Source organism: Protopterus annectens, chromosome 5.part0 (genome assembly GCF_019279795.1).
Source record: "Protopterus annectens isolate FY-2018-M chromosome 5.part0, PAN1.0, whole genome shotgun sequence".
In the NCBI taxonomy this organism is placed as follows: domain Eukaryota; kingdom Metazoa; phylum Chordata; order Ceratodontiformes; family Protopteridae; genus Protopterus; species Protopterus annectens.
The window spans coordinates 470,555,146-470,627,234 of NC_056735.1; positions in this window are offsets into that span (position 1 = coordinate 470,555,146).

The following is a 72,089-nucleotide window of genomic DNA, read 5'->3' on the forward strand; positions in this document are numbered from 1 at the left end:
TAAACAGAGCCCGTGATTCCAGTAAAATCAACTCCCCCTATAGATCTAGTAAAGGCTTTCAACATAGTTTCCCTTTACTTCTAACCCAAATCTCTAATACTGGACTTTCCCCCAACACACTTAACTGGTTCTCAAGTTATTTAAAAGACATACAACAGGCAGTCAAATGGCAACACTCCATCTCTCCATATCTAAACACCTCTACTGGAGTTGCTCAAGGCTCTAAACTTGGACCCCTCCTATTCAGCACGTTCATTAATGATTTCAACTCTTCTATAACTCAGAGCTTCCTTATTCAATAATGCCATGTATCTTTGGCTGACTCAAACTCTGATCTACAACATATAATGCAAGTGGTCTTCTCTGCCTCAGAAACCTGGGTGCATAATAGCCATCTAGCACTAAACTCAAATAAATTCAAGATCATACTATTCATCTCTAAAGAATCAACTCCATTGTACAAAACTAATTTCTGTATATATTCTCTAAACAACTCTAAAATCAGAATTGTTATCCACACAAAACTTCTGGAGTGGGGGCTCACCATATATGAACACCTCAAATTTGCTATCCACATACAACATAATATAAGCAAAATCCATCAAACGCTAGGAGTTTCTATAGACATATTCATTTCCTATGCCCTTTCACTAGACAAATTATTGCTTCAACTTACTCCATTCACTCATCTGTGGTGTTCCATTACTCACCAATCTTCAATCCTCACTAAAAGCCAAGCCCGTGATGTGTTACAATAAAATAGCTAGATTCACTACTAATGCCAAATACTCTACCCATCATTGCGCAGCTCTACATTCCCTAAAATGGCTTGAACTTCCACACCACCTCACCTACGTGCAAATAACTATAGCACACAAAATGATCTTTAAACCTTCAGATTGCCCTGCCCTCACCTCAATATTTACTTACTACCTCCCCAAAGAGGCACCTCAGATCTGAGAATCATCAACTCTTGCAGGTATATAAGCCAAACCCTCCAGAAGGCCAGCTCCCTTAATCCTGTTCCATAGCCAAACATTGGATTATCATACCTTTTTCAATTAGAACAACCAAGAACCCTGTTTTATTCAAAACTTCATTATGTACCTTTCTTCTGCTTGGAACTGTATACGCACCCAGCCTCCTTAAAATATTTAGTATAACTGATGTCTTCCTATCTACCATATTATACTGGTCACTGTAACTCCTCACCGCTCTAACGCCTCAAAAACGTGAATGTAATCTTACGTCTTTACTTGTGTGACTATATGCAAATGTTTCTGACTACTAAGTGCTAAATCTACTCTTGCATTTAATTCTGATTTGTATGTTTTTTCTATTCTATGTATTACTGCTGAATGATTGTTAAATGATATTCACCAATATATGTTAATTGCGGAGATTTTCTCCAAGGGTCTCCACTGAAAATAAGCTCTGAATGGCCCAGTGGACTTTCCCAGCAAACAAAGTTCAAATAAATAATAAATAAAATATGTCAATTGAATTTGGCTGTTTTATTTGGAGTAAAACTATCCATATAAATATGTGCCAATGATGAAACTAAGATAGGTGTTTGACAGATGATAATATTTGGGTTTTATTTTTAGAGGTAAAATATGAGTCATGGCCAAAAGTGATATGGTTCCAGAATCTAAAATTTAAATTTATTTTATATTCTATAAATGTTTTGCAAAGTTTTGAAATTAAATTATCAAATTTTGAGTTGCTGCATATAATTCCACAGAGAAAATTAATTATTTTTTGATTTTCTTTAGACAGAGTGATAAATAGATAGACATAATTCTTTTGTATGAGTTTTCACATTTTCTAATAATAACCAATCCTAAGGGTTCAACTGAAATTGTGTAATAAGTTGTTGAACATCTTTGGCATTCAGTTCTTTAAAACAATGAAACCAGCAAAATTCTTGGTTTCCCAAATAAATATTTGAGCGTAAGTTTTATTTAAAAAGTTTTTGTGGAAGGAATTATAGATTTAAACATGATTTTAACATCAAAATTTGAAAGAATTATGTTTCTAAAGGATTTTTTGTATAAAATTTAAATAGATTGAGTCTGTAGGGAGATAGATATTATACTGAATGAAATTACAAAGACAATGCTAAAAGAAATTATTCAGATTAGTTGAATTGTTATTACTTAGTATATTATTCTTATTATCTAGAAGAGTTAATTGTAAAGTTTTTTTAGTTAGAGTTGTAATTAGGATTGATCCAGTTTAATATAATATTAAAAATTGATGATTTAATGTAAGTAATGATTTCAGGAACATGGATTCCTCCAAATGTCTAATGTCTAATGTGGTGTAGAAATGCTATTCTAGGTTTATTAGGAAACCAAAGACATTTCAATAGTTTATTTATTTCACTAATGTGTTATTTGTAAAAAGAGACAAGGTTTGTATTATGTATAATAATTTGGGCAAAATAATTATTTTCATTAATTGAAGTCTATCTTTGAATGAAACAAAAAGTTTATTCCATTTAAAAATAAGATTATTTATTATATTTATGATATTATTATAATTAACAGTTATTTCATCTAAACACGGAAGTAGTATAATACCGAAATAGTCAAGTGAGGAAACCTGGTTACCGACAATGTGATTTTTTTTGTATTTGAGTTTTTCTTTTTATCTAATACTAAATATTTAGATTTAGATTGATTAAAGTGCAGACCAAACATAGACTGAAATAGTTGTATTGTAGATTCTAGTTCAAGAAAAGTTAATCTTGAATTTGGAAGTGTTAACAATATATCATCTGCAAATAACATAATTTAAAGGGATAATTATGAAAAATATCTATGCCACATATATTTGGATTTGATCAATTTAAAATAGCAAAAATGTCAATGGCTAAAGCAAATACAATTAGAGAAAGTAGGCAACATTTTTATTATCTTTTGTCAGAGGAATACATTCTGAAGTAAAGGGACCATTTTAATGTATGTAACATTATTTTTTTATAAATATTATTTAAAAGTGAAATGAAACTTTTATGAAAACAAATATATGTAAGATTCTGAATAAATAATTCCAATTTAGAGAGTTTTTCAATATCTAGGTTAATTAATAAAGCTTCTTTTTTTGTTCAAAAATCTATAAGAGTTAAAATGCATCTAATATTGCCATGTCTTTGTCTTTGATATATAAAACCTATTTGATCAGAATTAATTACTTGAACTATAGGCTTTTTAATCTATCAGTAATCATAGACATGAACAATTTGTAATTGTTATTTAAAAGCAAAATAGGTCTGCAAGAAGAGCAGAGTAGTGAATGTTTATTTTTTTAATATAGTCATGATTAGAGAATATTTCCAAGAAGGTGGAATCTTTTCTTGAGATTGAATCTTAATAACTGTTTTATGGAAAAAACATACACTATAAGGGGAATTTATATATTTCTCATATTATCCTGTACTACTACAGGCTAACTAGTTTTAATAGATTTTGGTCATAATTTTTCTTCTTTCCTGACCACCTTATAATCTATGTCCTCTCTCATGTCAAGATTATGTCTAACCTCATCATTTTCTATCCAATTTCTCCTCCTACAAACCCTTCCTCAGCTTACTTTGATAAACTACATTGTCTACACCACAATAAGGAATTATATCACATGATTGTATAATACAAATATCAGCTATATCATAGAATGCAATTTCTGGTGTACTGTATGTCTTGCATATTTTTTGTATATTTTCTTGTATAAGTTTTGTATAATTTGTTGTACAAGTTTTGTATAATCTTTATATGTGGAGCTTTTCTCCCTGTGCCTCTTCTAAAATGGATCTTATCCCAGTTGGACTTTCCCCATAAACAGATGTAAAATTAAATAAATAAAATTCCATATATTTTAATTTTATTTACAATTTCTTTATAGACAATGCGTTTATGTAAATCATCTTTTAAATTTGGTGGAATTTTCGTAATAGTTAGATTACTAAGGTTTAATATTGGAATTATAGTTTCAAAACTGGGATTTAGATTTTGAGATATGTAATGAAATCTAAAAGTGTCAAGAATCTCCCGATATCTGTGGTGTTTTTTTTCATTTCCTTCATGTCTAATGTCCAAAATATTGTTAATTTTTGATTGCATTTTAACTCTTCTAGAAGGATTCTGCATGTGTTTAGGAGATTAAAAGTAGGAGGTCATTTTTAATCTTTTGAGAACCAGATGTGATTTATGAGAAAAACATCAAGATTTTTTTTATTTAAAATTTCTATTTCTTTTATATTAGATTAATTGTGTTTAATATTTTTAGATTTTGCAACATGGAGTTGTGTTTTAATGTTTTGTAGTTCTGAGTCACATTCCTTAATTTTATTTTATACCAGATTAAATTTTTGCCAAAATGTAGGCTTTTAATATATATATATATATATATATATATATATATATATATATATATATATCCCAAATCATAACTATATTAAAGTCAGGCATATTATTAAATTCCAAGAAAAAAATTAGTTCAGAGATTAAGTAAGGATTAAAATCCTTAAGTCTAGTTAGTCTAGTTATATATGCAGTAATTGTAGTTAAAAAGGATATTCATTTAAAGTTAGTTTGAAATTTTAGAATAAGACCATCATGGCCAGAGAAGGGACAAGAATGATGTTAAAGCTTGATATTCTAGAGATAATATCTTGAGAAACTTGTATTCTATCTATTCTGGTCTGTGTGCTATATTTATAATCCTGATGAGAAAAAAAGCAAGGAGAAGGGTTCCTTCATATAGAAAGCATCCTTTAAATTAAGATATCCATTTTATAAGTGTTTTTACAATAAAATAAACAATATATACAATAAAGGTCAGATTTAATTTCCTCTTATTACTAGTATCCACATCTTCTAATATGCAATTGAAATCTCTAGCTATAATTAAATTGCCTTTAAATTTATCAGGTATGATGTCTCGATGTTTCTTGGCAAGACTTTGTCCCACACCTGGAAACAAGTAAAGATTTACTAGAGTCCAAAGCCTATTATTAAACTGAAAAACTATAAAGGTAAGAATACCTTAATGATCTTCATATTTATAAATAATTTGTCGAAGAGCTATATTTCTCTTCCACAAAATAATGAGTCCTTTTTTTTGTTTTAAAAGAAGATTGAGCTAGAATTATATATTTACCTGGGTTCTAAATATCCTTCTCTGTTTGCTTAATATGAGCTTCCTCAAGTAAAAACACTTGAGCTTTATTCATATTTAGATAATGCAACAAGTTTGATTTTTTCTTGGATTATTTAAACCATTAACATTTAAAGATAACAAAGACAAATCCATCCATATGATAAATTGGTTATTTTGTACCTTTACTAAATTTAAAGAAAGAAAACAATGTAACATAGTAAGTGACATAATGCCTCCTATAATTATGGAGCATAGAAGTTCATAGTTCATTCCATGACAAAACAAAGATAGACAGTAAAAATAATAAAATTGTAAATAGTACAAATTAAGTTCAAATATGGAATTATCAAAATTCTTAATCCAACAGATAATCAAAATACTACCAATCTATAAGCTGAAGTATTAATAAAAAGAACAAAATCGGTTTGAGCTCTCTAGTAAATTATTTAATTAATGGAGACATTGTAATTTTGATGAAAGTATGTATAAAACATTATTATATCCCAATAAATACATAAATAAATATTAAATATGTAGAATGCATATTCAATTATTATACAACGAGAAATGTATAATCACTTAATTTCTCCCTTCTTTCCCCTCTCACAACTTTCCCCTCCATTTATCTCTGTTCTGCATCTCCCTCCCTTATCACCCACATGCAGATAAAAATACTATAAGTGGATATCATGAATAAGCAGTATGATAAACGGCCTTTACTATAATTCTAAACTGCATTAAGTGCCTCCATTGCTAATTTTATTTGTCCCAGTCCCCTTTAATAAACACACATCACACCAAATGATATTTGATGACCTTTATTAAAATTCCATAAACATAACTTAATTGACCAACTAATATTTTCATTTATTAATCACAGCTTAAACATCCATATAACAGTTAACTTAGCGCAGCATGTCCCCACACACCCTGACCAAGTAAGCAACATCCTTACCTCCACTTGCTTACTTTTACTTATCAAGCAGCGTCCAACCATTCACTTGAATTTCCCAACAGCCATAATAGTAGTTAACATAGAGCAGCATGACTCTGCTACCCCTGACCAAGTAGGCAGCATCCTTACCTCCACTCACGTACTTTACTTATCAAGCAGCGTCCAACTGCTAACTTGACTTTCAATAACTCAATGAAATGGCCATCCAACTAAATAAGCATTGTCCTCACCTCCACTTGTTTACTTATACTAGTCAAGCAGTGTCCAACCACTCAGTTGCATTTCCCAACTCATTGAAATGAACCTCCAACACCAGAGGGGGAACAGAAGAGGGACAAGCCTTGCCCTCTCCATCTCCCAAAAGAATACCACACAATCCCCAATGCTCCAAAAGGGGTGGAGGGCGGGTAGCAAGTTCATGCCAAAATGTAATTCCTTACCCAGTTATACTCTTACAAAACTTATTAAGCCTCTCCCTACCATTCTACTTTCCTATTAAACACTTTCCTCCCTCTCCCCGAGTAGCTTCTTCCCTTAACCTCCTAAAGCTCATTACTATTTCAAACTAAATCCCCCCACCTGAAGATGTCCCTGGACAATTTGGTTTGTTACCAAACCTCATTTGTCCTGGTCCCCTTCAATAAACACACACCACACCAAATGACATTTGATGACATTTATTAAAATTCCATAAACATAACTTAATTGACCAACTAATATTTTCATGTATTAATCACAGCATAAACATCCATATAACAGTTAACTTAGGGCATAGTGACCCCGCTCACCCTGACCAAGTAAGCAGCATCCATACCTCTGCTCACTTTCTTTTACTTATCAAGCAGTGTCCAACCACTCATTTGAATTTTCTGAAATCCAAAATAACAGTTAACTTAAGGCAGCATGACCCCCACTATTTCAAACTAAACCCCACCTGAAGATGTCCCTGAACAGATTATTTTGTTACCAAACCTCATTTATGGATGTCAGTGCTACTTTCAGCGCAACTATACTTGTAATTACATTTTTATTTCTATTACATTTCTTTTTTTCCTTTTCCTTCCTGTTATTCCTTTTTACTCCTTACACATTTTAGAAACTGAATGTTTGCAAGTCAGTTATATAATACACTGAAAAAAGTTCCTCACTACTACATGGGTTCATGGGTGAATACTAGGCTAACTGCCCTCAAGGGCCATTTCAAGCCTAGTCAATAACCCAATGTTAGACTCAAACATTGTACCTTGTGCCGATGAGGTGAAGGCTTAAACTGTTATGCCAAACCCACGAGGGTTTGGCATAACAGTACAAGATCAATTTCTTGCTTGTGTAGTAATAATAACTGTCCACTAGACAGTATACACTTAATTCAGGTCCTTCATATTTTCTGTGATTAAAACTTAACCTTCAAGCAGCCCTTTCAGTGCTGTTTGTCTTAGTTTTGTACCACCTTGAGCCCCACCTGTTTATTTGCATGTCTATACATTTCCCTTCATTGCTAATGTACTACTACTCTAATCTGTGCATAAACTGGCTACTAATAAGCAAGTCAATGTGAAGATACACTCCCAACCGTAATACATTTTGCTGTCTCTTCTCTCCTTCACTTTACAAGTAGAGCTTGTATTACTTCTCACCCCCTCAGAGGCCTTCATTTATAATTTTCCACTGTTTGCCTCTCTGGTTTGGCTGGTTTATTTGCATTGCACCTGGTTCACACCCTTTTTGCTACCCCCACCCCCAATACTAAGTCTATATTAGATTCCTGCTGTTTATGGAGGCATCTTTAATTACTAGTCTCCCATCAGGACACAAGTGCTCATCAGCAGTTGAATTCTGATCACTGGTAAGCCATTAGACCTCAGGAATTTCTTAGTGTTGTTTTTAGCTAATTATTTGGATCTATACAACTGATATTCACTTTCTGATTCTTGACTACTGCTCTGCTTATTTGTTTATTTAACAGGTTTGATTATGCCATTCAGCAACAGTGTTTTACTGACATTATCACTGCAGCTATGTTGTCTCTATGCTACTATGCTGTAGTAAAACTGCTGTTATAAATGTAAGTTAAATCTAATTGACTCGATGTTGGTGTTAGAAACAGTGTTTACAGATTTAGCACTGCAGTTGTGTCTCTGCTACTGATTCAAGTGGCTAAGTGCTCATTTTACTTTTTCTTGTATGCACAGGATAATCAGCTGCTAATGTACTGTGCATGATTTATTAACTTGTTTCCAAACAAAGTTATGCATTGTGATCTGTTAGCTGTTGAAGTACTCTCAAACTGTTGCAGTAGCATCTGTTCTCCTGCTATCTATTGTTTCTTTCCTGCTCTCTCCACTCTATCCTCAGACTTGCGTCTTTTAACACCCTCCTATCTCCTCATTACATAATTTCACCTATCTTTGACTCATTCTACTAGCTTCACCCTCTCTCTTTCTCTCTCTCTCTTCACAGCACACTCGGGCAACTCTGCAGTCCACGGCTACCCCCACTCCCAATACTAAGTCTATATTAGATTCCAGCTGTTTATGGAGCCATCTTTAAATTATTAGTCTCCCATCATGACACAAGTGCTCATCAGCAGTTGAATTCCACTCCCTGGTAAGCCATTAGACCTCAGGAATTTCTTAGTGTTGTTTTTAGCTAATTATTTGGTCACTAGTTAAAGAGCTACCAGTGGCAAATATAATCTTCTTTAGTTCCCCACATGTGTACTATCAATCTGCAGTATAAAACTAGAGACATAAAATATAACATCTGCAGTAGAAAACTAGAAAAATAAAATATAACAGTTTACAATTACTTACCTTGCATGCACAGAAATCAGATACTTCATGGATTGGTTTGGCCCTGATCTACTCGCCCTCGCTGTGCTCGGGCTTGCTCCGCACACAGCCCTGCCCTCAAATCTCCCCCGGCCACAGTGCTGCTACATTTAAAGCTCTAAAAACCACACCCACTCCACTATAACCTATCAAAGATAACCTCCTAGATCAACCCCCCCTACCTGCTACTAATCTTCCTAGTCTTCTTAATTTACTCCTGCTCCAAATACAGTTCCAACACAATGCCCCAGCCAGTCACTATGTTATCCTCAAAATACTGCTACTATTTTCACTGTTACCTCCGTTACTCATTCCATATCTCCTCAGCACCTATGAAAATCAGCCCTACCTAGTTTTCCACTACCCAAAATCCCAAAATATCACTACATCAATATCAAACAATACTGACCACTTCATAATTCCCCAAATACTTCACCCCACCATTCCTAAAAACTATCACCCAATTAGACCCAAGTATATCAACCTGAAAACTAAACATTACCAAAAATGTATAAACAAAATTATGAAACTCATAGTTAGCTTATATTACAGCCTGACAATGGATGGAGACACCCACCCAAACCCTGGCCCATCCCCACCTACTGTTTCCATTTCCCAAACTAATATTCCTTCTAACAAATCATGGCTAATAGGCCTCCTAATTCTCTTACTTGGATAAAACCGGTAACTAAAGACAATGAGGTAATACCACCAGGGTACAACATACTTAGATTAGATCGTACTACTAGGAAGGGTTGTGGGGTAGTTGTACTCTATGAAAATACACTAGATGCTACTACGGTCTCCCTACAACCACCCCGGTTTAATAATGCAGAAATTCTTATTACCAAATTACAGAGTAACAATAACAAATGCATAAACATTATATGCATTTACATTCCCCCAGGTAATAATACAAACACCCTAGAGGACATTCTTCACTAGTTATCTAGTACCTACCCCCAAGGAACCATGGTGCTTGGAGATTTTAACATTGATTGGAACACCTGTTCCTCAGAATATCCTACAACCCATGTCAACCTACACGGTTTTACACAGCTCTTATCCTCCACCACCAGGATAGGCAAACCCAATAACAAAGACAGTATCCTAGATTGGATACTTATCAACACCACCCCTATATGTACAAATCAGGGACCCACCCAGATAACCTAAGTGACCACTTACTTACGTACATTATCAAGCACAAGGTGGACAACCCCCACCAGACCACATTTAAAACCAATAATAAGAGCTTCAACTCCACCAATTTTCAAAATGAACTTAAAGCTTGCAATTGGTCAATCCTAAAGCACGTTTTACTGGATAATGCAGTAGCATACTTTAATTCCATATTCCTTACTATTCTTGACTCTCACACTCTTGCTTGCTCCATTAGAACCAAAACAAAAACTGCCCTGTGATTCTCAAAAGAGACCAAATCTAAAATCATAGCTAGAAATAAGGCATGGGACAAATGGCATGCCACAAAAGACCCACTATATCAACTCTGATACCGACAGCTAAGGAATCACACAAAAAAATCTGTTGTGCTAGACAAAAAAAACTTCTACTACCATCTTCAACAAAAACATCACAACAAACCTCAAAAGTTTTGGGCAGGAATAAACAAACTTAATCACCCAGGACAGTCCTCCACTACCCCGTCAGCTTCCAACCATAAATCCCCAGATGATATTGCAAAAACCTTCAATAGTTTCTTCACAGAGACTATCCTATACCTAGCCAGCCAACTGGCACCCAGCTGCTCCGACCCAAATTCTGCCACAGCCAGTATCCCAGTCTCCTTTAGCTTTCAGCCTGTTTCTACATCACTTATCAGATCTCTAATTAAGAAATTAAAACCAACTACTCTAGCTGCTGATCTCCTCCCATCAGAGTATCTGCAAAAAGCAGCAGATGCCATAGCATACCCCATCTCCATCATAATCAACAGAACCTTATCTGAAGCCACCATCCCCTCCATTTGGAAAATATCTCATGTAATACCACTCCATAAAGGAGACAACTCCTTCGAACTGTCAAACTATAGACCCATAGCTATTCTGTCACCATTGGCTAAAATTATGGAGAAATGTGTGCATAAACAACGTATGCATTATCTTACCCAGAATAAGCTGTTGGCTAACTCTCAGCATGGTTATAGGCCACACCATAGTACCACCTCAGCCCTCCTATCCTTATCTAACACCATAAACCATGAGTGAAATAATAGCAAGCTTTCCTCAGCCCTCATTTTAGATCTCTCCAAGGCCTTCGATATGGTCAACCACCAAATACTCATGCACACCCTTAAGGCATTATCACTAAATAGCTGTGTGCTTCAATGATTCCAATCTTACCTGTGTGGTAGACAACAAGCTGTCCTATGGCAGGACAAACTATCAATCCATCTACCCATCACCCTAGGTGTTCCAAGGGCTCCGTACTAGGACCCCTTCTTTTTTCTCTATTAATGATCTTCCCACTGTCATCCCAAATGCTACCTGTATCCAATATGCGTATGACTCCACCTTGATTTGTTCAGCCACCTCCCCGACAGCTCTAATGACATTAACCCAGAATACTTTCAATATAGTTGAAAACTGGCTCTCTAACTGTCAGCTGATATTAAACCCTAACAAAACAATGTTGCTTCTTTTCTTTCCCACTTGTAAGTCTTCCTCACTACTCTTTACCATAAAATCTAATAATGGTACCATTATCTCCCCAGATGTGCAAACCAAAATCTTAGGCATCACAATAGACAACACCCTTAAACTTGATATCCATGTCAATCAAACTATCAAAACCATTAACAAAAAACTTGGGTCCCTCTATAAGATCAAACCTTTCCTTACTCCATTTGCTACGACTGCTATTGCTCATTCCCATCTATTCTCCACTCTTCTCTATGCCTCCCCTCTACTCACTAATTTGAACAAATCCACTCTTAGCAAACTCTGCAGCTGTGATAACCACATTGCTAGATTTGCAACAGACATGACCTATAGGACCCACCACTGTCACAACCTAAATCTTCTGGGGTGGCTAGAATGGCCTAGCCTACTTCAGTACAACCAGCTTATTATTGCCAATAAAGTTCTCAACCACCCTGATAATACACCTGCATTTAAAAATATCATCAACCCTTATAGCAACCTGAGGTCACTTCGCTCTTCTAACAAACTACTGGTTCAAATTTCCAAATTAAACAACTCTGCTGGGGACTCTCTGTTTGCTGACTCTGTTGGCCAAACTTGGAACTCTCTTCCTGATGATCTTACTCTTGAACCCTCTCTTACACAGTTAAAAAAAAAAAAAGCCTCAAGCTATACTTTAAAACTCACTGGCTATGTCCTTGCTCAAAACCTGACTAGATCCTCCTCTATAGTCTGTAATCATGTTACATTGCCTAGTCAATTTGTCAACACTGTTTTAAAAATGTATGATTATATTACCTGCTTGCTCAACTGGAGCCTGTAAACTGTGTGTAACTTGTAATCATTTTGTGATTTTTACTGTATGTTCTACCTTGGAGCTTTTTTCCCCAGGCCTCCGCTGAAAATGGACATGTATCCAGTCACACTATCCCAGTCAACAAATGTAAAATAAAATAAATTAGTTTTTAAAATAAAGTACACTATTCTAAATATGTGCAACTCAATATTAATAAAACTACTGAAATTATCCAACCATAAGAAAACAAGTCTAGTGATAATATAATTAATTGGTTTCATAAAATATGTGAAATTGAAAACCAGCAAATAATACATATAACATAGCAGACCATTACTTCTTTAACTGCCACCAATAGATGGTGACACATTATGAATAACTTTTTAATGTACAGGGAATTACTAATTTGGCTGTATGTAAAAGCAGCTATGATTATTTTATCAAATAAAATGCAAGCTTCTACAGGTTTTAAGATTAATCATCTCACTTCATGAAATTTTCACAACAATAAAATCATAACAGAAACCCAATAAATCAGTTAGAGATAACAATAAAAAGAGAAAACAAACAAAAAAACAGGACACTGAAAAGCAATAAAATATATACGCACTTGATACCATATAGTCAACAGAAATCACTTAGGTCAGATACGGCAAACACTCTGGTCTGCAAAGCTGATAGTAAAACCTTGACTGGTGTCATTACCATTTTTCCAACATAAATAATTGAAATAAATAATGTATAAAAGGTTAAAGATTATAAGTCATAATGAGAAAATAGAAAACAAATAAATATAAAATGCATATAAGAAGTCAGTACAATTCTGTAGGAAGTAGCATAATGGAAGCATGGATAACTTCCTATGAGGAGCATTAATGCAAAAACAACCATCTTGCAAGTTAAAAACATTAGTCTACCATAAATCAATGTAGCAAGCTCATGAAATATGGACAAGGTAACCAGAAAGTAAAAGAAAAATAGGATGTAAACTGGATACATTTTCGGGTAAGTAATTGCTTCCAAAAAAAAAAAAAGAAAAAACTAAAGGAAAGTCTCCCAGAGAGTTTAAGCTAAGGAGACAATCAGACAGGTATTTCCCATATGATGATTGCAAATATGTGACTTGAAATATGAAAATACCATAAAAAAGCTTCCAATCGTGATCCCAAATAAAAATGAGCTATAAAGTAAAGAAAAATACACCATCTGACCTTAAATAGAAAATGAGAGTAAATAATATAAAAACAATAGGTTGTTATGTATTTTGCTATTATTGAGATAGCAAAATTCAAGAGAACGGATTAAATAATGCTTTTGTTAGTTCAATAAACAATGTGAGAATTGAAATAACTATGAGGTTAAAAGGGTGTTTCAAAGTTTTAGTTTAGAAAACCTTTTTAATAAAGATATTTGTGAATGAAAACGTTACCTTTGTGAAGCAAAAATGTTCAACTAAGTGATACTGAGATACCCCCTTTGAGATAAAAAAGTTAATGGATGAGAGTAGTTTCGTCAATACGTGTTTCAGCATTAAGCATCTTTTAAAATGATATGCTTTCAATATTAAAAAATAAAGACTTGTTAAATATTATCTGAAAAAATTAATTATTAAATAAAATAAAAACGTTCATTCAGAAGAAACAATTATTTCATGATTGAGGATTTTGAAGCTTTGTTGGCACAATTGGAATAGGATCATTTTTTTGTTTCCTTTTCTTCATATCAGTCCAAGTATTTTTGTTCTAGGCTTTTTTCAGAGATTGTAGGTATGTGGTTATTATTTTGACAAAAGCAAAGGCGTCTTCTAAGATATTAAAGATTCTTATTTCATTTGGTAAATGTATTTATAGTTTTGCTGGGAAGATTATCTGAAATTTGAAACCATTTTGTCTATGAGTTTTTACAAGAGGCCAGCAGCTTTTTCTCAGATCCATTGTTTTACATGAATAGTCATTATCAAATCTGATTGCATTTTGTATTTTAAAGGAGTTTTCCTCCATGCAGTTTTAAGTATTAGATCTTTGTCTAGTGTTGATATAAAATTTAAATTTTATAAAATAGATCTCAGAGGAAAATTTGAAGAAGAGAGAATAGGTTTACCTGTTCCTCTATGAGCGCTTTCAATACCATAGGAAAAGCATTCCAGAAGATTTAATATTAAAGGAATCCAAGTATTCAGCAAAGAAATTAAATTCTCATTTTCAATTTTTTTCTCAGGAAAACCAAAAATCCTTATGTTGAATCCCCTCTCTTTATTTTCCAAATCATCTATATTGTTTAGAAGCCAGGTGTCTTATTTTAGTAAAAAGTCAATTTGTGATTCTTCTTCTTTCAGTCTCCCACCCATGTCATTCAAAGCATTTTCCATATAAAACAGTTTTGTTTTTTACTATTGTAACATTTCTTTAAAGACATCAATTTGTTTGTGACCGTCTTCATTTGGATTTTCTAAATTCTTCTAAAACACACTCATTTTCAAAGATAATTCCTGAAGGGTAGATGGCACACATTTTTAATCCTTTCTCATAGAAGTGGCAGCATGAGAGTGTTTAGAATTGCTTATCTTCATTCAGCAAAACTGTTACCAACTACACTGTTTTAAGATTTTTTCAAAAAAATAGATTATTTTCCCATACTTAAGACTAATTCTGCAGAGCTCTAAAAATATTTTGACTTCACTTAACCATCTTAGCTCTAACCTGAAGTTAGAATTTTGACAGGTAACTGCCATTTTATCTAGTCTGAAAGGATATTAATATATAACAGTGTTACTCTATATAAATTGTTAAAAAAAGATTTAATTTTTCTTAGAGTCAAATCAACTTTTTTTCAGCAGTTACTTAAATCAAATTATATCAGTGATGAGCTTTACAATCTTTTCTCACACTGAAATGTCACTTAAAAGATCTCCAGTAATTTAGTGTATTTTATTTATTAAATAACTTACTCTGAAAATAGACCAGTGTCAGAACAAAATGGACTGCACTCAGGATAATTATGTAAAACAAACTGAACTGCAAAAGTCTTTATTTGTGCAACAAGAAACTCAGAAAAAAGAGAAATCCTTAAATGGCATGAACAGTAAACTGAAGGAGAACAAAAAACAAAAATAATTTCAATCAATGCAAAACACCTGAAGACCATGAGAAACAGAGGAGAAATTAACAATCTAAAATATTTTGAATTCTGGATAAGCTAGAAAGGAATGGTATAGTTAATTTCTTAATTATATGGCAGATCTATGTGTTACAATAGCTATACTCTCTCCACTTGCAAAGATTATGGAAAAATGTATTCATAGACAACTCATGCACCACCTAATCCAAAATCGCTTTATGGCAGACACTCAACATGGCTTCCATTCTCATCACAGCACTACTTCAGCCCTCTTAGCCTTTACTAACACCATAAACCATAATTGCAACAATAATTATATATCCTCAGCCCTCTTTTTGGATCTTTCCAAGGCATTCGATATGGTTGATCACCAACTTTTAATCCACACCCTGCAAATATTCTGTCTAGATACTGGAGCCCTCCAATGGTTTCAATCCTACCTGAATGGTCGACAGCAGGCTGTCCTCTGGCAGAACAAACTCTCTAACCTTCTACCTAACACCCTTGGAGTACCACAAGACTCTATACTAGGGTCCTTGCTGTTCTCCATCTTCATTAACGACCTTTATACTGTCATCCCAAAAGTCAGCTGTATACAATATGCTGATGACTCTACTCTGATTTGCTCAGCCACATCTCCAGTAGAGTTATGGTCAGCTACCCAGACCACCTTTACTACAATAGAAAACTGTCTTTCTGAACATTGTCTGATCTTAAATCCCAAAAAAACTAAAATGCTGTTATTTTCACCAACATGTCGGTCTACCGCTTTCACCTTTACCATAAAATCAAATGATGGCACAATAATCTCCCCTGACCCATCTACAAAACTATTAGGTGTCATCATAGACAATAATCTAAAATTTGACCTACATGTTAACCAAACTATCAAAGCCATCAATAAAAAACTAGGGTCACTTTACAGAAAAAAAGCCTTCCTGACCCCTCCAGCTAAAATTGCCATAGCAAGCGCTCACCTTCTTTCAATCCTTTTGTATGCATCCACTCTACTCTCGAATTTAAATAAGACTGTCCTTAACAAACTCTCAATTTGCTACAACCACATTGCCAGGTTTGCCACTGGGCTGCCTTTTAGGACACATCATTGCATCAATCTAAATCAGCTTGTGTGGCTTGAACTACCCAGCCTAATCCAGTATAACCAACTGATTATGGCCTATAAAATCCTCTATAATCCGGACAATACTCCTGCACTTAAAAATATTATCAGCCCCTATAACAATCCTGGACTGCTTCAATCCTCTAACAAACTACTAATTCAGACTAGAAAAATTACTAACACAGCCGGTGATTCTCTCTTTGCAAACTCTGTAAGTAGATCCTGGAACTCTCTTCCAGCTGATATTACCTTACTTTCCACCTTAGGTCAATTTAAAACTAGACTCAAACAACATTTGTCACTTAACTGGCTATGTCAATGTATCAAGCCTTGCTAACTCTCTCTAGAATGTGTAAAAATCTGTTAAACAGTTTACTGTGTAATTTAATTTAATCCTGACTTGTGCTCAGGATTAACTGTAACCTATGGAACTTGTTTAACTTGCTTACTTATGCAATCTCTGTAAATAGTCTGTTTGTAATATGTAATGCTGGTATTATGTAATGCTGTATCTGCTTACCCTTGGAGCTTTTCTCCCTGGACCTCCGCTGAAAATGGACATGCATCCAGTCGGACTATCCCAGTCAACAAATGTAAAATAAAATAAAAAAAATAAATTACCTTTAAGGAGTGGCCACGGTGGTGCAGCGGTTAGTGTTGTCACCTCACAGCAAGAGGCTCTCCGGTTTGATCCTCGACTGGGGTGCCTTTTGTGTGGAGTCTGCATGTCCTCCCTGTCATCGTGTGGGTTTCCTCCTGGTGCTCCGGTTTCCTCCCACATCCCAAAGACTGGTGGATTGGACACTAAATTGGCCCTAGGTATGAATGTGTGTATGTGTGTGCCTTCTGTGGAAGGTTGGGCGCTGGGCTGGCAACTCGACACCGTAAAACTCCACTGCCAATCATGAGCAGACAGGTGATCCGCTGTGGCAACCCCTAACTGGGAAAAACCAAAAGAAGAAGAAGATCTATGTATTAACTTTAAGAAAAGGAGTTTGTATGGAAAACAGCAAGGTCAAATTCACCATCTAAAGCTGGTACCATTATATCAGATTTTATTATGATCATGCCACCAAAACAATGAAAGAAAGAAAACCTTGTTGACCTTTAGAGAAGTACCTTAAATAGAATGACATTAAAGCACACATGTTGCACCTAGCAGAAGTGAAAATACTTCTTTCCATGGGTACAAGAATCCATAACTCTGTAAGGAAAATGCCACTGTCATACAAAAAAAAAATAATCTCCAAGTTGTAAAAAGTTGACAGGATATACACATCCTTAAAAATACTTTCTGAGAAAAGAAAGTGGAATATTGTGAAACTCAGAAATTCAAAGCCAATTAACCTTCATTTGTCATAACTGATGAAAAGAAATCTTAACTCCTGATGTTCTGAAATGGAAACAGAAAGGATGTTATTTATGCAAGTTTAGTAAAAAATATTTTTTTTGAGTCCAGTGGTAGTTTACATATGTAAGCCATCTCACCATTAGTTTCTAGAGATTGTTCATGCATCATTCACCAATATTTTAATTCAATGTTATTTTAACATAATCTTTCATTATGTAGTTTCTTAAGATTGCTACTATAAAGAAATATTAAAATTGCTGCATTATGCAAACTAAGTTACCGATACTTATGAGACAGTCAGCATCTTCAATACAAAAGGCATATTTTCCTTACTGCTTTACTCCGGTATGAAGAACTAACAACAAGTGATGTTAAAACACAACTACAATGATTTTTTTGATCCTTGTGTATTTCAGGCATTTTTTCCAGTTTGGCTAGTCATCTCTTAGGAAATTGACATTTCATAACAGAATAAAAAAAAGAAAGAAAGAAATGGTAAGAAAAAATACCTTTGCACTTGAACTTTAAGATGGAATTTTATGACACGTCATTGAAATAAACAGATCAAAACAAATTATAAAAGATTAACATCATGGCTGAAAAAGTATGATATGCCTAAGTAAAATATAAATATAAGCATGGGAAGGACTTGTTGCTACAGTAGTCTTAAATATCAACATTTACAATTTACATAGTATTTTATCCCAAACATGGGCATCAAACATGAAAAATATATATTCAGATGTTCCTTTTAATAATATGAAATCGAATGTGGTACTAAAGAGTGACTTTATCTGTGTCCTACATAGAACAAGTTCTAGTACTTCTAATAGTCAGCAATGGCTTATTCAGCTAAGGCATTACACTTGGATTAATTAATTATAATAGAAGGATTTATATAATACAAGAGAGGCATAATCCTTCATTTGTGCATACTATTCCTGTCTGTTTGGAACTCAGTATTAAATGAACTATGGCCTTGATTCCAAAAGACTTGCTCTCAGTGTAATTGTCAACTTACACTGAGATCAGGCTGAGAGCAAGTGTTTTGAAATCTGGTCTTCACAGTAAGACTGTTTATATATAATCCTTACACCAAAGTAAGTCACTTATACTGACAGCAGGACAGAATCAGGGCAGACTTACACTGAGAGCAACTGTCTTGCAATCTGATCCACGAGCTTTGCTTCACTTCACTTGAGCTAATGTTTGCCCCTTATCATATCATAATACATTTATTTCATATTAACTGTAAGATAACAGTAAATTATAAGATATTGACCAATGTAAACATAATTCCATCATATTTTATTAAATGAAAGGAATTGAAAATTAGCTAAAAGTAGAAAATTGAAATAGTTTTATTTTTAACAAGAAAGATACTATTAGTATAAATGTGCCATGAGATAAATTAGGATTGTATCTTTACAGAAAAAATAATTTTGAAATAAAAGGAATGGACAGAACATAACATCCAGGATATGATCAGTATTACTAAATTAAAAACACAATAAGAGACACAGAATATTTATAGATATGGTAGATGTTATAAACAAAAAGTTCCAATAAGTACTTAATCACAAAATAGCAAAAGCATTAGAGAATATCAAACTCAACTCATATTATATGACCCCTAAAGGGATTCAGAAATTTTCAAATAGAATAAAGATTATTTCAAAATGCATACAAGCTGAATCTATTCGAAGCTCTCAAAGAACAAATTGGTATCAGAAATTATAGACATTCATCTTCTGCTTCTGCTAGTTCTTTTTTTAAATTAATTTACTAAGAGTATTACAATAATAAATATAACCCGTTACTGCCAGATAAAGAAACTAATGCTTATAAAAACTATCGGGGAAGTATAAAATGTTTTATTGAAACTAGTTAATAATACAGAAAAAATCAAGTAAATTAAACTATGAAAATAAACTCCCTTGGTTTAGTTAGAATAGCACCAAAATATATACTATATTATACAAAACATAATCTAGTATTTGGAGTACTCCAAAAAATGAAGCCTATTTTGCCCAGACATATTCATTGGCTATCCCTGCATTAAAACAATGCAAGAATCAGACTAAAGGTGGCATTCATAGTCACAAGATTTGCATTGTGTAGTGGTTTTCTGCAAACAGTCCCAGTGCATCTATATGCAGATACATTAAGTGCATGTTACTCGCACTGACTAAATAAATGTGTAGCTGTTTTAATAAAATACATACTTGCCATAAAACCAAAAACAGCTGAAGTTAATGTGTGAAGTACTATGTGAAAACACTAGTGTTTTCATGGTCTTGTATGTTCTTGGATATTGTGAATGAATGCAGCTATACAGAAGCACGCTTGAAGTAGTTAAGGCAAGTGGCAGACAGTACAGTTGTTATTAATTTGAAAAAAAAAATATATAATGAGTTTTATATGTTTTATATAGGGGTATCCTTATGTGGACACCCTTTTTTCTTTAAAGAAAGGAAAGTAGATAATAAGAGAGATTGAAGAAGAGAAGCTATAAACAGAGAAACACGGAAGGAAAACGTCAAGAGGATTATTCATAGGTTCATAGGTAGGTACTAGGCTATTGGCCCTAGGGCCTATATAAGCCTAGCCAAAAAGGTACCCTGGCTTTCACCATCCAAGAAAATTATTTTCCTGTGCCACTGTCGAGCAGGGCCACATAAGTGATCCCCGAGCTGAATTTCCTATTTCCCATCCAATTATCAAGATTTTTCTTGAAGAGTGCTAATGAGGAGCTTTGTTTGATATAGATAGGTAGTTTGTTCCAGAGTATGGGGAGTCTCTGGGGCAGGAATCTATCCCTCCAGCATGTTCTGTTTATTGTGGTGACCAGGTTTAGGTTCCTATAGTGTGTAGCTCAGAGGGAATGGGATTTCTTTAAGTGGAGCATGTCCAACAGCTCTGGGTTCAACATAGCTTTGTATGTTAGGCAGAGATCGCCTCTAAGTAGGCGATATGCGACAGAGTAAAGCTGGAGTTTTTTTAGACGGTCTGTGTATGGCATCTGTTTGAGGCTGGTAATCATCTTTGTGAGGTATTTCTGTGGCCTTTCCAGTTGTTGTAGATATCTTGTGAGGTACATACCAAAAGGGGTGTTGTACTCTATAATGGGTCTAATTTGTGATGATTAGAGGGGAACAATGGCCTCTTTTTTCCTGGATGAGAAACCTTTTGTGATGAGGTGTGCCACATAGAAGGATTTCCTGACTACTGTGGTGATGTGATTATCAAATGAGAGACTACTGTCCAACTGTGTTCCAATGTCTCTTATCACACTTTCGGTGTTAAGTAGACTACCGCCTATGTGGTAGTTCATGGGTACAAAGTTTTTACCAAAGGAGATGACAATGCACTTTTTGGCTTTGAGCTTGAGGCCATGGCTTTGACACCAGGCATCTGTCTCAGTGAGGCCCTTTTGTAGGATGTCCACATTGTTAGGAGTTTTGATTATGGCTCCTAGTTTGCAGTCATCTGTAAACTTTATTAGCCAAAGAACTTCTGTGTTAGCCTGCACTTCAGAGAAGTAGAAACCAAACAGGAGAGGACCCAGGACTGAACCCTGTGGTAATCCACTTGTCACTGGTCTGAAGTCGGATATGGAGTCTGCAACTTTCACAGTGTGGGTTCTGTCAGTGAGCCAGTTGGCAACCCATCTTGTGACATAGGGATTTATACCTAGTTTAGTGAGTTTATCTATAATTCCAGAGTAGGTGATGGTGTTGAAAGCCTTGGCAAGATCTAGATAGACTGTATGAACCACCTTACCCTCATCTACAGCTTTGGTGACTGCTTCAAAGAAGTCTATCAGGTTTAGGAGACATGATCTGCCTTTTACAAACCCAAACTGGGTAGGGTCCAAAGTTTGGAGATTACCAATGTCTTTGTTCATAAGTTCCATGATGATACATTCCATGGCCTTGCAGAGCAGGCTCGTCAAGCTAATGGGGCGGTAGTTCCTGGAGTCCATGGTGGCTCACCCTTTGTGGAGTGGGATAACTGTCACTGTGCGCCATTCAGTGGGCACCAAGCCTGAGGTGAGGCTTTATTTGGGAGAAGACAATATTGTATTTTTGGTGGGGATAGATGATAGACCATCTATTTTTTAAAATTTGTTTATATATAAGAATGAATTTAAGTGGAAAGTATGTAGCAGGGTATAGGAGAGAGGACTGGGAAAAAAGGGGATGAAGAAGATTGGAGATCAGAAGGAACACTCATCCTCAGAACCTTAAATAATTCCACTGTCTGATGGTGTTGCAGTGCAGGACACCGATATTGAGGGGGCGGTGGCCTATGGTAATGTGGTGGTCAGCCCTGACTGGGGCAGTGAGTCTTCAACCTGCTGAAGAGTATCCTGAACTGGCTGAAGGTATCTCTCCACTACTTCCTCCATCATGATCTGTGAGGGTTGCCAGGCTGCTACATGTCAGTGTGCCTTCAGGACTGGTGTCACTGACCTGTCCATGGATGAATAGAGGGAGAACACTCCCTGATCTGGGGAGAAAGTGGTTGGGCTGCTCCTAAGGACTCTGAGCCTGTGAAAAGTGAATATAAATAGTAGGAAAATAAATGAGAACAGATGAATGAATAATTCAAACAAGAAAAAGAAAGAGAGGAGGATGGTAGAGAGACCATTAAGAAATGGACACAATAAATAATGTTAAACATCAGTAAATCTTTATTAAAATGTATTTTTTTAATTTATTAAAACTGTATTCACATAAAGAAAAATTCTCTGAAATGTTTTTGGAAACATGCAAAAAATCAGTCCATTGCTGTGAATGTGATGATTTTTCACATTTGCAGTTTATTGATACTTATGCCATATCCTGGTATAAATTAAGAATGGTAATACACTTTAGAGTTTTGGCTGATATGAGTTATACTGAAGTTGCTTACAGAAAGCCCTCTACTTCTTCTGTTATTTTATTTCTGCATTCATAGCTTTGAAATAAATAAAAAATGTATCTCTTAACATTTCTTTTATATATGTAAATAATTATACTCATGATCACCCTCAGTTAGTCGTACAAGTTATAGAACAAATAAAGAATGGTTGTCTTAACTATCGCAGATGTGTGTTTTACATTAGTTCTGATATTTTTACAATTCAGAAAGGCACACAAGTTATTCTTGCACTTACCTTAGGTGTACATTTATATTGATATGTTGCTACATTCTTCCATTTATTAAGCAGGAAAGTAGCAAAGCACAAAATGTTATACTTTCATTGTAACTAATCCATCTGTGCTAATCAGTATTTCTTCTTTAATGCAAGTTGAACTACATAGACTGCATGACTTCTTCCCACTTGTTGCATCTGTATGTATATGTACAACTTGTCCATTTAGGGAATAGGTCTTTATACAACCTTTTTTACAATTCCTTTGTATTTTCTGTTTCCCAGATGCTCACCCAACTCTTGCCCAATGTCAGTTTTTCCAGTGTGACCCACAGACTCTAGACTCATTTTTTAAGTAATATCTAAGCAACAGACTTGTATTTTACCCTCATAGACACAGAATCTGTGCACACACAAATGACATTTATCAAATGAAAGGAATATTTGACATCTTTTCAGTTAAGCTTGTATGGAAACAAACATATTTGCTTTTACATGATGCACACACTAGAAATGATTCATGGTAATGTGTGCTTTCATAATTTGTAGCTTTACAAATGTAAGCATATAAGGGGATTAAGTAGAAATGCAAACAGCATTAAACAAACTGCATTTCTCAGTTTCTTCTGTCCTGGTCATTCACATGCTACTTTAACCCCCACCCCCACACCAACTTCCACTCTAACTCGGATGTGGTGGCTTACTGAGTGCAGCTACCCTGTGTATACAGTTAATATTCTGGAAGAAATGAATGCCTTATACAATTATCATATTAATAAGCAGTTTGTGGCCTACACAAACCAAATCTTTTTCATATTTTCTGACTGTACTGCAACCAATTACTAAGCTAATACTACAGTAAATTAAATTATCTGTCAATGCTTATGCTCATTTCTGTTTGTGTATGAATATATAACACACACACACACACACACACACACATATGAAAAAATATTTCTAAGTATAGTCATACAGATTTACACATCTTTTACAGAGATATATATTGATGTATACTATATTTCCTTTTTCATACATTTGCATCTATATTTATACACAAAATCATGCCAGTATATTAACATACCACATTTTGAAACAGATGTATATTTATACAGTCATGTTTATGCTTTGTCATACTTTTGCATTACATATGGATACACATTTGCAGTTATGCATACATATTTTCTTGCATTTGCCTGCAGTTATAACATATTTCTGTACTAAGGTTTTAAATCTATTTTGATAATATTAAAAAAAAAATTACTATAGAAATCTGGCCTTCTTGCTGTCACCTGGTCTACATGCTCAGCCAGCTAGTCAAGCCTATACTTCTATATGTCATTGTACCTCTCCTGGCACTTGGGGCCTGAGCATACAATCCCTTTTAGGGATGACTAGTGCTCATCCAACTCCTGCCAGATGCTAATTTGTTTCCAGTCCAACCAATGTATACAGAACTTGATTTTCTCCAGGTATGAATCCTTAAAGAAGGTTAGAGCATAATTATAGTAATTTTGGCAGACCAGCTCAGAGCTAGGCCTCATGCCTTCACAGATGCTGTCATTTCTTGAAGTGACAGTAACAGCATGAATTATGTAAGTGGAGAGCTGTGGTTCATAGGTTTTTTTAACCACACACTCTGGGATGTGACATTACCTTAATCAAACCCATTTGGTAAGTAAGGGTATTATACATGGTATTGTTATTAGCAAGCTTGGTTTCACCAAAATGCTTTTCACATAGCAATTTGTTTTAATGGAATACATTCATATTTCATTTCCATGATGAATTAAATTCAGTTATGTAATCATTACTTTTATAGTTGCTTATGTCTGTTTATGCATCTGCACTTTACTGTTGTCTCTCTTTATGTGAAAAATAAATATGAATGTCAGGCATTAATCACTTCTTTAAGCATTAATTTTGAAGAATTGCATCAGTAGAAATCTAAGTGTTTTTTATTTTTTTATTGTTTTTGTATAAATAAATCTTCCTTTGTGGTTCATAATGAACTTACATTAAGTACTGAGAGATTTGAGTTGATGAGGTGTGTCGGAGAATGTAGTATGGACATGAATTCTGCTTCATGTTTATGCAGATTAAACTGTAACTGACTCCATTTTCCATTTTTTAATGATAGTGACATTACAGAATTACTAGGGTTGTTAGCACATACCCACAGACTGGGTTGTGACATTAACATATTAACATCGTTCAAGTGGAATGCTGTGGACAGCTGTGGACTCTGCCTGTGCCTCCAGAGAGTTCAAGAGTACCTGAGGCCTGTTTACACTAATTTGTTGCCTTACACATGCACATATTACCATGATTCATCTAGATAAGCATTAGAGAGCCTCATTTACAGAAAACACATGTAAATGACCTTGAATTTACATGAATAAGTTCCTGACTGCCATATTAAGTTGCGATCATTCGAGATAGCTGGCAAATGGATGAAGAAACTGTAAACATTTTCCTCATATAATGAATAAATAGTGGAAAAAAGTAGAAATTATTAAGAAGCAGTCCATTTTGAATTTAGGTTACACTTTTTGCTTGGAAAATTGTGTTTGTTATTGATCTGACAGTCAGATGTGGATGATTAATTTAATTTACGAAGGGTAATTCATGACAGCAGAAGAAGAAATGAATATTGAAGTAGTCCTAATGGCAATGTGAAAGATCTTTGGAAATTCATTTTGGTGGAACTTAGTGATTATACTACACAGGACAAAAGTACATACTTTGAAGTGATTGTAGTGGCATGTACTGCATTTTCCGGAATATATTTTTGTACCAAGCTACATGCAGCTTTACTGTGGGACTTCTGAGTATCAGTCATTAATGAAAAATGACAGAGCATGAAAAGTGGAAAGTGTTGGGGGAAAGATACAACTATTTTAGTAAAGTACGTGTTAATGATATGAATGTGTTGATGGTGTTGAACAGATTACTGCAACATAACTTTAACTTCCTGGATTTGACTTTGAATGAGTATATGGATATGGTTATTGTGTCACTTGGTTTTTATATGCAGATCTTTTATGATTTACTGAGTGGTGAAAGGAGGCATGATTTCATTGCTATGCGTTTCAGATGATGATTGCATCAAATACTTCAGTGCATGACTTTGGCAAGTTGTTTTATGTATATTAACAATACAGCAGAAGGAATCCAAGAAGGGCAGTTTTAGCCATGAGGACAGCTGCATCCTCATACCTGGCCTTAGGACACACTGCAAATGCTTTTTTGGAAAAGGGGGACCCAGAGAAGCTGAGAGAGCAAAGGCCAGGAGCCAAGTGGTTATAGATATAAATATTTGTGCAGGGAACTGCACATTAACATAGTACAAGAAGAGAGTCAATGATATGGTAAGATCTGCCAGAGTAAAGGCAAGGCAGAATGCAATTTGCCATAGTAGTACTGAGGTGGAATACATACACTTGTCCCTATAACTCCTCATAAGAAATACCTTCTTCACTCTATTCATGGGGATACTTGTGATGCAAATGATGACAGCACTGGCATAATCAGAGGTGGTGTAGACACTGGCTATTAACCACATGTTCAGCATCAGCAGACATCTGACAAGGAAGACTGGTTTAACACCAGTAAGATATTTATCTACACAACTGAATGCTGAAATGGAATAATTACATGTAACACATGACAATTACTATTTACAGGTAAATGTCCCACTTCTGCACAAAATGACAATGCACAGAGTATGCATGCTAAGTGTCCTACATACCTCTTTGCAAAGCATATAGTAGTCATTGACAGTATTTGATTAATAATGTAGTCAATTAATTCTTTACAGTGTAAACAGCAGAAACAGTTACAATATTCCAATACATTTAGAGGATATCAGCAACAGAATGGCTGTTAATGATGATAACATGGCATATTTATGAGACAGCCTGAGGAAAGTGACAGACAGTCACCAAGTTTAATGGCAGGATCTCACTCCCCACAACATGTTAGAAACATGGCTGGGAGTGTCACTAAGTCAAGAACAGGGTGACATTGCTGTACAAGTTGTAGAAGCAGAAAACCCATACACCTTTACACCAATGTTTCCAAACTCAAAGAACATCTTCTGGATGATGGAAGACATCCAGAGGTAACAGCATCCATAGTGACACCTTTACAAAGAGGTGCCAGGTACAGCATATGTAACAACTAACCCAGGAAACAAATAAAGCATTGGCGGGTCAGCAGCCAGTGTTCAGTGACATAGGGAAGGTCCAGACACTGCCACATAGTTAGCTAGAAATGTTCAGAGCCCTCCAGGGTGTATGTGAGGATTCACAGCACTATATGTAAATGGCATAAAGTAGAGATATTTCCATCATCACACTGATGCATAGTATCGCGGCACATCAAGCATCCATGGCCCATTCCATTCCTACACTCAGGACCTAACCAAGCTCAGAAGGAGTCAGTGATGGAAGTGGAAGAAGATGGGGTACTGTCCAGCTATGTGGAGGATTAACTAATGGCCCTATCACAGAAAAATGACCATATCACAGAAAAAACATCAGATTTCATGCAGGCCACATCAGCATTCATCTCTAGATAGCAGGACCTCTCATTTGATGTCCCAGTCTTGCAACACTGTAAGATCAGTGTCTGTAGAATCACCTGCATTAAGTAGATCATGACATTGTAGCAAGTCACATCTAGATCCCATGACAGTCCCTCCTCAAGATCGCATACAACTTTCCCTACCATATCTTTAGGAGATGTCTTATATGAGATTTGACCTTGACCTACTGTGATTCAGGATAGACATTTCAAGTACTTACAATCTGATTTTTAACATGCATATGCCAATGTTTATCTTGAAAGGCAATGAGATATTAAATTAAAAATAATAATAACAATAACTAAAAGTAAAAAATGAAAAAAGAAGAATACGTGATTGTGGTATGTAATACAGTATTAAGACATTTTGGTTTGCAAGCATTTCATTTCAATAATGGTATTCTTACTGCTAAAGGAATATCTTGAAAGAAAGTCATGCATTGCAGCATTCAGATTGCATTGATTAATAGCATTGATGGTCTATTCGTTATCAATGATACAGCTGAAAGTACTATACACTATTTAGAGAAACACTCCTTAGAAAATAAAAAAAAAAGATTACATTAGAATCCAGCCATGTGAGCTAGCACCATTGCCACTTCACCCTCTGCACTGTAAAAATTATGATGTCTCTGAGGATACAACTTATTATTTATAACAAAATGAAATAATTTGATGTGCAGTACCTTACAAGAGAGCAATAATACGTTCAGATATGTAATACTTAAAACTAAAAATTGCATAATACAAACAAGCATGTCATACATTTTCCATTCAAGTGCACAGTATGAACTCATGTGAAATAATGAAATAACATGTTTCATAGGTTCATAAGTTCATAGGTGTTTACTAGGCTAACAACCACAAGGGTCTTTTTAAGCCTAGCCATGCATCTCAAATCTCTGACAAGTTCTGGTACCCTTGGTAAGTGTAAGCAGGAGCTTTGGAGATAAAATATTTACAAGCAGGGGCCTGGGAGATGAACCATTTACAGTCTACCTGTGTCCATTAAAGACATAGGTGCCAAACCAGGGATGAATTTCCTAGTCTCCTTCCAATTGTCGAAGTTACACTTGATTGGACTAGGAAGGAACTCTGTTCACATGGATGAGCCTGTTCCAGAGACAAGGTAGTCTCTGGGATACATAGCCTGCTCTTCAGCTGGTCCTACTTATATTACAGGTAAGGTTTATGTCTTTAGAATGGGTAATTCTGGTGCTATTTGCTTTATAGATATGCAGGAGGTCCATCAGAGTGGGGTCTGACAGTGCCCTATATGCCAGACATAGATCTCCTCTCAACAGTCTGTAGGAGACAGAATAAAGGGATAGGGTCTTGAGGTGGTCTGCATATGACATGTTACTTATGTCCTGTATTCTTTCATTGAAGAACCTCTGTGGATATTCCAGTTGTTGGATATGCGTGGTTAGGTACATACCAAAAGAGGCATTGTAATGATAGGTCTGATGAATGCCAAATACAGTCAAACAATGACTTCCTTGGACCAAGATGGCATGCCTTTGTTTATCAGTTCCACAGCATAGAATGATCTCCTCACTACTGTAGACACATGATGGTCAAAGTCTAACTTACTGTCTATGTGAGTCCTTAAGCCCCTGACTACTTGGTCAGTTCTAAGGGGTGTGTTGTCAATTTGATAGTTCCAAGATGTGAATGACTTCCTGAAGGATATTATAATATTATTACAATATGTTCTGAAATAAATAAAAAAATAAAGGTGGGAGGGAATGTCTGATGAACAGTGATGGTAACCTATGCAACACATAGCATTGCCCACATATTTCACTGCATGCATAAATTATACTCTATGTGTTTCTCAACAAGAAAGGAAACACTAAACAGAATGTCACAGTTCATAATTCTGGTATAGACACTGCGTCTTTACATGTGTATCCGTATGCTGTGCTCCAGCCTGCCGCATGGAGTACCTTACTGCTGCTGTTATACTGGGACTGGAGCTGGGAGCTGCAGTGACAGCATGGGTCACTTGCTCCCCAGACCAGTACATGATCAAGTTATGTAGGATGCAACACGCAGTAAGAATCCTGCATATAGTAGTTGGGTCATACTGAAAGCCACTCCCAGACTCATCCAGGCACCTGTCAACTCGTCAACATGCCAGATACCCATTCAATGACAATACAAGTCTGGAACAGGGCCGTATCAAAACAATCTTCCGCAGCACCACATTAATTTCTAACTGTTATCATGAGCTGAGCCATAGCTCCAGTGGAAGCACAGTATCACCAGAAATAAAAAAAAAAACAGTGAAAGAGAGAGAGATAGAGAGGGAGAGAGAGTGAAGGGAGTGGAACAGACAAAACAAAGAAAAGGTTTAGTATTAAGCATTACATTTTACCAAGAATGACTACTTAAAATACAAATGTGCGTATGACTGTATATATGATTGAATTCATTTTTTCAATACAGACAACATTTTGAAAATATATTTGGACTAAAATTCAAGAATATTTAATCAAGTATAACACATCAAAGACAGGCTTTCATTTTAACGTGAATTTTACAGTAATAGAAAGAGTGAACAATTTAAATACCTAGGAATCACATTAAAAACAAATTTAAATTTAAGGCATCCAGAAAATCATTATCTTATTACTGATGTCTTCACATAACTAATATCCAAATGTAGCATTATATTCTATACTTTCAAAGACAGATTTTATGTAATAAGAATGTTTTATTGACCAGGATATGATATATACTTCAAACAATACCTTTAACTCCTTTCAATGAACAAACAAAAATAAAATATTAATGTAGTTCCACTGATTTCCCAAAATTGTCCAGAACAGCCTATGAACCATATTAGAACATGGGTAAATGAGGGAATCCGCTATCAGATATAGACATGTTGGTACTAGCTTCTATATCAAAGATTACTATGCATTGGCAAGATAAATCTTATAATGCAACTTTTGCAATGATAAAACAAAACATATAAATCAAAATGTGATGAAATATCTAATAATAAAATGCAGTTAGAAATTACTAATTATTTACAGTCTAATGTGTACAACCCAAATAAACTCACAATATATTAATGATATTTTAAAGAGTTCTAAGCATTTTATGTATGCAAACATCCTATTAAAGCAGGCTGTTCTACAGCTGCTCATGCCCCAGCTGTTTGAATTCTGGGAAATTGCAGCAAGCAACTTGAGTGGTTGAAAACCATCTAATCAGCTGCTTGTGCTCAAACACTTACATGAGTTGAGCAAAGCAGTTGCTGCACCATCAGCTCATGTCTTGGATACAGATGCAAGCAAGTGCTCACCACTGACCAAGTAAATGGGGAAGAGTGAACAGGGAGGATGATTTTAGATTTAAAGATGGGGACAGAAAGTTTAACAAGAACTTTAGGGTTAGGGAGGGAAACAGTGATTTTAGTTTTGGGGAGCATTAGGAACTTTAGGGTTAGGGATGTATATGGAGATTTTAGGTTTAGTGAGTGATCATGGACAGGAGGGGAAAAGGGATCCTAACTTTAGGTTAAGGGAGGGGGAAAGGGGATTTAGGTTTAGTAACTGATAGGGGCTTTTGGATTGAGGATTTTAAATTTAGGGAATGATTGTGGATGGGAAAGAAAGATATTTTAGGTTTAATGAGCAATCTCGAATGAGAGATGGAAGTGAATGTATTGCAATGCTTACATTGGGCCAAGTAACCCAAACCGCTAGTATTACAATTTGAAAAGCAGTTACTCTTAATGCAATTCATTTTACATAGGCAAGACGGAAAGAAAATGAAATATGAGAATTTATGAGCATCTTTATGAGATTAGGAAAGAAAACATAAACAATGCCCTGTTCCATCATAAAGAAGTGTGTTCACAAGCATAATTTTTATTTTTTGTATTATAAGTTGTGCCTAAAGAAATTAGAAGAGGCATGTGGGAGGCCAAACTCGAACATCAAGAGCTTTATTGGCCAATTGTACTGGATGCCACAAGAAATCCAGGCCTGAATGGCATGCTTTCCATTCTTCCAGTTCTCAAATTAAGAGCTGCTAAACTTTAATTTTGCCATATGGTGATTTAGATTTTCAGTATAAACATTTTTTTAAATTACTATCATCTTTCCAACCATTTGTTAATTTTTTAATGTATTAAATTAATTGTTTTATCAAGTCAATATATTTTAAATACATAAAATGTAGTTTTACTACAATAACCCATTTTTATATACACTTTATATATATATATATATATATATATATATATATATATATATATATATATATATATATATATGTAAGTTTTTTATATACATGCAATTTGCTATGTGGCCACTAGATGATAGCAAAATATTTACGAATCTACTGTTATTTATGCAATCATTCATTATTCATTCAATTGTTTTTAAATGTTTCAAGTGTTTATTATAAATTAAATATATAAATTGTTATTTTATTGTAACAATTTAAAAGTCAGTATTTATATTATTTATTTATATACATGTTATTTTAAAGGACTGATTTAGTTTTGAATATTCAAAGGTTTTTTTTTAAATCTTGGTTATGCATTTTAATTGATTTTAAGTTAATTATTTTTAGACAGAGATTAGTCCTAGATTCTCAGCTATACATAAAAGCTTGTATTGTTTAGCCTGGGGTATTTACATCTGATGAAGCTTGCACGAAAATGTACTATTACTTGTTATAGCATTAATGTGTTTGGTGTCTTCTATCTATGTGTTACAAGTTTTAATTCTGCTTGTCGTGATACAAGAACCTATGAACCTATGATGTTGGGAAAAACATGATAACAAGGGCAGAAAGAAAATTCTAAGGAAATTAATGAGTAGAACACGTGAGGTGGTTAAGAGAATTGTGGGTGATGATCCGTAACAATATTGTATCGAATGGTAAGATAGTAAGACTAGGAAAGGATAATGTGAAGGCTGTATGGAGAGTTATGCTAATGAAGAAGTTGTGCGAAGAAGCACATTAACAAAAGATCAAATTACAGAGACAGTTTTTAGATCTGCTGTACATACAAAGAATTGGGTGACAAGTATGAAAAGAAAGAGCAGATAAGGGATGTAAATGATGGTTTTAAAAGGTTTGAGAGGAAGCAGATAGAAGTTGAGTTGGGAAAAAGGGAAATATCTAATGGGCCAAGGAAGGTATGGAGTCCAAGTTATTAACCTAAATGATGAAAAACAGAGCAAAAATGATGGATCGAGGTTATAAAGCATGGAGAGGGTTCTAACTGAGACACTAGGGCAGTAATTAACTCTACTCCAAACATGCCCAATGTGGATAGGAGTATTCTGCTAGCTGGAAGGGTCCACTACTGCTAGAGAAAGATAAGGAAATGTTGAACAAGGCAATTGATGAAGGCTGGGGTTTTGCCACTATAATGTAATGAATGGAGAGTAAGGCACAGGAGATAGGCTCTCCATAGATTTTATAAAATTGTATGGCTGGAGTCAGCTGGAGGTTTGAATTAAGTGTTAAATGTTAGAAGTGATGAAAGTATTCTATAAGATTTTATGGCAGAAGTGGTAATGTTGTTCTACACAAGGAAATAAAAGAAATGTAGAAGACACTGCAAACATTAGGCCAAAATCCCTTGGAAATGTAAATGTCAACTTGTTTGGCAAGGTCCTTACTTCGTGCTTATAAAGGGTGTGATTGCAAAGGTTTTTAGCTTGGAATATGTAGAATTTATTAACGGAATATCCTCAGTGGATCAGTGGAGGTTGCTTACATATTTCATCACATGTTGAAAAGTGGAGGATCAATGAAAGGGCAGAGATGGTCCTGCTTGATATAAAAAAAAGTGTTCGCTGCTGTACATCGGGATTTTCTTATGTTAATGGTGGAATAGTAAGTTAATGGGTGAATGAGTAGTAGCATAGGAATGCTTTGCAATGGCAGTAATGACTCTTTATAAGAATCTGAGGAGTCAGATTGCACTGAATAAAGATGTTTCTTATAAGACTTTCTCCAAAGAGTTATGGGGAGTGGAGATCCAGCTCTATTTTTACTCATAAGTGAGAAGACACCATTGCGGATGAAGAGGTTTTTAGAGGAGATGGCTAAGGCTAAGAAGAGAAGCACTATTAATCTTTTTTCTAATGATTGCATGCTGTTGCTGGAGATCACTGGGGGCCACGGCTAACTATACTGGGGATCTTTACAATGTTTAGGAGGGAAACAGCTCTGTGTTAACACCTGTGGAAATTATTAACAGAATTGATAGGGGAGAAGCATTTGAAATTAGAGAATTCCATTTGCCAGTTTTGAGAGACAGAGAGAATGTTATTTGAGAAATAAGTTTTTTCTCATGATGCAGATGGTAGAAAGGAAGTGGGAGGAGCTGTAAGAGAAAGTTATTAAATTGCTGGATATGGATACATGATCAGGTGGATTTGACTAAATGGGAGCTCAAATATTGTTGGTGAGTATGAAGGCACTACCTCTGGTGTATTTCCTGCAATAATTAAAAATCTACCTTCCAGATGTAATCATTTTGTATGGGAAAGTAAAAAGGCTAGGAGGGAAAAAGAAGACCCGAGCAAAGGTAGGGGTAGGGGATTATGGATTCTACAAAATACGAGGTGGCAGTTAATATGAATATGAATATGAACAAATACCAAGGGGAGCTCAACATCAGTGATTAAGATGAGTGCACTGGACAAAAATGTGGTAGGAGGTAGAGGGTAAGCAATTGACAAATCAGATACAAGTTGACCCATCAACAGCACTTTAATTGAGTGTAGTCTGATTATTTGAAAAAAAATTAAATGAGTTAACTCAGAGGTATTTTTGCAGAGGGAAAAAAGCTGCCTTGCACCCCACATGTGGGAGGGGTGAATAACCCCATACCCCCAAGCTTAAATATACCTTCTTCAAGGATGCACAACCATGGTGAAAAAAGAAAACTACTGCTGGTGAAACTCGTTTTTCTCTTTTCCCATTGATCAGGCAACACTCAATTAAACTGCTGTAGACAGGATCCCAACACATCAATAGATGAGTAGCTTTACAGTAAACCTGGGAAAACTATGGAGACTAAATAAAAGATAATAGAAAATTATTGATAGGTTTTTATTTGGTGATAAAAAAAATTCAGAAAAACGGTACTTACGTATTATCGCAACCAGATTTTTATGGTAATACCATTTGCTTTCTGATGTCTGCATGGTACCGAAAATGTAATGAAAACCAAGCAGACACTGTTTTCTTTTACACTGAAGTTTGTTTAGGCAGGGTTATAACTTCAACATTTGAAAAATTAATGTTTTGCTGAAGGTTTTGCCAATACTTGCATATTCTCACAACCGTTTTCTATGCCGGGTCATGTATGCAGTTTCTTGGTTGGGCACTTTACATCCGCTGCAAAAATATATGAAGAAGAGATAACAGGGGCTACTGAGAGACACAGAGATAAGCAAGGGAAGACACCAACATTGTTGTGACATGGTGATGAAGTTACTTTTCCCAGAGCCGGGACAGCCGGTTGTTGCCATTTGCTGTTACTTCTCCAAAGCCATTACTCACCAAGACGGGAAACTCACACCAGGGAGAGTATTTTAAAAGGGGGGGATATGTCATCCTTGAGGATTTAAAGTATGACATTTTGCCACAAAGCAGGAATCAGATGTTCCAGCTTGTTTACCTTCTGAAATGTAGGATAAAGTCACCTGTACCCAGCAAGGACATAACATAAGAGCTTACGCTAACTTCCACACTCCTAGCCATGATTCCCAACTGCATGTATGGCTATTATTTAACAGCATTGGCTGACAAAGAATGCTCAGTGTGAACAGCTTTGCAAGAAGTGCCACGCTGCCAGTAAAGCACACAAACAAACAACAACAGTATGTTGTGTACTTTGGGTTGATAGCCCTCCTGAAAACAGCCTGTTTTGTTAAAGAAAACACACTCTATTCCATTTGAAGTACATTAACGAACATATTTAGTGATCGGGAAACAACTGCTGCTGGCATGAAAATCTGGTTGCAGTAATAAGTAAGTACCATAAAAACTATTGTTTTGGGAATGTGAAGGTTTAAAATACATAGATCTAGTAGACTCAGACAGGAAAATCGGATGGCTTTCTTCTCACCTTTGCCAGTACAGGGTAAGTCGTGTGAATTGGCTAGCTTATTAAACAGTAAATGTTAGAATAAATATCTAGAGAAAGATTATGAGATGTTGTTGATGAAGGTCTTATGGCTGGAATATCAGGAATGATTGGGAATGTCTGAAAAGGTTAGAATTGGAAAATGGTGAGACCTGAGAACATTTAGAGGGATGTAGGGAAAATGAAGAGGATAGCAGCTGGGAAAGGATATCATTAGGAAGATTTATGAAATTATTAAAATCCTAGAGTAAATGAGGCCAATTTTTGAGTTGCAGTAGAAAGTGTTCCCATACTGGCATAGAACTCCCAGCAAGATTCAGAATGAATGTTGTGATGTGGAGGATACATGCTGGAGAGGTGAGGAGATGGCTGCTTAGTATAAGCAAATTTGGAGGGAATGTAAATGTATAGAAGGCCTATGGAAAACTGTTATGACACAATTTATGATAAATGCTCTGAGAGTCATCATTTTTATGGATGCTTGGAGTTGAGTAAAGTGTGGATAATTGGGACTGATCTGTGTGAATTGAGAAGTAGGGTCCACAGAGATGTTGCTGATGGGTCTGGAGACAATATGAAGATGGGTAAAGAGAGTGTGTAGAGGGTGAAGTAGGGGAAATTGAATAAAGATGATTAGGCAATGATGTGGGTCTGGTTTGATACTGCCTTTGGGCTGATAGACGATGTAGGATGGGAATATAAGTTCATGCAAGCAATTATTGGATAACTTGGTGGACACGTGCTGTGAGCCTTATTCAGTCTTGAAGGGGAAAGTGTGGGATTACTGATGGCACTAGAAGAGGTTGCGTTTCCTTAGTTACAGTGGTTCTGTAAGGTGCAGAAAGGGAAAATGAGAGGAAGACATATGAAGCTGAAGCAGTCCATCCCCATGTAACAGCATTGGTGAGAGAAATGTATCCAGTGATCAGTGTAAGGATTGATGAGGTAGGGATGCTCATGTAGAGACTGAAGGAAAGATAATAGTTGTGTTCACAATTCTGTTTCTAAAGCAATTTATGTAGTTAGGGCTATGAGGTCCTGTGGGGGATGGACAATTTAGGTGTGCATTTTCTCTACATTTCCAATAACTGTGTAGACAGATAAGTAACTAGCTTGTTATGGTATATTTCTGATATGGCACAGGGCACGCCTACATTTACAGATGTGTCCCACTAATTTCTACCTATCCCATTCCTCAGAGTAATTATTCATCTGAAATTTATAGCATCACTAGAGGAAGACACTGCTCAAGGAGGCTGGCACATACTCACTGTAAGGAAGTTTGTTAGCCTTCCTTTAGATAATTTTATAGTACCAACTTTATTCTGCTCAAGGGTATAGACAGACAGAGTTAATTCATACTTCTCAACTGTACAGATTTTTGCAGAATGTCCAGAATTTTGCCTTGTATTTTTGGTCTGTTCCTCATAAAAACTTTTTTTCTACAAATCACTTGGATGATCTAAGAATTAAAATCACTAAATAATGACATGCATTTGAATTTCAAACTTCATATCTTTCAGAAAATGTGTTATAACTCAAATCCTGTTATCCTAGCAACATTCTAAGTTTATAAGAACAATATTTAAAATGCATCCCTATTTTTAGGCCTCAGCCCCCCCCCCCCCCCATTATGTCAGGCTTTGTCCAGATTTCATTTGCTAAGAGGTTGAGATGTATGGTTAATGTCAGCAAGCAGTAGATAAAAGGGAGAGGATATGCTAGTCCATTGCAAGATGCATATGCAGCAGACACAAAACACACATACACAAGCTCTCTCCCTACACACATACATACACGTACACACACAAACACACACACACACACACACACACACACACACACACACACACACACACACACACACAAAATGAAAGGGCCATTACCGCCATAACCAGGCAATAGAAAATTATCTGCAAACCCCACTTGGAAAGCGGAAGGGTATTTTTAGTCTCTGAATTAATTGATGTTATGGAATAGGCATGTTAAACAGCATGCTTTCATTTGAAATGTACCTTTATGAAAAAGTAAGAATGGAAATGACTAAGAAAAATAACATTTGAAAAACAATAAACCAACTTATGTACCAAAAGTCTAGTCTTAAATCACTATGGACTACATTGTACTTTCTTTATTTCAGATAAGGCTGGATTTCTTATAAATTAAGTCTAGATGTAGATTATACTTTATTGCTGGTAGTAATATATAATTGCAGATCTTGTAATATATTAACTTTTTTACTCTTACCAATCCACATGGGATATAACACTTGAACAAATCTGCCTCAGATTATATTTTACATGGAAAGAATTTACAACTGGAAGATATTTCTTCAAATAGAAAATTATGAGTTTCAAGTCCAGATCCCGTGAGGATCCAGAAATACTAGCACTGAGATGCTACAGGGAAATATAAATGTAGATGGCTTTTCCAGTTTGAATTTCTGCCTGTTTTATATAAATGCTTTCATGTAGTGTACCCATTAAAAATGACTAGCAGATATGTTTTCAACTACTACATATGCATATATGAATATGCACATCCATGTAGACATACATAGCACATACATACTACAAGATGGAAGTCAAAATTTTACTGTGACTCTCAAGACACTGTAATTTTTTGTTTTTTTGCTTCTGTTTGCTAAGCAGGTAGAGGTCATTGAAGTGAGGAATATTAGAGAGTACAGCTGGGGATTTCTTGTCAAGTATAGGTTGCATTAAAATGGGGCGAATGTCTTAACGATAGGAGTAAATGTATAGCATGTCTTATACAAATGGCATGATGCTGCCTAAACCTGAATTAAGAGTGTTGTAGTATTCCCGAATGCTTAGGTTTTGAGCAAGGATACCTTCCAAGCTGCTTAGAATAGGTTATGTTATGGATCTTTGAAAGGCAAATGTGACACTTATGTTCACTTGGCAAAACACCTGACAGGCTGGACCAAGCATGATGTCAAATATGATGCAAACAGAATGCAGAAGGTTAACTACTAGAACTTTTCACGAAAGAGATGTAAGCACTTACTGCAGAGTTTTATGAATGAAACTATTTTAACAGTGCATTTAATACCTTTAATAAATAGCTAATGAAAACCACTGAAAAGACATGAAAAAAATTAAAGACTAAATTATGTCATATCACCCTGGAGTGTAGGGAATAAATTACTTTATTAAATACAAAAAAAACATAACACAGTACACAAATGGAGTTCTTCAAACTAAAGCAATGGGATGACACTGATGAAGAGTTTATGAATTAAAATAAGAAAGTGACTAACCAAGCAAATTTTAACTGTAATCACATGCATTCAAAAACTGAAATCTTGCCTATACTAATTATTGCTGTTAGAGTATCAATCAGAGTTAAGCAATCATAACTTAGACTACTAAATGCAAGACTACAATGAAAATCTATAAGTGCTTATATGTTTTATGAGGAAGAATTATTCTACAGAAGACGTTAAATCTCAAATGATCATTCAGCAATCAATATTATCAAGGTCTTTGCATTAATATTAGAAGGCATTGTTTGCAAAAAATCCAGACTTACTTTGTTCTTTAAATTTCTACAAATGTTCTATATCTTTGAAACCAGACAAGCTGAATGCATTATGTAATACATTTTGTTTGTCTAGTCCTGAGTCTTTATGTGACAAGAAATTTCTTTCTAGATGTTTTTCTTTCATTTATAAACATGAAAAATTAAACTGAAATATTAAAATCATGCCAATATACATAATTTATATAATTAACAATACATCTCTGAAGTTCTAAACTTGCAGTGGAAACATCATTAATAATGTCCTCCAAAATCATCTAAATATTCAGCAGATACAATCCATTTGTCTGGAAATTAAACATTTTGAAAATCTAATTTAAACATGGAAAGAAATTACATCTTTGTAATGACTTACAAATAACAACAGCCACTCTGGTGCCTCCTAAATGGGCCAGTTTTCTTTTTCCAAGCATGACATTTCACAGTAATATTTAACTTAACTGGTTAACAGTTATGAAAAGGTGTGTGTGTGTGTGTGTGTGTGTGTGTGTGTGTGTGTGTGTGTGTGTGTGTGTGTGTGTGTACATATATATATATATATATATATATATATATATATATATATATATATATATATATATATAGATATATATAGCTATAAATAAATATATATCTGTATTTATATCTATGTATATATATATATATATATATATATATATATATATATATATATATATATATATATATATATATCCATCTGGAGCATTTCATGGCAGGCCTCAGCTTAAAATGGGCTCTGTCCCAGTCTGACAGATCTTCCAGGTAAGCAAAAAAAAACAAAACAAAAAAAAAATAATATATATATATATATATATATATATATATATATATATATATATATAAAAACACTTTTTTGACAAACAGAAGATTTAACCCACTTAAGAGAAAGTGCTCTACATCAACAGTGTACTTTTGCAAAAACCAATTCCCTGATGCACATTACAGTGGGGATGTTGTTGTGTCTTTCAGCTTTTCCCGGTTAGGGGTCACCACAGCGGAACTCCGGTCCACTAATGATTGGTAGTTGATTTTTACATGCCGAGTTACCAGCCCTGATGCAAAACCTTCAACCAAGGTACGTCCATTCATGCATGTCTCCACACAGAAGATGCTCTAGCTGAGAATCGAACCGGACAGTGTCTTACTGTGAGGCGACAATGCTACTGGATAAGGAAATATATCATTTTCCACACTGTAGTCTGTTCTCGGAGTTAGTATATTTAAATAGAAGGGTGTGGGGGTACACAGCCCCCCATATGGGGGGTGCAGGGGGCTTGCCCCCCTGCAAAATATTGTTTAAAGTACTAAAACTGGCAAAGCAAGAAAATACAATGTAAAAGTAAATAGAGAAGGACAACTCAAAGTATCACTCAGAAAATAAAAACAAATGATCTGAGGAAGTCCCACCATAGAGTGGGACGAAAAGTACTTCAATAAAACAGTTGTTTGTTTTTATTTTGCAAGTGATACTTTGAGTTCTCCTTCGGTAGTTACTTTTTAGTGTTTAAAGTAGTTTGTTTTGAATTGGCATCTGTGAAAGTGCAGTTTTGATGTAGTGCACTTTCGCTTAAGTGGGTTTCTACATTTCTTGTTCAAGATTGTGAAATTTTGATCAAGTAATGTAAACCTATATAAATATATATATATATATATATATATATATATATCTATATCTATATATATATATATATATATATATATATATATATATATATATATATATATACATATATATATGTATATATATATATATATATATATATATATATATATATATATATATATATATAGATAGATATATAGGAGTACTACAGAATCCTGAAAGACCAAAATCCTGAAGACCAAAATCCTGAGACCAAAATCTTGAAAGTTCAAAATACTGAAAACTCAAAAGCCTGAAAACATACAGGACACAACACTCACTATATTCCAGTACCGTAATGTGGAAACTTGTAGGCACATATGCCTGTAATGTTGCGGGCAATGTCAAATTCAAAATTCCCGATCGCACAACTGTCGCAACAAGCACTACCGTGGTTCATGGGGGGAATAGTGACCTGGCCAGTGTTTGGTAATTCCAGGTTCAGCATCTGCAGATTCAACATTTTGCTATCTTCAGATTCTGCTTTCGACATGTTCGCGTTCAGACATCGGCCATTCACTCAAATGCATGTATACCCAATATACTGGTGCCAGCATTTATAAAAATATATATTTCATTCTTCCAATTCACAGAAATAAAGAAAAGATCACAGCCCCCTCAACTTTTAAAGTAGAAAAAAACACAAAATACTATCCTTCAATTTTTCTCCAGCAAAATATTTATTGCTCACATACTCATTTTAGTAATGGATTACACTTAAGCATAAGTTTGGCCTGTAGGTCTCACGCAGGACCAGACTCCAGCTCCAGGAATATTCTTGAATTGGCTGTCACAAAGAACACATCCTTGGTCTTCGGGTAAACTCACACTTATCTTGTGGTAATCGACCAAAGGCAGAAGTTAGTTTCTGAATTCTTTGAAAAGAGAACCTTCTTTTATACAGCAATAATGAGCAATTTGTAACCTCTTTGCTATACTGTGCATACAAGTTCTTTGCAAGAATTCTATATGAACTTTCCATATATGTATACCTCTGTTAATATCTCACTCATATATTCACTTTAGAATATTTGACAACTAACCCCTACCACAAAACCACTGGATTTGGAGTCATGCAGCAATGTTGTTGGACCTCAGTATTCCACTAGCATTTGTATTGGTCAGACTAGGTATGTGGATCAGGCAAAAGTGTGTGTTCCCATCATTCTGCCTACTCAGCCATTGTAGAGGTAAAAGGACAGATACTAAGTTGAAATGCCTTGTCAACAGATAATGCTTTTAAGAATAAAAGGTCCACTTAATTGGTATACACTTTAATTTAGTGGTTGAGGATCACCTTTCAGCATTACTCCACCTCCTACAAATATAGCACATAGGGTGTGTCTTGCCTTGTTCTATCCCCAAAACTACCTTTGATGCATCAGTATATATAGTAAATTCTTTAGTGAAATTGAGAGCCACTAATATAGTTACAGGACAATGTTTTTTTTCTAGTTCATCTGCCTGCATAATGAGTCCTCTGCATATTGGCAAAAGCTTTCCTTTTTCATGTTATATAAAAAAAAAAAAAAAAAAAGCTAGCAAGGCTAGACTTTTCATTGTGCGATTCCTTAAATCATTTGTATTAGAGGCTACATGGAATATATGCAAATAACCTTCTAAAGACATCAAGTGTTTCAAATACATGGCAATTCATAATGTCTATGACTTCTTCCTTTTTAGATCTATTTATTGACAAAATCAGGCCAATAAAGACAAACCCCAGTAGCATAGTTCAGCCTTGTTATAACATCACCAGCATAGCATAAATGGAATGTGTGGCTAACCTTTAGAAACACAGGGTTGTCATACCCAGCTGATCGCCATAATCATTAGGGTGTCTGCAAAATATCCCAACCAACAAACTAAAACATAGTAAAAAAGTTACACAGAAAAAAAAAAAAAGTAAAAATCAAAAGAAAAATCGAGCAAGGCTAGAAGTTCCACTGTGTAATTCCTTAAACCTCTTGTATTAGATGCAACATGGGATACATGCAAATTCTGAATGTCCATGACATTTTTCTTTTTAAGTCTATTTAAGGATAAATTTGCGCCAATAAAGCCAAACCCCACTAGCTGTGGACATGCATGTTTAAGTCTTCTTATAGCATCCTCAGCACAGCATACGGGGAATGTTTGGCTGATATCCTTGCTAGATTTTTCTTATGTTTTTACTGATGGCTCAACAAGATTTGGTAATATTACCAGCGATCAAGGGAGGGGCAATAGTGATTATGGACTGGGATAAATATCTGGGTGAAGCTGAGAGACAATTAGGGGATGGACAATTCTATATGGGTATGCCACTAGATCCAACATTGCAGTTTAAAAAAGAGATTGATCATTTTCTTAATTTTGCTTTGGAAGAGGGTAGGCCAGGATTCAGGATACTACAATTTTTTTTTACAAATCATTGACAATATGCAATTAGAGCCTGAATGGTTAATGTGTACCTTGGATATGTCCTCATTATATACCAATATTCCACACTGTTGGTTGGATCAGGCTAACATATATCCCCCTGGATTCAACACTTTTTTAGTTTGTTTAATTGAACATGTGTTGACCAAAAATGTTTTTTACTTTTTTGGTAAATGTTTTTGGCAAGTGAAGGGGACAGCCATGGGGGCATCTTTTGCCTCCCTTTATGCAGATCTGTTCATGGGCTATATTGAACATCAGCTCATTTATGATGCCTCACACAATGTATATCCTGGGGAAACTGACATTTGGCGATGCTACTTGGATGATTGCTGGATGGTGTAGAGGGGTGATATTTTTTTACAGGAATCTGTGGAATACCGTAATCAAAACAAATAGGGCATACAATTTACTTTGAGCGCCAACTAAGATTCCATCACCTTTTTAGATGTCACTGTTACTAGGGATATAGATCACACTCTAAAAACTGAGGTTTTTTACAAATATCCTCAGTATAATACACTACTGCATGCTGGAAGTCACCACCCCTGACACATCTTCCGCAATATACCCAAGTCACAATTTTTGAGAATGCGTTGCATTTGTTCTACACAGGACACCTATGCCAATTATGAACAAGATCAGCATAACCACTTCATCCAGAGGGGATACAAGGATGAGAATATTTGTCAGGCCAGGGATTTTGCCAGACACCAATCCAGATCGAATTTGTTACAATACAAACAGTCTGATGTCAACAAAGAAGGACAACAGCCCATCAGATTGGTAACAACTTTTGGCCAAAAATTTCAAACCTTTAAATGGGTTACTAACCAGCATTGGGACATCTTAAAAGCCAATGTTAAGCTCAATGAAATTCTCTCTTCCACGTGTTCTTTTTCTTTTCACAGGGAACCCACTTTAGGGTCTCATTTCAGTCAGTACAAATGCAAGGTTCCGCCTTCACTTCAACAATCTACTATTTTTGGGAACAAGGTTAAGGGATGTGTACCTTGTGGACATTGTTCTGCATGTCCCCACATATTTAAAACCAAGACTTTTACCAGCTCCAATACTCCCAAGGTTTATCACATCTTGTGTTTTGGGAATTGTAGTTCTGAATGGATTGCTTATTTGGCTACCTGTTCCTATTTGGCGTTTTATGTAGGACAAATGTCTAGAACATTGAGGCTTCAGATTTCCAAACATCTCAGTGAGATCAGGAACAGGAGAGCCACAAATGCTTTGTTCAAACACACCTTGGTTCATAAAACAGCCAGGTTTACATTTACTGTTATTAACAGAGTCCAAGGTCGGACTTTTTCTAAAGTTGGTTGGCACAATATATTAAACAATAAAGAATCTGAATTATCAGGCTAGGGGGTTTGTTTAAACCTGGCCTGAATGAGTTGTCATAATGTTTTATCCAACCAATAATATTTGTGAATGCTAATGATGTTGCTTATTTAGGGGTTAGGTATTCATAGTTGTGTTAAAGCACTGAGGAAGGCTGTTGCCGAAACCGGTATGCTGTCTATTTTATGAGCTACCTAATTAAATTATTTGCGTTTTCAACTCATTTGTGCTGGACCTTTTTGTTTTTTCATCGATTGCCTTGGTTGGTTTGGTCCATGCACATCCATACGTGTGGGTGCTTGTGTTTGCTGTCATTTGCATATATCCCATGCTGCCTCTAATACAAGAGGTTTAAGTGGAAAGTCTAGCCTTGCTAGATTTTTCTTTGGGTTTTTACTGATTGGTTTTTCTGTGTGACCTTTTTACTCGTTGCTTTAGTTTGACTCCATAATATCTGCTGACCATGCAATCATTATCATCTAAACCAGTTAGCCACCCAAATCTGAATGACTGGCTATTTAAACAAATAGGACTATGGTTATACCCCCAGACTTTAAAATCATGTTATGTTGCAACAGTGACTAATAAAACATGGTTAAGTGTCAAGTGGATGTTCCTCTAATTTGTTAAGACACGTCACCAGTTGCTACTCACTATAAGGAGTCACTGCTGGCAAAGTTTCTATCTTTGTGTCAGTATAGAATAAAAGACTTTTGTGGGGGGGGCCAGTGGTTGTGTGACTGTGGAGTTAGTATAGTTAAGTGATTAGGTATGACGGGGACTCACCTTCTGCAAAAAAATACTTTAGTTTCAACCTCTTTGTTTCACCCATTGAAACATCAGTCACATATGTAATAAAACTAAAATAAAAACTCAGCTTAAGGCTTGTGCATAATGTATAATTTATACTCTTTGTAATAGAGGTTTGGATTGCAACTGTCAGATAAAGATGTCTCAGTCTGACTGCTATGGGGCATGAGAATGCATGCCCTCTGACTGCTATGTGGGCATGACAATGCATGCCCCAACAACACTAACAGAATTTAGATAGTCTCAAGTCTTCGTTACATAGCACTGCTAGGCTTGCTTGGCTACTCTTTTTCTTCTAACATCACAGACCGCTCTGAGTAAATCTCATATGGCTCCCTAATGAAAATGTTCAGATATTTTCCTCTGAAATGCTAACCTATAATGATTCAATACACTGAGACAGAGGGTATGGGTGCTCATCAATAGCCGGGGCAATATAAGAAATGTCTGAATTTGAGCATGTACTAACATCTGCAGAGTACCAAATACATCTGAGTTAATATTAAACAGGAAAAATCTTATAGCAACTGCTCACAGGGCACAAAATGACAGTATCCTGCAAACACAGAATTACTTGTGTTATTGGTAGGCGTCATGGGAGAAATGGAAGTAGACATTTTCCTTAAAAAAAAAAAAAGTGTTACAGCACACTGGTTCATATGCAATGACACATACGTTTTTAGTAATACAGTCAGACAAACAAGCTAATCTCCAGCTCCCTATATCCATGATTCACCCTAGCTCAGTAAGAGACCAGCTGTTAATGTTCTTTGTGAGTCTGATTGTATCCTAGCCGCTATGTCAGCTTCTGATGGAACTAGGACTTTTTTAAAAATATTTTTATTATTTTTTCAGATATAAAAAATATACATGACTTTTCATTATGGTTATAATAAAATATTGGGCAGGATTCACAATGGCTTGCATGGAGTCTAAGAGTAGTGTAAGACTCCATGCAGCCATCGTGATCCAGGAACAGCCAGATTGTGCATGTAAGAGAGAACCTAAAATGGCTCTTACATGGGCAGGGCGTGGATATGCTAATTACCTCACTTGCAGCTGAAAGGCATGCAAATGAGGTTAATTCATGATCCAGGAAGCAGAAACCTGCCCGTGTAAGAGCCGTGTTTTCTGCAGAAATGTACTCAGTTGATAACTGAGTACCGTTCTGCAAATAACACAATGGATCCATGTCAGCTCCAAATAAAGGTTGCAAATGTTGCAGGCAGCATGCCAATGGCCAAATATGTGCCCACTGGCAACGTACCCTGATGCAAACATGAAATAAAAATAATTCTTTTTTTTCGGCGATCGCCGATGTTTAAACGTAGCGCAGCGTCGCGCAAACAGGCTGCGCTATAAAAAAACAAAAAATAAAAATACTAAACTCACAAATGTGGGTTTATGCAAAGCATGAGTATACAATAGAAGGGAATAGCAGGGTAAAACAACATGGCCACCGAGTAGGGGTTGCTAAGGGGGGTAGCGGAGTGTAAGACATGTAACTAAGCATTAGTAGGCAATCCTATGTAAATGAGTGGTAGGATAGTGAATCGCACTGTTACATAGAAAATGAGCACAATCTGTGCAGTGTAGGAGTAGGATAAGGGGGAGTAACAGAGTAGGAGATAGGTGACATCACAGGGGGGAATGTATGAAAGGAATGCAGCTCATTGGAGCACAGTGGCATTTGAAAGCTGTCAGTCACATATCATGGAAAGAGGAGTGTCAACAATTAGGCATGGGAAAGCCAAGAAATGGAACGTGTACATGATGGATAATGCCAAAGTTTCTTGCTGGCCGTGCATGCGCGCGTGTGCGCGCTGGTAGGCACAAGTAAGATAGAGTGCGCGCGTGTAAGCATGAGTGCGTACGTTTAAGACACAATACGCATGTAGGAGCCTGTTTAAACACCTGTATGCTTGTTTGTGCTGGTGTGCGCGTGTTTTAACCCGAATAAGCAGATTCTAGTCCGTCTAAGCATGTGTGCGCGTGTGTTAGCCACTGTGAGCATGTTTATGCTTGTGTGCACATTGCTCCTCCCTGAGGAAACAGAAGGGAAAAAGGAAGCATGGGAAATAGTAGGAAGCTAGCAGAAATTACTGGCAGAGCTAGCAGGTGAAAACAATCAGAAGCAGGCAATTACACATGCAGAACAGTAGCCCAGCCCAGCACTTAAAACACTACAAACAGCAGTGCAGAATGTTTCTCTCAAGAGACACTGCAACAGAGGAGTAAGCTACTAGAAGTGAAAACTGAAAAAGCTTAACTCAGACCAAAAATGCTAGGGGCTGCCATAGCTGTTATAAGGAGACAAATGCAACTTGCTGAGGGTGGTGACTATGCAAATGCTGCCAGACAACCCACAGTGAGGAGACGGAGAAGAGTGTACAGGCCCAGGGTCACCTACCAGGGGTTACATGAGCTGGAGATAGTGGAGTGCTATAGAGTGGACAGAGACCTCCTGCAGCAAATTGTTGAGCTGTGCAGGCCACGCCTCACACACAGAACCAACAGAGGGGAACCCATCCCAGTGGAAATCAAGGTATGTGTTGGCCTAAGAATACTAGCAACAGGTACCTTCCAGAGACCAACTGGTGATATGATGGGGATATCACAGGCATCAGCATCCAGGGTACTGCACCAGTTCCTGGACGCCATGTCAGCACATGTCGGCGAACATGTATATTTCCCCAATTCCCGTGAGGTATTGGCCAGCAATATGCGTCTCTTCCAGCAAATAGAGGAATACCCTGAGGTAGTGGGTGCAATAGACTGCACGCATATACACATCAAAGCACCAGCTGGTGAGTGGGGTAGGGCCTACATTAACCGCAAGGGCTTCCCCTCCATCAACTGCCAGGTCGTGTGTGATGCCCAGGGCATAATAATGAATGTGTGTGCTGGCTGCCCTGGAAGCTACCACGATTCACATATCTGGCATCTGACACAGCTGTACCAGACATTTGCCAATAGGAACATCCCACATGGTCACTTAGTGGGGGATGCTGGCTATGCACTGGAGCTGTGGCTGATGACACCCATCAGAAATCCACACACACCTGAACAAGAACGCCATAATGAGGCACACGCACAAACACGAAATGTAATCGAGCGTGTGTTTGGGCTGCTCAAGTCACGGTTCCGGTGCCTGGACACATCTGGTGGAGCCTTGCAGTACTCATCAACTACATGTACCCAAATTGTCATGGTATGTGCTATGCTACATAATATGATTCTGTGAAAACAGCTGCAGCAGGACCAGCATAGGGATGGGCCAAACAGCCCCCCACCATTGCCAAGCCAATCACAGGCAGAGCGTGACTCGGAGGAGGAACAACCTGAGCCTGCCCCAGTAGGCAGAAGGAGGAGTGCCCAGTATGCCTTGGCCTTGGCAAAGCGGCAACACATAGCACATACACTGGCTCAGTAGGAACCCAGGAAATTATACATCTCTCCGACTCACACATATAGTAAAACAGATGCCGAAGTTGACACAACCTGCTATCAAACATGTACAGGGAGTGTAGTATGTGCATCCAACATAGACAGCCCTGCAGAAACACCTGAGGCATGATTGCCATGTGTTAAGCAATGTAACGCCATGTAGTATATGCAAACATAATGACCCTGACTAACATCCTACCCTCACCAAGCATGATGCTAGAATATGAAGATGAGATGATCAATTACAATAATTGGCTTAAGTATTGCCATTAGTTAAAGGGGATCCAATGCGTGCCAGCCTGGGATGACATGCTGAGCAAGGCACGATGCTCCACCTCCATAGGTATCACAAGGGATAAGAACCTAGATGTAATGCTACCCAATGCCAGATGTCCAAACTGAAAGATGCATGCAGTCTACACTCCCCTCAGCATGGAGAATGTTGATATCTGTCCTGTAATGGTAAACTGGGTTAAGGTCCACAAGAGCACCCTAACACTACCAGGTTACACCTCATACTGTGCTTTACAGCCCCAAAACATGGAACAAACTACAAAAGGAGGGTGAGTAGCAATAATTGTCAAGGATAACCACACCCCCATGTTGGTACCACAACAAGAAGCAGCATGGATTATCCATGCTCAAGTAACAGTGGCTAAGACTGCCTGCCAGTTTGTAGCTTGCTACAGACTACCCTCCAAATGCCAGGAACTGCACTTGGCCTACGTTGGAACACATGGAAATATCAAGCTCTCCAAACAACATTATATTGTGTGACTGAAAATACTCAAACATAGACTGGGAGCATTATCCCAGCACCAACACCCTAGGCCAAAGGTTCCTAGAATCCATAAACCAACATGCTCAGGAACAACGTACCACTCCCACAAGAGGGGTAAGCATACTGGATGTGATAATCAGCAACATGGGTACTCTATGGCCAGATGAGAAGTGTATTCCTCACTGGTAAGATCAGACCATAGAGTAATCACACTGGATATTCACAGCCGGACCACAGTCCCTGTCCAGAAAACCACAGTGAAAAACATGTGTAAAGGAAATGTTGCACTCCGCCAAACTGATGTGGAATCCATTAAAGGCTTTGTGCCTGTGGAAAATATGAGCCACACCTCAGAACCCTTTATAAATGTATTCTACGAACACAGTCAGGAATGCATGGATTATGCAATCCCAAATAAAACCAAGGCCCAGTACCATACACACAGGCAGCTGGCATGGTGGACCACAGCCATTACCAAACTAAGCAAGAGAATGAGGAAGTCACCACATGATAGAGCAAACCCAAAAAGGGAAGTAATCACTGATCAGTATTATGGCAATAAAATATGGCCAGTCATAAAATCCACTAAGGCCAGCTACAACAAGTTGAATCTGTGAATCTTGGGCAATTTCACACCTGCCCCATGTACACAGACAACCCCCTCCACCCCCCAAGAAATACAAATATATGTGAGAGATGCAAGCACGTCTCCAAACTGGAGGCTGAGCTCACTCAACTCAGTACTGTCTAAACTAGTCAGGAGGAGAAGGTAACCACACACACCACAAACCCACTCACATAGACCTATCACAACTGCAAACCAAATACATAAACACACAAAAACATTCCTGGAGGCTATAATTAAAAACCACCAAATCAACAGAGGCCTGCAAAGCAGACACCCAAGAAACCACTACCCCCAAACATAGCACATGCAACACATAGTACACAAAGTTGGTGTGCCAAACAGTCACAGCCCGTAAGGACAAACAACATGCCCGATACACTTGTAATAGGTGACGCCATAGTCAGAGACATTGATGTCCCGCTCACCAGACTGAACAAGGAAAAGGGTACAGTAAGCTGCCTGTAGGCTGCTACAATCTGCTACATAACACAATCATGCAGGTCACTCCAAAGCAAGTACAAATATGACTCAGTCATTGTCCATGCTGGTGTGAATGACCTGAGATGTACCTCCCTGGACTACATGTAAAGAGACATAGAGGAGTTGTCCGATTATGTATGCCAGGCCGGTATGACTCTGACCCTGATCAGCATCCTACCCCCACCAAGAATGATGCCACAGTACAAACACAGAATGATCAGCTTTAACAATTGGCTCAATTACTGGTGTCAATCCAAGGGGATACAATGTGTCTCTACTTGGGATGTCATGCTTGACAAGCCACGCTGTTTTGCCAGGGATGGCTTGCACCTGTCACCCCTGTGTGTCTGGATATTGGCTAAGGCTCTTGCCACCTCCATAGTGCCATTTGTAGGCAAGGCTGAAAAGACAAACCCACCTCCCCAGAAAACATAAGTGGAAAAAACATGAGGGTAATGCTGCTCAATGCCAGATGTCTAAACCACAAGATGCATGCTCTCGAGGCCCTCCCCAGTATGGAGAACATCGATGTCTGTGCAGTGATGAAAACCTGCATCAAGGCTCCTGAGAGCACCTCAGCACTACCAGGTTATAACTCAAATCATGCTTGTTGGCCCCAAAACCTGGACCAAACCACAAAAGGAGGGGGAGTATCCATATTCAGCAAAGATACCCACACGTCCAGGTTACTGACAATGCACGAAGCATCAGAGACCATCCATGTGCAGCTAAACTGTAGGCAAAACTGCTGTACAGTTTGTAGCATGCTACAGACCACCCTCTCAGACCCAAGAACACCACTCAGCCTCCCTGACGACACTGGAGAGTATGAATGTCACCCCAAATACCAAACAAGGTACTCACAAATCACCACATAGATGGTAATCCATTATGTATGGAAGAAGTAATCAGGGACCTAGGGACACAAGTGGATAGTAACCCCACATGCAACACTCACTTTGCCAACATGGCTAGGAAGACCACCTATATTGGCCACCTTATCATGAAAGGAGTTACATCTACATCAAGAGAGGTCATTGTGCCCCTATACTCTTCCCTTATCAGGCCCATAAGTGAGTACAATGCCCCATTTGGGATGTACCGTACCTGACACCTGCAGCAGTTAGAAAGACCTCAAAAGTACCTGACCAAGAGGATAAAGGGTGTCAAACATTTCTCATATGCTGCCTGGCTGACAACACCCCAGTTGTATGCAGTCACATACTGCATACTCAGAGGCGATGTATGCCCGATGTACAAGGTCATGTCCAATCCAGAATGGATGGACATGCTCCACCTCAGAAAATCCAAAGCCATTAGAGCTGTGAGAGCGACAGATGTCAACCTCAACACATAAATAAATCGGATGTGCTGGAGGGACAGATTTGTAACCCAGAGGCTTCCCACACTCTGGAACAGAACCCACTCCATGTTAGGCAGAGCCCCTCACTGACTCTCTTCAACAGGAATCTTGCCAAGTGGATGGGAGAGCGTAGATTTACACTGGAGGTCTGCAGTGTGTCACATCTAGACAGAGGCACAGTAAAGTAAACCCTAAATGGCCATAATATTCACGTAGCAAGGGGTGGCGAAAGCCACACACACTCTGGCTAGGCTGATAAATGCCCTAGGGAAGATAGCCCAGTATGAACCTATGAACCTATGGAGATACAAATTGTACAGGACACTAAGGATAATCACATGGTTGTCTTAACTGATGGTAGGAACCTTGGTGGGAATTCACAGATATGCACTGAATTACCAAATATTACAAACAGTACACCACACCCACACACATTACCAACATCCAACCTGACAGGTTCAGTGCAACCCCCCCCCCCCAAATGACAAATATCTATCCCAGCAGAGTGCTGGCCCCCTGACATTGCAGATGCTGAGGTAACAGGCAGCATCTTCAAAGCAAGACACACAGCATCAATGGTACGAAATGGTGTCCTGGGCTGTGTCCAACATGAACTCCAAGAAGAATGAAATGCCAAATAACACTACTGCTCAATTTCAGCCTTACCACAGGATATGTACCCAAAGAGCAGTGTACAGCAACAGTGGTCCCTCTCCACAAAGGTGGTGCCTCAATGGATGCTGCAAACTATCACCCCAGAATCCTGACAAGCTTGGTCTGCAAAGCTATGAAAAGGATCATCATGGACCTCAGAAATAAAGATATTGGGGACCTACAGACACTGAACCATACCCAGCGTGGCTTTCTTAAGGGCAGATCCTGCCCCTTAATCATGTCTGACTCATTTGAAACAGTCATCAAGGCTATTGATGAGGGGAATGTGGTCCACACAGCCTATCTGGACCTTGCAAAAGCCTTCCATACAATACCCCACGTGTTCATTATAGATAAGCTCACCAGCTTAAATATAAACCCCTATGTCAGTAGATGGGTTGCAAACCAGCCCAAGGACAGAACTGACATGGTCAGACATGCTGCAGCCATGTCAGACTACAAAACAGCTACAACTGGCATCCCACAAGGCTCAGCCCTGGGACCTCCCTTGCATGGTTTATATTTCCCATAGGTACAGGCCAACATGGAAGGACTGTGTCTGAACAAGTTTGCAGAGCACTACAAACTCGGCACCTCATCTGACCCTCCAGCTGACACAAGCATCCTACAAAAGGGCCACATAGAAACAGGCAACTGGTGTCAGAGCCATGTCATCAAGCTAATTGCAGAAAACTGTATAGTCATCCCCTGTGGATAAACAGTAAGTTCCCACCAATTGCCACATAGGTGTTAACCCATTAAGTACTTTAGAAGTAATAAGAGACCTGGGGACACAATTTGATAAATATCTTGCATTTGACAACCATGTGGCTGTAGTGGTTACAGAAACATACCATATACCCACCTAACCATGACGGTAGTCAGATCTAGATCAGGGGAGGTCATCATGCCTCTTCAGTCAGCCTCACAATTGAGTACAATGGCCCCTGTGGGATGTACCTCAGCAGACACCTCCAGCAACTGGAATGACCGCAAAAGTACCCCACCAGGAGGATCAAAGAGCTCAAACAGATGCCATGTGTTGCCTGATTAAACAAACCGTAGCTCCACACAGTGTCATACTTCCTGCCCAGAGGCAATCTGGGCCTGATGTATAAAGCCATGTCCAAACTGGAATCAATGAACATGCTGCACCTTGTACAATCTGAATGCCAGGGAGCTATGCACATGAGAGACCTGATCCCCAGCACTGACATACATAGGACATGCTGTAGTGATTGATCCATAACCCAGAAGCTCACTCCACTCTTGAGTAAACTACCAGTACAGGATAGCCAGAGAGTCCCTCATTGACTCTTCTCAACAGGAATCATGATGAGTGGATGTGAGATGGTAGGTTTACCCTGGGTATCACTGTTATGTCCCGGGTAGACAGAGGCACATTATACTAACCTTGAAATATGTGATGTCAAATTCCAGTTACAATGTGTGCTGAAGGACAAACACACTCTCTGACTAGCACTTGAAATGGCCTAGGGCACATCGCTAGTGTTTGTCAATGACCACCCAAGTTGTGGAATACACTACCAATGTTGGACAAGCCTGGTGTAAGTAGTCCATATCCAAACAAAATGCAGCATGGTCATATGTGCACAACTGGCCCTTAACCAGTCTGGTGTGCTCACTATGAATATTGAAAGCAGTAATAGGACCGAAACCCAGGATACTGTCCACCACAGTGAAAGTACTGAACCAGTACACTATACAATATTACAGTGTATGGTCATTGTGAAAGGATGTTGACAACTGTATGCAAACTATCCCATGGAAACCCTGCAGGCACAGTATAATTCCTGTCGGGTTCAGACACAAAGCAGTTGGGCAGTATGTACACAACAAGACTCTCAACACACAACTATAAATGTGAAATACTGTGGAAGTTCACACACACCCACAAATGTGGTGGACTGAAGATCTCAGCATATGGAAAGCACACACTGGGCATGCTCACACACTTTGATAAATGAGACATATGTCAGGCAACAAGCCATGGAATATGCCTGAACTGGGCATGCTCACACACTTAGGCCATGTCTCAGTTTAGCAGTTGGCCACACATATGTGGTATATGTATGTGTTAAACCAGGAACCAACCACAAGACAGCAATCTTCCCAGTGCACACAGTTAAGTGACTACAGAGACATAAGTTAAATAGTGGATCCCACACATATTCAAACATCTTCCACAGATACACAAGTTGTACATAGAAACAGGGAAAGCTATGGCAATAAAGACCTGCAAACAGTTTATCAGCAACAAATATTGTGCAGCTGAAAATTAAACATATGGGTGTAGTGGTCAATACTAGGCTGTTTGCCTTAGGAATACAAGCTTATTCAGACTGTGCTTGGCATTTGCCTCCCCAGTACAGTAGGTTACTGTGCCTCTGTAAAGTAGGTCACAGAAGGCACCATGTAAGGCTAGTGTGCTGTGCCTCCGTCAAGCAGGGACACAGTGGAGATCCCAGGGGTTGAATTTGCAATGTCACATCCATGTTTGAATCCTGCAAATGCTCAGTGTGTGTGTGTTTGGGTGAGGGGGGTTAGTGTGTGTGCAATTCTGTGTGAAAGAAATGTCCCTTCTGCCAACTAGAAGAACACACTGCATGATGCACACTCCTCTTTCTAAACACTGATGATCTCAGCACCCTATATGTACAGCAGGAGAAAGGAAATTTCCCAGTAAGTCAGATAGTGCGCTCTGCTAATGTGTCTCTCACAAGTGTCATAACATAGTTAGGTAAGGGTTTGAATCCTGCACATGCTCAGAGTGGGTGTGTGTGTTTTAGTGAGAGGGGTTAGTGTGTGTGCAATTCTGTATGAATGAAATGTCCCTTTTGCCAACTACAAGAACACACTGCATGATGCACATTCCTCTTTCTAAACACTGATGATGTCAGCACCCTATAAGTACAGCAGGAGAAGGGGTACCTCCCAGTAAAGCAAATAGCGCGCTCCACTAATGTGTCTCTCTCAAGTGTCATGAAATAGTTAGGTAGGGGTTTAAATCCTGCAAATGCTGTTTGGGGGAGGGGGGTTAGTGTGTGTGCAGTTCTATGTGAAAGAGATGTCCCTTTTGCCAACTACAAGAACATACTGCATGATGCACATTCCTCTTTCTAAACACTGATAATGTCAGCACCCTATAAGTACAGCAGGAGAAGAAAAACCTCCCAGTAATGCGAATAGCGCACTCCACTAATGAGTCTTTTTCCAGTGTCATAACATAGGTAGGGGTTTGAATCCTGCAAATGCTCAGTGTGTGTGTTTTTGGGTGAGGGGGGTTAGTGTGTATGCAATTCTGTGTGAATGAAATGTCCCTTTTGCCAACTACAAGAACACACTGCATGATAAACATTCCTCTTTCTAAACACTGATGATGTCAGCACCCTATAAGTACAGCAGGAGAAGGGAAACCTCCCAGTAATGCGAATAGCATGCTCTGCTAATGTGTCTCTTTTAAGTGTCATAACAGAGTTATGTAGGGGTTTGAATCCTGCAAATGCATAGTGTGTGTGTTTAGCTGAGGGGGGTTATGTGAAAGAGATGTCCCTTTTGCCAACTACAAGAACACACTGCATGATGCACATTCCTCTTTCTAAACACTGATGATGTCAGCACCCTATAAGTACAGCAGGATAAGACAAACCTCCCATAATGAGAATAGGATGCTCTGCTAATGCGTCCCTCTCAAGTGTCATAACATAGTTAGGTAGGGGTTTGAATCTTACAAATGCCATGTGTGTTTTTGTCACACAGTTTGTCCATGTGTGTGGGGTATTGCTCTTAATATTGTATGACACAGATCATATCAGTAATGTCAATGCACACATGAGGTATGTGTGTGCCACATAGACATATGTACCTGTGACCTGAAATAGTTCCCATGTGTGAAGCCTGCCTCATGTGAATACATGTAATTTGCATTACACAACAAACATTATGACTGTGGTTTTCTGTGCAGGGGCTGCATTTGGTATGTGAATATACAGTGAGAGTAGTCTATGGTGTCATCTTACCAGCGAGGGATACACATCTGGTCTGGAGCATATAGTCCACATGTTGGTGATGAACAGGTGCAGCATGTATTCCCCACTTGTGGGAGTGGTTACAAGTCGTTCCATAGCAATTGAGTGTATGGATTCTAGGAACTTTACACCTAGGGTGTTGGAGCTACAGTAATGCTCACAGTCTATGTGTGGGTAAATGAAGCTGCCCAATATATTGTTGTTTGTAGACACCTGCATATATACATGTCTTCTTAAGTAGGCCAAGTGTGTTACCTGGGTTTGGGAGTGTGGTGTGTGCCAGGCTATGAACTGGATGGTAGTCTTACCCACTGTTACTTGCACATGGATAGTCTCTGATGCTTCGTGCTGTGCCATCAACCTGGAGGTGTGTGTATCTTTGATGAATATTGATACTCCCCCTCCTGTTCTGTTTTGGTGCAAGTTATGTGGCCGACAAGCATGGTATGAGGTATAACCTGCCAGTGCTGGGGTGCTTTTGGGGGCCTTGAACCATGATTCTGTTACTGAACATATATTGATGTTCTCCATGCTATGGACAGTTTCCAGTGCATGCATCTTGACGTTTACACTGCTGGTGTTGAGTTGCATTACTATTAGTTTCCTATCCCTTGTGATACCTATGGAGGTGGTCTTGTCTGTTGAGCTTTGCCTACAAAAGGCACTATGGGTGTATCAAGAGCCTTTGCCAATATCCGAAAGCCCATGGGTGACAGGTGCAAGCTGTCCCTAGCATAGCAGTGTGGCTTGTTGAGCATGTCATTCCAGGCTGACAGGCATTGTATCCCCTTTGAATGACACTGAGACATAAACCAATTGTCTGAATTGATCATCTTGTCTACATATTGTGACATCACTCTTGGTGAGGGTAAGATGCTACTCAAGGTCAGGGTCCTACCAGTCTGGGCCACATGCTCAGAGAGCTCCTCTATTTCTCTCATCATGTAGTCCAGGGAGGTATGTCTCAGGTCATTCACAGTGGCATGGACACTGACTGAGTCATATTTGTACATGCCTTGGAATGACCCGTGTGCTTGTGTTATGTGGCAGATCATAGCGCCCGACAGGCATCTCACCATGACCTTCACCTTGTTCAGCCTGGTGAGTGGGACATCAGTGTACCTGATGTTAGAGGCACCCATCACAAGTGTAGCAGGTGTGTTGTTTAGCCTTACATGCTGTGGCTGTTCGGCACACTGGCTTTGTGAACTATGTGTTGCACATGTTCTGTTCTGGGGTAGCAGTTGCTTGTGTGTCTGCTTTGGAGGTGTCTGCTGCATAGGCAGACCTTTATTTAGAGACTACAAGTATGGTTGTGTGTGTTTATTTGTTTCGATTGATGTCGTGGTAGGTCTATGTGAGACTGGAATTGTAGTGACCGTGGTTTCCATCTCCTCCTGACAGGTTTTGCCAGTACTGAGTTGAGAGAGGTTAGCCTGCAGTTTGGATATATGGTTGCATCTCTCTCATGTGGTGGAATTTGTTGGGAGGAGGAGAGGGTTAACTGTGTAAATGAGGCAGTTGTAACATTGCCTCTAGATTCCCAGATTCACCAGCTGGACCGTGGAGGAGATTGACAACTGACCTTTGAACATGCTAGGCTAGTATTGGGAATTCCTTTATAATTAACAACAAAAAGGGCCAATGGGGAACAAGGTACGTAAGGTGAGTTTGTGAGGGTGTAGTGGTTTTCATTTGTTAGTGCTGGCATTTATAAATGCTTTAGTGAGCAAGTGCCAGGTATCTCTAATGCAATGTGTTACAGGAAACTTAATTGCATAATTGACAAATACTAACTTTCTGTCAAGTGAAACAAGAACATACATACAGTAAGCAATGCACATGTCACTAGGGATTCTCAGAGGTGCTGTAAAGCTGCATTTCAGGTGGGATTAATGCTTCAGGGAAATAACAAGCAAACAAGCATACAAACAAAACTACATCAGCAGGCATAAATCTAGTCTATGCTACAGCAAACAAGGTGTACCAATTTCAGTAAGAAACAGTTCAAATATGCAGGCACTATAAGCCTTTAGCCAGAACCACCTCAGATGGGCAGAGTCCAGCCTCTCCTCCCACAAGAGTGCAGACCATGAAACTTTGTAATGTGAAATAACTGGCCTGAAGCCCAACTGCTTAAACCAGAACTAATACACATTTATAATGACAGACACTGAGCCCTCAATCAGCATTCCCCAACTTAGTAGGCTGTATGCTACCTGTCCTGCCACTACAGTATCCCTGACATTTAATGAGACTCACCTCCTGTCATAGTTAGTTGTGTGTTTTGGGGCTGTCAAGCATGGTATGAGGTGTAGTGCTAGGGTGCTCTTGGGAGTCTTGAACCTGTTGTCTATTACTTCACAGATGTCAACATTCTCCATGTAGAGTAGAGGTTGTACTGCATGTATCTTGCGGTTTACATGTCCACCATTGAGTATCATAACTTCCATTTACTTATCCCCTGTGTTACCTATGTAGGTGGCCTTCTGTTTACAGCCTTACCAGCAGAATGCAAAGATGTGCAGACATTACACTATGGTAATTTATAGGGGTGTACCAAACAATACAATGAAAATCATACTGTTAATGCGTCAGGCATGCTGGGATATACCCACAATGGTATCATTACACTGCACAGTTGACAACATGATAATATTACTACACATCTATGTAGTCACCCTGTGCATCAGCACCATGTTAACCGGTCCTGCATCGATGTTACAGATTGCAGGAGGTGGCACAGTTTCATCATATGCAGTGGGTGTGTACTTGGTATGCCTGAGTCTGCCACTGATACAACCAATCAACCTGTATGTGTGTGTGTGTCAGTGAGGGACAACCGTAGAAGATGGGGCAATGTTGATGCATTGTGTGCATGTATGTGTTAGCCCTAGGTGTTAGCATTATGCATGTGTGTATGCATGCACACAGTTCCACCTTGTGGCCGCCATATACGGGTGTTTGTGGACAGCCACAGACTGTACCTGCCAGGTCATACAGATCACAGTCTCTGGCCATGGACACAGTACCTGTGCCTGGCAGGGGTGCTATGGACAGTATCAGGTACTAATTCAGACTAGGTACTGTCATTGGAAGCAGGTGGTTGTTGACTGGAGACTTGTCCCTGCTGGGACTGTCCAGAGCCACGTGCACGGGGTCTCCTAGGGTGGTCTGATGACAGCACAGTCCCAGCATTGCTGGGGCTGGTACTGGCACTATGTGAGCAGACACAGGTTTGTTGTCGTCTGCGACGACTGCTAGCTGCTGCTGTTGCTGGCATTCGTCCATGTCGACGCCCTGCATTGCTCCGGCTCATGGACATGTAGTTGTGGAACAGATCTAATGTGTCCCCCCAACGTCTGTCAATGACCTCGGTGAAATTACAGATGGCAGCTGTAGTGTCACGCATAGTGTCATTCATAACAGTGTGATGTGCTCTCAGCTCCCTCAGATCCTGTCTGGTGTACCGTTCCATACGTGACTGTTCCTGCATTACAGCCAGGAACATAGCTGAGGTTGAAAGACCTCTGTGGGCACGTCTGACAGGGGCAGTATGACCACGTATGCTCCCACGAGAACCCCTGGACATCTGCCTGTGTGGTACCATGTCAGGACTCTGGCCATGGCTGCTGTGAGGGGATGCATGTGCCACTGATACAACATTACCCTGGTCAATGCCCACTGTATGCTGTCCATCACCTAGGGATATTGGTGACAATGGATGTATTGGCAGGATGACTGTGCGCATTGATGGGGTTGACAGCTGTGTACTGTTGATTGGCTGACCAACAACGGACCCTGGCATACCTCCCTGTGCCATTACACAGGTATCATCATTATCACTATCCCCAGCAGCAGATTCAGGTTCCCTGCTGCACACCACCAGAGCAACACCAGAACCTGTGAGAAGAAGACAGGAAACACAGTTTACAATGTGCACACAATGTTACCACACATGCACACATGCACACATGCGCACATGCACACATGCACACATGGGCACATGCACACATGCACACATGCACACATGGGCATATGCACAGATGCACACATGGGCACATGCACACATGCACACATGGGCACATGCACACATGGGCACATGCACACATGCACACATGCACATGCACACATAGACACATGCACACATGCACACATGCAATCATGCACACATGCACACATGCCCACATGGGCATATGCACACATGGGCACATGCACACATGCACACATGCACATGCACACATGGGCACATGCACACATGCACACATGGGCACATGCACACATGCACACATGCACATGCACACATGGGCACATGCACACATGCACACATGGGCACATGCACACATGGGCACATGCACACATGCACATGCACACATGGGCACATGCACACATGCACACATGCACACATACACACATGCACACATGCGCACATGTGGACATGCACACATGCACACTCCTCAGTACATGAGATACAAACACACAGACACACCTGCAATCACACACATAGCAATACCATTTTAGGGTATTATTACTATTACTGTCATTAGTATAAAAGGAATGCTATTACACACTTACCAGCATGGATTGGCTGCCTTGCTGTTACACCAGAGGGACCTGCACAAATAAGACATTCATTGTCAGTGGGAACAGCTGTGCCATTGATACTGTGAGTATGATACAGTTCAGTAGTACAACAGCTGGCTTTCACAGGTCTACTGCCGATGTTGAGAATATCACTCTTGCACAATAATTACCAGGATAATAGCTACAAACACAGTACACACCTCACACATGCATAAACTGCCAGTGTAGAGAACAGTCAAATATAGATAAGGCATGTTACCTGCACGCTCCAAGTCCTCCTGCTGGGTGGCTCCAGCCTCCATCATTACACATGTGTGTGGATGTTGTTGTTGTTGGGCTGGAGCCACAACACATAGGAGGGGCCTATCCAGTCTGGTGAGGGGGGGGGGTGTATAGCTACCCCACCACCTGTGGCAAGCTGTTGCCTGTGGAGATCAGATGCACGCTGACGGACATTTCTAATTAAATCACTGCAGTGATGGCGTACCTGCTCATATGTCCAGTTGTGCATGCCTATATCATTTACCCGACGGACAAGGTCTTGCCACAGTGCAGCCCTCTCCTGCTGGTTCTGGCTGGTGCGGGAAAAGAGTGTGGCAAACTCCTGCACCAGGCTCTGGTGTATCTCCTCTTCCTCTGCAGCAGAGTATGTGGGATTGCACTGGTGCACCATTGCCCTGGAAGGAAAAGAAAAATATGTGAGCAAGTGATATGGCCCACATAAAACTCTACTGTAGTGATATCACTGAACTGCCATATATAGCATCTGTCTGTCTATTGGGGGATACACATTTGAATGACCACATATCAGTGCTCTGCTGACAACTCTGTGACAGTGCCTGGCACACTCCATACAACAAACAAGTATACTCCATCAGTTGGCACACTGTTTGAGGTCCAATGCACAGCCTCACATTGGGGGTATGTATCAAGATAATGTATGGGGAACATTGTCAACCCATGTAATGCATGCAATGCAAAGTACAAATGTCACTGGTAATGCACCATAGTCTTTCTTGCCATATCCATACCTACACCACAGTCACATACAGGGAACCACAGCACAACATATGGCAATGTAGTATGTTTGTATCCCAATACCTGACACATCTTTCTCTGGCCTCACACCAAGGACACACACTACCATGACAGACACAAAGTTATGCTGAGCAATCACACCATTACAGACCTTGTACACAGTCAGTGGCACATGCATTCCACCACACATAGTTGGTATTGCAATGAGTACATGTGTGTGCATTGTGTCATAGGCAGGTAGAATGCTATTGGGCCTTGGACTACAGCAGTATACTGTCATGCTACCCTGCCCCTTGGGACACATGTAATGTGGTTTTACTTGCTCCTGTCAAACAGTTACACAGGGTGACTCATATGGCATACTACCTATCTGCATAACAATCAACAGGGGTATGTCTGACATCTACTAATGGGGAGCCTTGCTTCGTAATGCTGGGTGGTTTACTCCAGGGTATGGCCTATTTTTGTGTAGGGACCTGTACCTCCACCATGTGCTCTGTATTGCGGTGCCAAGGATGACAGACATAGGTCATTTATGCTGGGGATATTGTGAGGTATTACCATGGTTGTTGGACAACTGTTATGGGTGTGACTAACTATGTATATCCAGCAGTGGTATGCTCTGTGTTGGTAGTTTAAGAGGCACTCTATCTGTGGTTTTGTCAGTCACTCTGCATAGGTAATGTGTTTGATGGCATTATCACTGTTTGTTAGGTATGACTGTATCCTTCTCCCTTTCTGTAGTTGTCTTGGGAGGTACATACCATGTAGGAAATTGTGAGGTGTAGAGGGGTACAGTGACCTACATTTCACTAGCTGACCCACCATTTCTGCTGACATGTACCATGTGCAGGTATTACAAGACTGGTGTGCCACTGTGAATATCACAGGGGAGGCTATTGTACACTTGTTTCCCATGTTCCCTCCTGACACATCCAGTAGTAGGCAGGCAACCACATATGTGGTGGTTAGTGGTGTAAGTGTTTTGGAATGGGGTATGGTACTCCTGTATCCACACTGGTGTTCAGTACATGCATTTGTCAACAGGCACCTGTTGCAATACATCTACACACATGTGCCTCTCTCAGGAGGTGTGGATATCCATAATGAATATGGACACGCCTCCGCCTTTAGTGCTTCCTTCTGGGTTAGGTGGCCAACAGGTGTGGTATGACTTGAAGCCCAGTAATGCAGGGGTGCTCTCTGGAGCTTTGCACCAGGTCTCTGTCACTGCACAGATGTCACAGATGTCACCGTTTACAGTGGTGTATTTGTCATTTGAACCTTGCCTGACAAAGGCACTATAGGGATGGCATGAGTCTTAGCCAGTATCTGGAATCTTGATGGCAACAGGTGCAGGCCATCTCTGGCACAGCAATCGGTCATGTTGTCCCAGGCAGACAGATGCTGGATCCCCTTAGAATGACACCAAAAGCTTAGCCAATTGTTGAGGTCAATCATTTTGTACTTGTACTGTGGTATCATTCTGGGTCTATCTATTTCTACATCCCTCTCTATCTATGTATACATATATGCACATTATATATAGATACATATATAAATATACATACATATACATATAATGTATATATTTATACCTTTTTATTTACACATACAAATACACACACTAACATACTGCTAAACATTCAGTACTGTACAACCTACATTGTACGTTGCACTACAACCTACATTATGTGCACATAGCATCCTTCACATACGTATGTATGTCCAGCCTTCACTAACAGTTGCAGTATGTCCCCTGCCCTATGCACATCCTCATATATATCTATATACAGACTGCTAACACATATGGAGGGTTCACAGTATGTAGACTATTACATTATTAGTTTACATTACCTTTCTTGGACACTGCTATTTGTGATGGTTTGCTGCTTGGTAGCCTGCTGTTCTGTACTGTAGTGGTTTCAGCAGTCTGTGTCTCATTTGTTTTTTTTTTTTCTTTGTTTTTATTTATTTATGTTTTCTCTCTCTCTCTCTCTCTCTCTCTCTCTCTCTGTCTCTCCCTCCGACTGTTGCAATGAACATATTGCATGTGTGGACTGGGAGTACAGGCTGCTTTTGTAGGTATATGCAGATGTGCATGTGATGGCCTCTGCACCAGTTGTTAGGCAGCATTTGCTAATTGCATGCAGCCTGCTGTGTGGTAATTGCAGTTCTCACTGTGATTTCAGGACAGTGCTATAAAATGTTAGGTGAGGTAGGCGTAGCCCTTTCAGATTTTTAAGGTGGGGACCATGCTGGTATGCTGTGGACACTGTTGTGTGAGCGTAAAGGTTGGTATGTCTCTCATATCTCAGGCTGTATTGTAGGCACTGACATGCATGTTGTACTGACACCTGACTATTGCTTCCTCCAGTTTATTCTTCTCAGTGTGTATGTTAACTGACACCTAATAATACTAATACTGTTTAAATGGGAGTATGTGCTTTCCTGTGGGACTTGTGGAGTAACTGGTTTACTGCAGTGGCTCTTGCAATTTGTTGCTATGGCTTCACTATTTAGCCTTTACATTCACTCCTTGGAGGCCTGCTTGGTGTCTTTACTGGAATGTGTTGCTATGGCTTTCCTATTTTCCATTCACATTCACTCCTTGTAATGCTTGCTATATTTCTTTCAGCAGCAGTTCCTTATATGTTTGTTGTGGTTTGGTGGTACTGCATGCAGTCTGGTCTGGCCAGGGTGTGTGGCTTGACACCTACAAGGGTATTTTATTTTGCTCCCGAGCAGTAGTGGCACCTTCTACTTTGTACTAACAGTTATGGATAGCAAGCACATGCAGTGCTTGTAAACAGCTATACTGTCCTTCTGTTATTAGTTGGATACCTCCTTTGATATTTGTGGGTTGTACACCTACATGTGGGTGTACTTGTGAATACACCATTTCTGACATGCACGTAGTGCATACTTTCAGTAATTGACAGTTACCATTACGTGGGACAAAACACCTTTCTGCCTACTATTAGTACATTTCACAGGGAGTCAGTGGGGCACAGTTAACATTTGTTTTCAAATCAGGGACATCCCTGTAATTCAGTCCCATTTGTGAGGTCTGGCCTCTTACCTGTTCAAATATGGCAGTGTTTATCCTGCTCTGATAGTGTGTGTGTTTTGCAAGGTGCTACTGTCACATTATTACCTACTAGCTACTGACTAGCATGGCTGTTTCTCTTCTCACACTAATGTTATACAAATCCACAAGAATTGTCAGTAAAGATACAAGACAAGCTTTGTGCAATAGCCTTCCTATATTCCCTTTACATTCAGTCCTACTATTTCATGATATATTGCTTTCAGCAGTAGGTTCTTGTATATCAGTCATGGCTTAGTGGTAAGTCCTGCAGACTAATGTTTCCAAAGTCCTGGGTTCGAGACTGACAGAGAAATTTTATTTTGCTGCTGAGCAAACTACAGGCCTTGTCATTAAGAGTGACTAAAGCACTTTTAAGCAGTTGTAAGTGGGTTAGTGCTGGTTTGCGCGGTGCTCACGCATGTGCAGTGCCGCTTAGCTTCGCGCACACACGCTTAGCTAAGCGGACACAAGCGCACACCCGCTTACAACTGCTTAAAAGTGCATACTCTAGTGCACACCCATGCTAATTTCTTTGAAAGAAAAGAAAATGGGGAGATAAGACAGTGGTGAAAAAGGGGGCACAAATAGGGTAGGACAGTAGGAAAATAAGCTTGGGATTTGCAGGAAGGATGTAGGAAAGGCCCATAGCTGCCCATTTCTTTATCAGCAACAGCTGTGCATATCTCTGTAATTTGGTGTGAAATTTGAAACCTTCCACCCCTGAGAGAGGGGTGAGGACAACAAAGTATGTTGTACAGCCAATTGTAATTACCACTTCACATGTCCAGCAGACATGTCTGCAAAATGGGCAGCTATGTATGGGGCGTAATTTTTTTGCGGGAACAGAGTGCCCTTTTTTTTTTTTTCAGGTGAGAGTGGAATGTGAGATACAGGAAGTAGATATATTTGGGGAGGTAGGTAGGGGAGGTTAACAGACAAGACAAACAAGATGCATACAGGGGCGGAGTATAACACATGTGAGGGGAAACACAATTGACGGGGACGGATGTTGGGATATCGTGAGCCCATGAGCCCACAGATGGCAACAGTGGAACTGACATCCCCACCCATGGGCAGTTGCCACTGTGCCTTCACAGCCCAAGACAGGGCTGTGCTAGGGGCTGTGTAGGACGGGCAGCAGGGACATCCATGAGTTATGCCACCCAAGCCTCAAGCTGGCGTAGGGGTTCAAGCACAGACTGCCTGATCTCACTACACACCACAGACCGGACACTTTAGAGGGTGAGTGGATGGTCTCCTCCGAACACGCTTGCAGAGGGGGGACAAGCCCCATCCCCTGCAGCACTTCCACCTGAAGGTAGCACAGGGCCACCGGAGGAGGTTCCGGCCTGGGCACTAGTGCCAGGTGCACTCGCCAGCTGAGGTGGGAGAGGTGGATCCGCTGGAACCCGCCATCCCTGTTGTCCTATGTTTAGACATATTTTATGACATTTTGGGTTAGTAACAAACAATACCATTCAAAATTAGTTGTAACAGCATGCATCAGTATTCCCATTAACCAAACACCCATGAATTCCAAACATTGAACAGCAAGCATAACACATGCATATTTTGAACAAGAGTACACAATCCAACAGCATGCAGGGTCGATTGATGGCAACAGGCCATTGGGTTTGGATATGTGAACAGGGCGCATGCAGCAACGTACATGCAAATATGTTTGAACCAACAGAACAAATGTCCATAGGAATTGATTGTGAATACACATACCCAGTTTGTTGTGGAATGGCATCATTTGCGAATATAGGGTAGGGTGAAGAAATATCTCATTAATAACTTCAACTACATATACATATGCTGTACATCTCTAGTAGCTGCAGATATATATACCCTACAGGTCTTACTATAGTTTCTTATATGTAACCTTAGGAATGTTGTTGATGGGACTGTTACTGATACATTAATATCCATTGCATTTTTATTCATACACATTTCATATCTGGCTATGTTCAGGTACAGCATCCTGCTACATTTCATTTATACGGCGCTAGACAACTGTGGATGTTCATTATTTCATACAACCATATTATCTCCATATTGCAAGGGTACAGCAACATATACAAATTGTGGGACAGACACATTCCAGTTTCAGTACTTTATTTCATACATTTCACTTTTTGGTTGTGGCTGTCTCATTCATTTCATTATGTACTGACTGCAGTATACTTTATTCAGAAGTTATAACAGCTTTCTTGGTCGATTCATACATCTTTCTCTCACTCACTTGTTTTATTTTTACAATTCAAGTTGGTACTTTATTGTAGGCATTATTAACATGTCATACCTGCTTACAACAATCCTTTCCAACAGACTCACTTGTTTCATATGGCAGATTTTCTAAGGGGATGTATTTCACACATGTCTATTATCTTTGGCTTGTTTACCAGTGATTTTCAGGCTGCTGCAGGTTATCTGATATTACACTTCAGGTGGGTCATCACTATTTCAGACTTGTTTACTTTTTATTTCTGGATTACAGGCTGCATCACTTATCTAATCATACAGTGCTAGCAGAATTTTTCTTCTAGTGTTATTTGAACTTTATTAATATGTGACTACACTGACCTCTTTTACAAGCTGTCTCACTTATATTGTATAATAAGTACAGGAATATAATTACTAACCTGCCTGGTGGGGCAACCGCTCCAGCCTATCACCATAGGCTCGCCTATTCGTGGAACGCACACCTGCAGCTGTAATATAAATGAGGTAATATTGGAACATACATCTCCATAATATCAGCTAGGATAATTCCTTACATACATAATTACATGGATACTTACTCAGTAGTGGGGCATTGGGCATTTGCCGGGTCTCCAGTATCCAACGGTTCAGTTGGTCCTGCTTCCGTCTCTTCAGGTCCGCATGGTGGTGATGGACCTGTTTACCAGTCCCTGGTATGCCTGTGGCACTGGTGAGATCATGTGCCAACCAGTTCCATGCATCTGCCTTATATGCACCCCACAGAACCTGGCCCTGCATGAGTTGCGCCTCATGATCGTGGACTAGGAGCCAATCCATGTATTTGGACTCTTCAACACCCCACCTCTGTGCTCGAAAGCGACTGCCCTCTCCTACACCTGCCATCCTGACTGCAAATAAGTTCCACAATCAATTATGCTGTGTATTCCTGCCTATGGGGCTTAAATATGCCATTTTTCCCGCACTTATCTGTGATTGGCCATTTTGGAATTGTATCAGCTTCACAAAACCTGCTTTGTCATGCTTCTATTTCCATTCATTCCTATATATATATGCTAATACTGCAGCTTTCAGTACAGCTGTCATTAGTGGTTCAGTACTTTGACTATGATGCACAGTATCCTGGGTTCGAGCCTGGGAATTGCTTCTTTTTTTACTTTACTACTGTCTAGACAGGCTTGGAGGTGTGTCTGTTTAAAGGCGGCTTTGATTCAGGTTGCTCTACGTTGCCCGCCGGTAAGCCGGTTGGCTCGCTGGGCAGCTCCGCACAAACAGGTTACGCTGGTTAATGCATTATTTGGCTATGAGCACACATATTACGCTGTGAGAAATGCTGCGTAACTACGGGCACACACTTTCAGAGTGTTAAAGCACTGCTCAACTCCGGGCACTCCTATTACACCTGTTAAACCACTGCTCACCTGCAGGCATACATACTCAGCTTGTTAGAGCACTGCTCAGCTATGGGCACTTATAAAATATTTTATTTTTTTATTGTGTCAGAGTTCTTCATAAAACATGGCCCATTTCATTGCATTTTACTTAAATTATAATTATATATATATATATATATATATATATATATATATATATATATATATGGTTCTAGGTTATAACACCGACAGCACACAACATCGACAACGACATCACCGACACCACATCATCGACAGCTCATAAACACGACACCACACACACTCAACACATCATCACAACAACCAATAAACAAAACAAATTCCCTGACCAAAAACCACACACACAACACAAGCACACCTAAATCCTAACAAACAAACACTAAACCTTACATACACAACTATCCACTACCCTAACCGAAACCCTAACCCTAAGGTCTGTCACTATCGCACACTAACCTAACCGCCTGACCCTAACTCACTTAACCCACCCCTAACCCAAACAAATTCACTACTGCACCCTTACCTAACCGCCCCTAACCCTAACTCACTTAACCCACCCCTAACCCAAAACATTCACTACTGCACCCTTACCTAACTCGCGCCCTAACCCTAACTCACTTAATCCGCCCCTAACCCAAAACATTCACTACTGCACCCTCACCTAACTCGCGCCCTAACCCTAACTCACTTAACCCACCCCTACCCCTACAGACCGCCAACATCGCACACTTACCTTACTCGCACCCTAACGTCCGTCACTACCGCATACTTACACATCCTTTCCCCATCTCGGTGTTCTCCGCGTCAGTGTTTTCATCCGTCGATCTTCTCGCGTCAGTGATTTTGCTGTCGGTCTTCCCATCTGTCGACGTTGTAACCTAGACCCATATATATATATATATATATATATATATATATATATATATACATATATGTCAGGGGATTGTTTCGTGCTTATTTCACTAAAAATAAAAAATGATGCTGCTGGTGCTCAAACCGTGACTGCCTCCTCTTTGGCCGATGTCTCTACTGCTATGCTATTGCTACTTTGCTTATTTTGCATATTTAGAGCTTATATGCTTTTTCAGTGACTGCTAACTGTGGCTGAGCGAAGGGCACACCCGCGCAAACGAGCGCAATTACAGGCAAACATTTTTGAAATAAAAAAAAAATTAAACTGTTCATTTTTACGTTTTACTTTTCAGTTGGGTTACTAGTCTGTAGGGGCATGTGTGCTGTAGTGTTTCGTGACATTTTCGCGGACTCGCTTGTGGGAGTTTCCTTTTGGGATTGTGATTCTTCTGGGGGCGTGTCCCTTTTCAGGTCTCGCCATGCGGACATGCCCCCTACTTTGCTACACAGACTATGTTAGCCTAGGGTGTGATTCAGCATGCCCTCGTGAATATGCATGGCATGCTGACATCACCCCGTTTAACTGCAGCCTCCGTGTAAGACTTGCTAACTCTTACACGAAGGCTTCGTGAATCCTGCCCATTAAGTATGTTATAAAGTTCAGGATGCAACACCTTATTCAACATACAGTCTTCTTCTTCCTCTTTCGGCTTTTCCCAGTTAGGGGTCACCACAGCAGATCACCTGTCCGCTCATGATTGGCAATAGAGTTTTATGGTGTCAAGTTGCCAGCGCGGCACCCAACCTTCTGTGGAAGGCACACACATGCACACACTCATACCTAGGGCCAATTTAGAGTGTCCAATCCACCTACAGCATGGCTTTGGGATGTTGGAGGAAACTGGAGCACCCTGAGGAAACCCATGTGACCACAGGGAGGACATGCAGACTCCGCACAGAAGGCGTCCCAGCCAAGGATTGTACTGGAGAACCTCTTGATGTGAAGCAACAATGCTAACCGCTGCACCACCATGGCCGCCCCTTATTCAACATATAGCGCAATATATGCACAGAAAATTGCATCTACCTGACATCTACCATCCAGAAGTATAACAAATGTTAAGTAGAGAATTGTGAATATGTTTAACAGAAACAGCTCTTCTAAATCCTGCTATTCTGCTTACAGAATAAAGGAGAGTTTTAATTCTTCTGTTTATGCAGGTATAACACTAAGGGAAACAGCAGATATAAAACTAAGGGAAACACAAAGATTTTAAGTATATTTGTTCTCCATAACAAGGAGAGATATAAATATCTCCAATAGTACACCCATTAGAATAGTTTGTCCCATGTCAGTTTCCACATTACATCATACATGCTGTGAATGTTTCTAATGTCTAAATATTGTGGGATCAATTTGAACACTGCTGTCACTCTTCTTATGTGCATTAAGAAGACATTGAGGCTTGGGTGTTCATTTGAGTAGTTTATTGTATACAAATACATCGTGGTAGATGGCAGGAACATTAAACTTAAACGAACTCTCTAACTGACAAACTACATACTTGCATGCTCTCACTCTGGCTGCTCACTCAACAATAGCACCCGTTTGCACATGCTCAGTACTTATATGCATGTGGTGACTCACTCAAAAGCTTCTTAAAGGAATATCAGACACTGATCTACATCCTCCCTCTTTACTGAGCTGTCTCATATAAATAATGACATTTCAATAGGCATGCAATTATAGAGACACTAATAAAGAAAAATAACAGTCATGTTCAGGTTGTCATGTTTCTGAAACTAGGTCTTGAGATGCGGCCTCATGTGGTGACATAACAGT